The following is a 72,089-nucleotide window of genomic DNA, read 5'->3' as shown; positions in this document are numbered from 1 at the left end:
CAACAGTATAATGGGCAACAATATGGAGCTAGCGCTACATATTGATATTGCTTATGAACTACACATTGCAAGTGTTTCTCCTACAGTTCTCATAGCATGCCCTTAAATGTCTTTGTACAGTACAAGGACCTTGCATTTGGGTGAAATAAAACATGTTTTCAGAGAAAAGTAATTTACGTACACATATTGGCAGTGAAATAATAAATTCAGTTAACTCGAGAAACACTAGTGTTTTTGATTAAATAATCCCTAGTTGAAAAAGTTTATTTTATTTTAGAGGCTAGATTTTTTCCATGCCTGCTTTTGCCTTTTTCTCTGGCCTTATTCGTGGTTTCCCTCTGAGCCATGGCACCTTGAGGTGTAGTTCTAGCTCCTCACAAACAGAGAAGATTCTGGGATCTCAAAGCCAGCATTGGAAATGGAGAGGGAGGCACAGAAATCCTACTCAAACATAAATATTTTGATTAATTGCTGGAGTTAACAGCAAAAAAAGTTGAAAATCATAAGCAAGGAAATGAGCTTCTTGATTTTGAATGTTCTGCCTATTTCCTCATGATCATGTCTAGAAGTTCATTTTCTTCCCGGAACTGGCAAAGGGCTGGAATCTCAGTGAGGCTTGGCACCTTCAAGTAGTGTCAAATTTGTAAAGTTCTACTGGTTGCATGCTATAACCAGAATTCATACCTGTTTTTCATCTGTGCTTCTTCCTCAGTAAGACACCCAGCTTCGAGGTGGTACAGAGGGTGAGACAGAGCTGAGAATTAGTCCTGAGTTCTAATCAAAGTAGTGCTACAATGAGTTCTTTTTGCAATAAACCCCGTCCTCTGAGGCCAGCCATTAAGGCACTCATTCAGAAGGGGGAACACTACCAACCTGTATAAGTCACTCAGTGTTTTAAGGATTAATTTTAGATGCATGCATACTAGGAATTTTAGGGTTTTGGTTTCTGCCATGTCTGACCAAAGCCAAATCATGGAGCACTTTTAAAGCCTTCATGTCTGCCTCATGAAATGTTTTGTCAGCACTACCAGCTGGCAGGAGCCGCTAGGGGCTACTGGCATCAGTTAACTCTGGCATCTTGCATTGTTCTTCTATTCACAAACTCTGTCCAGTTTCAAGCATCTGCCTTTCTAGGCCACTAGCTTTTCACCTATGAAGTTAAGTTGCCTCAGGACCACTTGGGGGTGCATTGGAGATATTTTAAACAAGGACTGAGGAACACTATTTAAGGAGTCTCTACAGAAACTTTGGCCTTACGTAGGGCCATGGCTTGTTGTTGTTTTTTTTTTTTTTTAATAATAATAAAGTCGATCTATTTAGGAAACTAATGTTTCTCTACAGGAAAAATGGGTCATAGGAAACATAAAGATGAGAGAATGAAGGTAAAATGGTCTTTCAAGTTGGAGGGAAAGAGGAAAAAAAACGCTGAATCCAAAACATTGAAAAGTCCTGTGATGCGTCTTTCCAGAAGGTATAAGTCTGGTTCTTCTGTTCATTCATTTTGCAGCTCTCCATGAGCAAGGAGACACTCTGGATCCTGATGGAAAATACAAAAAACAAGGATAATAGCTGTCCTCAAAAATTTTTCCTGATACTTTTGTTTTAAAATAAAAAAAAATGAGTGACCCAAAAGCTCCAGATGAAAACAATTATAAGGCACAGGAAGATGATATAATGTGCACATTTTTAGCAAATCTGCTATTTTTAAAATAAAGACTAAAATCCTGACAGTCCTTATAATTTTGAGTCCATTGCTCTTTTTTCCTCTACCCTTTACTTCATATGTTTGAGGAGAGTATAGGTCTTTGTTCTAAATTTGTTACAGAAATTTTTTTCTCTTCCCTTAAGTTAGGGGACCCAGCAAAGGTGAGAACATTTTTTTTCCCATCCAGCCCTTGCTGTTACTTATTCAATGCCTTTTATCACTTCTCTTCACACACATTTTACAAGGCTCATACTTCAGTGTTTCCTTGAAACAGTTCTAAAAGTTGTACAGCCTAATTGAAGAAAATCTGGTGGCTCTGTCTTTTGAAGGGGGCTTTAAGGGTTATAAGTGTTCAGGGTAGGGCCCCTGCCTGCTTGCTTCAGAGGGTCCTTGTGTTAATGAGAGGGGTCCCCATTCACACAGTGAATCCCCATGGGACTCTGTATGTACTTGCTGAAAGCTCCCTCAGTAACACCTACTGCGAATGTTTCTGTGTTGTATTCACCCAGCATAATCCTTATCTGCTTTGGGGTACCAAATGTCTGGGCCCTTGAGCCTAAATAATAAACATGGAAACATAAATTATTAAGGCGAGACTTTCTGTCAGATGAAGTGATTCCCATTCTCCTTATGTGTCTTTTCAGTATTTTAGTCACTTGTTAGAATTTGAATTACTTTATTTTATTGGACATAAACATTTTCTTTGTTGAGCATTTGGGGACAAATATGCTGTAAATATGTACAAACACTGTTATATACTAGTTTGATATTAACCCCTTAGAATTCCCACATCTGTGATTTTGTATATTCTTTGAACTTGAAAGCCATAAGCTTTTATTCTTTGTGAGTGAACCATGAAGTTATTTGGTAGTGATATATTCAGTAAGTTGGTGGCAATCATAACAATAATATATTTTAGAATTTTTTAAAAGATTTTTTAAAGTTTATTTCTAGAGCAAGAGAAAAGGAGGGAGAAAGAGAGGGAGAAAAACATCAGTGTGTGGTTGCCTGTCATATACCCCCAACTGAGGACCTGGCCTGCAACCCAGGCATGTGCCCTGACTGACAGTCAAACCCATGACTCTTTGGTTCACAAGCAGGCACTCAGTCCACTGAGCCACACCAGCCATGGCTATTTTTAAATTCTTATTATCTGTTATAAACACATTAGACCAGTTGAAAATTAATTGGCCAAGGGTACGACAGTTTATCATTAAAATTAAAATGCCTCTATCATATTTTATAATATCAGGAAATGTCATTAATCCTCATTTCTAAGTATGCTGAGAACTGAGGTATATAGTCATATTTATTCACAGGATAAGTATTTAAAAATAAAAAAAATTAATGCATTTACTGTTTAATTAAATTTAATGTTTTAGCATTTAATGTTTTTAGTATTTTGTAGTATGAAAATATTCAACTGTGAGGCTGTGACAGGTATTCCTCTTCCCTGTTGGCAACATACAGAGATAAACTGAATGTCAGATCCGTGTTTGTTTGTTTGATTACCTGTAACTTCTGGGTAGTCATAGCATCCTTTGATATGTTCAACAATGTATGTGAGTTTGATGTTCTTCCCTATGATCTATGTATCCAGCATTGAGTGTCTCCACCACAATATCACTGAAAGAGAAAACCAATAAAAGTGAACAAGGCCATAGGTAAAGTTTGTAGACATCATATAACAACTTACACATAAGTAAGTGGAGGACATAAACATTGATTTAAGCCAGAGAACTGAAAAATTATTTTCTAAAGATTGTTAAATATTATTGTGTCTGGGGAAACATTTGAGTAGCCTTAGACAGGGGTCAAGGCCCTTATATGCTTTAATAGTGTTATGTTTTTCACACTGTTCCACAGCTTGAGAATTTGAAAATAATCAATGGCCCCTGCTCTGTTTATCTGCCTGTATTGTGTTACCTTGGCAATAGATATTATATGATTTTGAGAGTTCCCATAGTTATCATAACAGTTTATTTCAAGAATGGGCTTCCAAGTAAATAATCTCTTAAAAAATTAAAAGGAAACCTAAAGATAACTTGAAAGCACATTGGATGAAAACATGAAGGATCGGCATTTCTCACTTAGAGGATATTGTAAGAATAGATCCAGAGTTCCGGACGGTGTCCTCCAGATGCCGGGCTCTTTACAGCCCATTCAAGTGTGGAGGGATCATTCCATTTCCCCTCCAGTGAAGTCCTGGAGTACCTGGAATTACTCTCACAGTTCTCTCAGAAGGAAGAGAAGAAAGGAGCACAATAGCAGGAATATAAAGAAGCTGGGAATGATAATAGAGGAGGGGAGGCTGAAGGAAGTGATCGTGAAGGTGGTGATTATGGAGAAGATGCCAGAAAAGAAGACAGGGTAGAAAGAAGAGGACGGAAAGTAGGAAGAAGGGAAGTGCAGTCCATGTTGGGCTGATTTAACTAGCAAAAAGAGGGGAACATTACTGTATTAGTAAATTCCCTCATTCAAGTTACCTGAGGGATGCAAGCATAGGGTTACAGAAATGTAACCCATTTAGTACACTGTTAGGTGTCCAAACATAAACTAATTTCTGACATTCAGGAACTGTCTTAACTTCAGAATATGACTCTACTTACCAGACTAAAAGATAAACAATATAGATTTATTTAGTTCAAAAAATTTACACCCAAACATATGGAACACCTGGCAATTTTTGGCAATATTATTGATAATTTAATAAATAATCTAAATAGATTTTTGGTACCTAATATGTGCTAGTCATTTTGTTTGCTACTCTTCTCATTTTTAGAATGTGAATTTAATTGTCTAAGGTTAAGTAGGTATTTTAAGATTTCTAATATGGAAAAGACTTTCCTCAGTTATTCTCTGTTGAAAAATAATATAAAATATAGAATAAGAATAGCTGATATCATTTTGAGTGTTTATATGGACAGTCTTATTCACACTGTTGATGCTGGGAAACAAAAATAAAATATATCCTACATAGATTATATATTTTCTAGACCCTGGTGCTCCTTAGTTTTTGAATTATTAACCTTGTGGGAACAAGTTTTGGCCTAAGACAATGCTAAACTCTTTCATTATGAGCTATGTAACAGGTCTGAAAGTTGGGTGAAATCAAGGTGTTTAATTAAAACTGAAGGCAGTGTGGAATCTATTTGCATACCATAGCTATAGGTAAAGACTATATTCATTGCATCTGTGTGATTCATCTGAGCCAGCTGCTATACAACCCCCTGGACTTTGTCCCTGGCTTTAGACTGGAGTCTGAAATAAGAGGCATGATGAGGTAGTTGGATAATACTTGAGAAAAGTCAAGAATTTTCACTCTAGTCTCTTCTAGGACAAAATGTGTTCCTCTAAATTGAGAATGCCAGTTACATTTTCTGGACCTTGGCTCCCTACTTGCATCATGAGATGCTTGCAGTAAGCAAGGTCTAAGGACCCCCATCCTGGGGCTGGACTGCTGGGTGGTTCAACAGTTACAGGGATCACTGCACACCACTTGTGACAGGATATGAAATAGAACCTATGTGAGAGGTAAGGAGTGATGGGCACCTCCTCACAGTAGATCCCATGTCTCTTGTTCATCACCACTCTTAAGTCTCCTTAGTAAGCATGCTGATTCTTGCCAAGACTGACACAGCTTAGCAAATTTTCTGAACTTATTTGAAGGCACTGTCATTTAAGAATATGCGCTGACCTTTAGGCATATAGGCAAATATTAGTAAATAATTTTATGTAGTTAACATATTCAACATCTTCAGCTGATCTTATATTCTGCTTGGCAATTTCCACATTGCTTTTCAATCATAAGTACTTTTCTTGCAATCTGAAAGCTATAGTTAGCACCCAGAGGCCCTGCTGTAATCCAGCTGGATCACACTATGTTAGCTACTTTAGTGCAGTGTTGATGGGAGGGTTAGACCAGTAATAAAGATAGATAGATGATAGACAAATAGACGAACAGATAGATGCTCGATGAAAACAATTTTTTTAGCCTGCAAAAATAAAATCTAAAAATTTCCCTTTCCTTGAATGTGTGCTGGGCATAATGACTCCTTCCAAAGAAAAGAGTATGGAGAGGGGGAAATTTTAAATTTATAGTGGAGAAATTTTGCAAACATTACCTTAACCAGGCTATTGAGGTTAACATCACCAGGGGTAAGTTTTGTTAGTACCATTAATCCTGAGATGATGTGCTGAAGAGGATGTGCTACCTGTCTGGTGTTCTTCATCCAAACCTATAACCCCAGCATAATCATGAGAGGAAGATAACAGAAAAACCTGGTTTGAGGATATTCTACACAATGCCTGACCAGTGTTCTTCAAAACTGTCAAATTCATAAACAAAAAGGAAAATCTGAGAAAATATCACAAATAGAGGCTAAGGAGACATGATTACCAGATGCAATGTGGAATTCTGCATTAGGTCCAGGAACATGAAAAAGATTGGAAAACTGGTAGAATTTGAGTAACGTGTGCATTTTGGTCAGTAGTAATATACCATGTTAATTTCTTAGTTTGGGGTTCATGTGCTTTGGTTATGTCAGATGTTCACATAAAGAAAAGAGAGCATTCTGTTTGTGACTTCCTCATTTGTATCTACTGTAGGAAGAATGACTCACTTAGCCTGCACATGCCTGTGTTAGTTTGCCAGGGCTGTCTAATGGAGTACCACATGCTGAGTACCTGAAGCAACAGAGATTTATTATTTTACAGTTTGGAAGATTTATTATTTTATAGTTTGGAAGGCTTGAAGTCTGAATTCAAGGTGTGGGCATATTTGGTTCCTTCTGAGGACTGTGAGGGAAGGATCTGTACCAAGACTCTCTCCTGGACTGGTAGGTAACCATCTTCTCTGTGTGTCTCTCTACTTTGTCCTGCCTCTGAGCCCGTCTCTGTATCTAATCAGTCACATTGGATTTGGTCTACTCTGATGACCTTGGTGTAAGTTGATTATTTTATTATAAGGCCCAGTCTCCAAACAAGGCCACATTCTGAGGTACTAGTAGTTAGAACTCCAACATACTTTTTTTGGTAAGACACATTTCAACCCATAATGGTGCCTTAGAGTTCTTTAGTATTTTTTTATTTTGAAAGTACCTTTGGCACCTCCCTCTTTCATCCCCATATCTAATATATGACTCAACTGTACCACTTTTATTTACAAATGTTGCTCAAACCCGTGTACTTTTTGCCACATCAGTCCAAACTACTATCCTAGTTCATCTGGACCAAGGAAAAAACCTCCTCACTTATCTCCCAAATTCTGTTTCTACAGTCTCCTTCAATCTCCTTGTTGCAAACAGAGAAGTCTTTTTACGATGAGAATCATCTATGCTAAAAAACCTTTCAAGCCTTCCCATTGTTTTGAGTCTAAAGACCAAAATCTCTGTCACGGCCACAGAGGTCTTCATGACTTACAGATGTCTTAGGCACTCCTTAGACTGCTTTGTGTTTCATCCTCTGCTCAGGCTGCACTAGCCAACCCCAGGCCACAAAAAGCAGGGGCCCTCTCCCGCCATGGGCTTTATGTGTGCTGTTCTCTCCTTATCATAACCACCAGCCTACCTGTTTACCTCTGTCCTCCCTCACCCTCCAGGTCTTCTGGTAGGAGTCAGTGCCTCAGGACAGACACCCCTCGACACCTGCTCCTCTTTGTGCATTAGTCCAAACAGGATTGGGTGCCATTATGTGTTGTCTGAGTAACCTGACCCCCTTTCAAAAAAGATGTTATTTATTTATTCTTATGAAAAGAGAGGGAGAGAACATCCATGTATGAGAGCTACATCAACCAGTTGTCTCTTGCATGTGCCCTGACTGGGAATTGAACCAGTGACCCTTTGGTTCACAGGCCAGCACTCAATCCACTGAGCCACAGCAGCGAGGGAGCAACCTGACTTTTCTTTGAAAGTACTTATCACATTTTGAAATTTTATATTTACTATTATTATTATTAAATTATTATTAATTCTTATTATGTTAGTTTCTGTCTCCCCCAATGGATTTTAAGGCACATAAGATCTTATATGCAGCACATAGCAGAATGTTTGGGTCATACTCAGAGTTCAAAAAATTTTTTTAAGATTTTATTTATTTATTTTGAGAGACCGGGGAAGGGAAGGAGAAAGAGGGAGAGAAACATCAATGTGTGGTTGCCTGTCAGGTGGCCCCCACTGGGGACCTGGCTTGCAACCCAGGCACGTGCCCTGACCGGGAATCGAACCAGCAACCCTTTGATTCACAGCCCATGCTCAATCCACCGAGCTATACCAGCCAGGGCAAAGTTCAAAATTTTAAGTTAATCAATGCATCTATGGATTTGTTTCTAATTTATATCAATTTAACACTTTATTTTTGCTCCTGGTCTTTTATATTGTTACTTGATACATTCGCTAATAATATTTAGTTCACCATATAGTCAATATTTTTATGTGAAATAAATTATACATACTATGGTAAAAAGAATAATCCTTTTTATGATTTCCTAACCTATTTTTAACCACCAAATTTACTTTGCTAGCATAAGTAGAAATTTAAACTTAGAAAAAGTCTTATATTTTTAAATTAACTAAAGATATATAATTTATTTTATTAAAGTTCCAAACATTTAGAGAGATAGGCCTAAAGCTTTTTATCTAAGTATGTTGAAAATGTGCTTAAATGATATGTGACCAAGTACAGACTTATAATTTATTACTGACTTTGAGGTATGTTTGTGAAAGATGTCCTTTGAGCCTTTCCTCCTCATCATGAAGAGAGCTGCAGACATTTTTAGAACACTCATTTGTATTTATAACACCAACAAATTCCTTCTAGCACATGTGTCCCAGAGAAGTTTCCCATCCCAGGTGAACTGTAGTTAAGCATGGGGACTCTCTCTACTCAGGGTTTATGGACTGTGTCAGTTCTCCAGACAACTGAGAGAGCAAATATGTTCAGGAAATTTTAATTTCTGTGGGACTCCAGGGTTAGATTACAGCAAGGGTTTATGTACAATATGCTGTTTTGTGAATGTAGGTGATGGAGGTAGAGAGAAGCCTGACTGCTCATGGAAGGAAAATATCCTTGAAATATGATTCAGGATGCCAGAATGAAAATTTTAGTTTAAATAAATAACCATAATGTTGAGTGCATTAGTTTAATAAGTACATAATACCCACTATTTGCTGGCTCTAGGGGGTATAAGACAATGATGAGGTGGACAAGCCCAAGGCTATCATGAAACTCACTTCCTGATGTGGCAGCTCCTAATATATGTCAGTCAAGCTTAGTAGGAGTTACTTGTGGTTCATGGGCAAGTTCAGAGATATTAATAAAGTTATGCTCTCTTATTTAAGGCTGTATGTATGTGTGACTGAAATTAATCCCGTCTTGCAAAAAATCTACTCATCCAACGGGAAATGGGCCCTGTAGCCTAAGGGCAGGAAAGAGAGAACCTCAGCAGTGGTGACTGTCTGCCCCTCAGTGGCTTTGCATTATTCAAATAAAACTGCTTCCAAGCTGGCAGGATGTGTAGCCTTGTTTTCTCAGAGTGATGTGAACTAACTAAGGCTCCAAAAAGAATTTGTCCTAATTCTTATCTTACCCACCTATGGAAAAATCATATTGGACACAGATGACCGACCACCCAGCGACTGGAGTAGTGTTTGTCTGTTTGCAAAAGACCTATGTTCTAACCCTCCTGTGTGTCTTTCAATGAGTAGTTTCTATGTATCACATTTTACTTTTCAGTGTGATTTCACCTTCCAATATGAAGCAAGTTTGATGAGTTTTGCAGATGAAGAATACCCAGTTTGTAGTAAAAATCGGACTGAATCAAGCCAATATTCACTTTCCTCATTGGAGAAGCCTATACCATTCCCACACTCGGCCTCACATGAGGGTACCTGGCCAGCACTGACCTAATCCAGCCTTCTCAAGCCTCTCTGTGCCTGGGCTCTTCCTCTCCCCTGCTCCACCCTGAACAAGACTTCTCTCTGCACCAATTCTATTCTGTCCATGACTTCATACTTTGAGGGGAACCTCAGGCACAACCAATCAAAGATGTCATATTTGATAATGTCAAATATGCAAATATTTGTAAATATTTTTCCTCTTGACAAAATATTCCCTTATATTTTTGTGCTTGACCTTTTCCCTTGAAAGTGAAAGAATATATTGCATTACTTCTCTTGATACTTCATAGACAGGTAGTAGACAGTAAATTCTTAAAGTCTTTAAGGAGGACCCTAAATGAGTAAAAAGAGCAACTTTTGCAGATGGTCACAGTTCAGTTGAGCAGCTGTCTTAACCACATATCACATGTGAGGTTGTAGGTATTTTTAGAAGACATGATTGTTTATGCACCTCCTAAGCTTAGACATAAATTTCTGATTGATATTCTCCTAATAAAAATGCACACAGAGCCAGGTCAGTGGAGTCTCAGATATGGCACCTGTCTGCCAGCTCTGTGGCTATGGACCACTTTCTTTCTGGGAGGAGCTGTTCCTCTGCTATTGCCTTGATGGCAGACACTTCAGTTCTTCCCTGTATACCAATAGTGCCTTTCAAGCTGCCCCCACCCTTTTCTGGAGCTCAAAGAAAGTGAATCTGAATCACAAAAAAAGAGTAGGTGTGACCTGTGAACACCAGTATACCTGCTGGAGAAACCCACCAACAAAGGAACCACCAACAGATAACAATGGAAGAAGGTGAAGAAGGGAGTTGAAGCCACACTAACTTCCACCCAGGACCGATCTGTAAATACAATTAAATGGTGGAGAAATTACCCAGAACAAACAACTAAACAAGAGCAAGAGAGAAGCCTCAAAACTTCATACAGACAGAAGAACCAGCTTCAACACAACCCATCCACACTTGCACAACAGAATATAAGATGTGGTGGGTGGAGTGACCCTCAGTTAACCAGCTCGAGGGAAAGACCCACCAAAGAAAGACCCAACAACAGTCGAAACCCAAAGACAAACAGAGAGCCAACATAAACAACAGCCTAAGACCAGAGAGCTCAGGAGACCAAGGAGACTGCACCACTGAATATCACAAGTCTTCTACCATAGAAGTTCATACCAGAAACCCAGGGAATCAAAACAGATCAATTTAAGAAGCAGAGGCTAACAAAAAGTCTCACAAACAATGGGAAGACAAAGAAACAAACAACAATGAAAGGAAAGGAGGAGGCTTCAGAAAGAATGCTAAATAGAGGCAAGTCAACTATCAGATACTGAGTTCAAGCAATGGTTATCAGGAAGCTCAATGAGCTCACAGAGAATTACCAAAAACTACAGAGAAACCACAATTAACTCACTGTGAACTATATCTAAACATGAAAAAGGACATAAAAACTATCAACAAGGGCCAAAAGGAAATAAAGAATACAATTTCTGAATTCAAGAACACAGTAGAAGGAATCAAAAGCAGCCTAGATGAAGCAGGGGATCAGATCAGCAAGCTGGAGGACAAGGTAGAAAGAAACACCCAGAAAAAGGTGAGAAAAGGAAAAGAAACTCAGAAAAAACAAAGAGGGGTCAAGGGAAATGCAAGATAACATGAAATATAATTATATGCATTTAATGGGGATACCAGAAGGAGAAGAAGAAGAGCAAGGGATAGAAAACCTGTATGAAAAAGTAATGATGGAAACTTTCCCTAATTTGATGAGAGAAAAAGTTACACAAGCCCAGGACTCACAGAGAGTCCCAATCAAGAGGAATCCAAAGAGTCCCATTTCAAGATTATAATTAATCATACCACATTGTCATAATTAAAATGGCAAAATTCCACATCATCATAATTAAAATGACTAAATTCCAAGACAAAGAGAGAATCTTAAAGGCAGCAAGGGAAAAACTGGAAGTAACATTCCAGGGAACCCTGATAAAATTAACAGCTAACTTCTCAATGGAAACTCTCCAAGCCAGAAGTCAATAACAAGAAATATTCCAAGTAATGAAAACCAAGGCCTCCAACCAAGATTCCTCTAACCAACAAGGTTCTCAATTAAAATGGAAAGCCAAATAAGAAGCTTCCCAGACAAAAGAAGCCTCAAAGAATACTTCCTCCAAACCAGCTCTGCAAGAGATGCTAAAGGGTCTGCTTTAAGAGCAAGAAGAAAAACAGGGAGAGAGAGAGGGACACAGGTGTGAAAAAAAATGGCAATGAGTAAGTACCTATCAATAATAACCTTAAATGTAAGTGGATTAGCTTCTCCAATCAAAAGACATAGAATAGCTGAATGGATAAGAAATCATGATCCACACATATGCTGCCTACAAAAGGCCCATTTCAGAACAAAAGATCTGCACAGACTGAAAGTGAGGGGCTGGAAACAAATACTCCAAGCAAATGGACAGGAAAAAAAAGCCAGGGTAGCAATGCTCATATCAGAGAAAATAGACTTCAAAAAAAGGACTATGGTCCTTTTTATGAAAAGAGACCCAGAAGGTCACTTCATAATGCTCAAGGGAAGAATCCATCAGGAAGACATAAACATTGTAAATATATATGCACCCAACATAGGAGCACCCAAATACATAAAGAAAATCTTACAGGACTTCATGAAAGATATTGACAGCAAGACAATTACAGTAGGGGATTTTAACACCCCACTGTCAAAAATGGACAGATCTTCCAAACAAAATATCAACAGATATTGCAGCATTGAACAATACCCTAGATGAAACGGACTTAACTGATGTATATAGAGTCTTTCATCCCAAAGAAGCTAAATACACATTCATTTTAAATGCACATGGAACATTTTCAAAGATAGACTGCATGATAGGACACAAAACAAACCTCAACAAATTAAAGAAAACTGAAATCATATCAAGCATTTCCTCTGACCACAAGGGACTGAAACTTAAAAACAACCTCAAAAAAAAAAACAAACAAACTTTTTTTCACCCCCCCCCCCAGAAAAAAGCCCAAACACTCAAACTCATGGAGATTGAATAGCACGCTATTAAATAATTAATGAGTCAAGAATGAGATTAGGGAAGAAATAAAAAAGTTTCTGGAAACAAATGAACTCACAACAATCCAAAACCTATGGGACACAGTGAAGGCAGTCCTGAGAGGGAAGTTCGTAGCAATACAGGCCTACCTAAAAAAGATAGAAGCATTTCAAATAAACAACCTAACCCTACTCCTACAAGAACTCAAGGAACAACAACAAAGACAACCCAGATCAAGTAGGAGGAAGAAAATAACCAAGATTACAGCAGAATTAAGTGACATAGAGACTATGTCACTTCTAAGGATCATGCACAATTCATAGGAGTGTGAACAATTCTAAGCATTAATAAATCCAATAGTTGGTTCTTTGAAAAGATAAACAAAATCGATAAGCAGATTCATCAAGAAAAAAAAGAGGATTCAAATAAACAAAACCAGAAATGAAAGAGGAGATATTACAACTGATAACACAGAAATGCAAAGGATTGTAAGAAATTACTATGAAGAACTATATGCCGCAAAATTTGAAAACCTAGGTGAAATGGAAAATATTTCTTGAAAAATGTACTCTCCCAAATTTGAATGAAGAAGAAGCAGAAAGCCCGAACAGACCAAAAACAGCTGATGAATTTGAAGCAGTAATCAAAAAGCTTCTGATGCATAAAAGCCCTAGACCATAAAGTTTCACATCAGAATTTTACAAAGCACTTAAGAAAGAGATAACCCCTATCCTTCACAGATTATTACAAAAATTTCAAGAAGATGGAAGAACCAGGAATTCTTTTTATGAAGTTAGCATAATCCTAATCCCCAAACCAGATAAAGACTCAACAACAACAACAACAAAAGAAAACTACAGGCCAATATTGCTGACAAACATAGATATTTAAATCCTTAACAAAATATTGGCAAGCTGCCAATAATGCATCCAGTAATACATTAAAAATATCATACACCATGATCAAGTGGGATTTATCCCAGGGATGCATGGATGGTGAGATATTGTCAAATCATTAAGCACAATACATCACATAAACAAAAGGAAAGACAAAAATCACATGATCATATCAATAGATATGGAAAAAGCATTTGATAAAGTATAGCATCCATTTATGATAAAAACACTCAGCAAAGTGGGAATAAAGGGAGCATTTCTCAACATAATAAAGACCACATACAAGAGACCTACAGCCAACATCATACTCAATGGGCAAAAACTTAGAGCTTTCCCACTAAGATCAGGAACAAGACAAGGATCTTTGCTTTCACCACTCCTATTCAACATAGTAGTGGAAGTCCTAGCCACAGTCATCAGACAAGAAAAAGAAAGAAAAGGCATCCAAATTGGAAAGGTGGAAGCAAAACTGTCATTGTCTACAGATGACATGATAGTATACATAGAAAATTCTATAGACTACACCAAAGAACTACTCAATCTAATAAGTGAATTTGGCAAAACAATGGGATATAAAGTCAATATTCAGAAACAAAAGGCATTTTTGTACACCAACAATAAAATATCAAAAACAGAAATCAGGAAACAAAATCTCATATGATGTAGCAACAAAAAATTAAAGTACCAAGGTATAAACCTTAGCAAGGATGTAAAAAACTTGTACTCAGAAAACTACACAACAGTGAAGAAAGAAATTCAGCAAGGCACAAACAAATGGAAGAATGTACCATGCTAGTGAATCAGAAGAAATAACATCAAAATGTCCATATGACCCAAATCAATTTATAGATTCAGTGCAATCCCTATTAAAGTACCAATGACATATTTCTCAGATATAGAACAAGCACTTCAGAAATTTATATGGAACCATAAATGGCCCTGAATAACTGCAGCAAATTTGAGAAACAAGAACAAAATAGGAGGGATCATAATAACTGATATCAAACTGTATTGCAAGGCCACTGTAATCAAAACAGCCTGGTACTGGCATAAAAACACACACACATAAACTAATGGAACAGAACAGAGAGCCCAGAAATATACCCAAGTCTTTATGGTCAATTGATATTTGACAAAGAGTGAAAAGGCATGAAATGGAGTAGCCTCTTCATCAAATGGTATTGGGAGATCTGGACACATATATGCAAAAAAATGAAACTCGATCACCAAAATAAGTTCAAGGTTGATAAAAAGCTTAATTATAAGTTGTGACACCATAAAAGTCCTAAAGGAAAACATGGTCAGGAAAATAACAGAAAAAATATAGCAGCAATATCTTCATTGATATGTCCCCTAGACCAAGGGATATAAAGGAAAAAAATAAACAAATGGGGCCTTATCAAATTAAAAAGATTCTGCATCACCAAAGAAAACAGCATTAAAATAAAAAGAGAACCAACTATATGGAAAAAACGTATTTGCCAATGATACATATTTGGACAAGGGTTTGAGCTCCAAAATATATAAAGAACTCACAGGACTCCACTCCAGGAAGACCCCCTCAAAAAAGGCAATTAAAAATGGACAAAAGACTTGAACAGACACTTATCCAAGGAAGACACACAGAGGGCCCAAAGAAATATGAAAAGATGCTCAGTATTACTAGCCATCAGAGGCATGCAAATTAAAACCACAATGAGATGCCACTTCACACCAGTCAGAATGACCATCATAAACAAATAAACAAACAACAAGTCTTGGCTAGGTTGTGGAGAAAAGGGAACCCTAGTACACTGTTGGTGGGAATGCATACCAGTATACTCACTGTGGAAAACACTATAGAATTTCCTCAGAAAACCAAAAATGAACTGCCTTTTGACCAGCAATTCCACTGATGGGATTGTATCCTAAAAACCCTGAAACACCAATTCAAAGGAACCCATGCACCCCAAGTTCATAGCAGCACAATTTACAATAGCCAATTTCTGGAAGCAACCTAAATGCCCATTACTAAATGAGTGGATCAAAAAATGTGGTGCATTTACACAGTGGAATTCTATGCAACAGAGAAAGAAGGAGCTCCTACCCTTTGTGACAGCATGGATAGAATTGGAGAGCATTATGCCAAGTGAAATAAGCCAGGCAGTGTGGCACAAATACCATATGATCTTACCTCTAAATGGAACACAGTCAACAAAAGAAAAAAAAGCAAAATATAATCAGAGACACTGAAAGTAAGAACAGTCTGACAGTAACCAGAGAGGATGTAGGAAGGGATAATGGTGGGGAAAGGGTTTTCAGGAACTACTATAAAGGACACATGGACAAAACCAAAGGGGAGGGTGGAAGCAAGGGGGGGAGGTGCATTTAGCTGGGGTGGAGGGGGGGAAATGCAGACAACTGTAATTGAACAGCAATAAATTCAATAAAAAAGAAGAACGAAAATAAATTTTCCACTCGTGGCTGTTCCTCTTCCCCTTCTGGTACCCCTATAATTCGGATGTTGAAACGTTTAAAGATGTCCTGGAAATTCCTAAGCCTCCCCTCATTTTTTTGAATTCCTGTTTCTTTCTTCTTTTCTATTTGATTGTTTCTTTCTTCCTTTTGGTCCACTGCCTTGATTTGAATCCCAGTTTCCTTTCCAACACTATTGGTTTCCTGTGCATTTCCCTTCATTTCAATCAGTTTAGCCTCCATATGTTACTCTAATTTGTGGCTAAAATCAACCAATTCTGTGAGCATCCTGATCACCAGTGTTTTGAACTGTGCATCTGAAAGGCTGGCTATTTCTTGGTCACTTAGAATTATAGGCTCTGGAGCTTTGAGCTCTTCTTGAGTCATATTGTTTGATCTGATCACACCTGTTCCTAGGCATCTCATAATTACATTAGCCAAGATTAAAATGAAGGAGAGAATTCTAGAAGCGGCACGAGATAAGGGGACAGTCACCTACAAAGGAGTGCCCATCAGACTGTCAGCGGATTTCTCAAAAGAGACCTTCCAGGCAAGAAGGAGCTGGACAGAAATATTCCAAGTTATGAAATCCAAAGACCTACAGCCAAGATTGCTCTATCCAGCAAAGCTTTCATTTAGAATGGAAAGGCAGATAAAGTGCTTCTCAGATAAGGTCAAGTTCAAGGAGTTCATCATCACCAAGCCCTTATTATATGAAATGTTAAAGGGACTTATCTAAGAAAAAGAAGATGAAAAATATGAACAGTGAAAGGACAGCAAATGCAGTTATTAACAACCACACCTAAAACAAAAGCAAACTAAGAGGACAGCTAGATCAGGAGCAGAACCATAGAAATGAAGATCACATGGAGGGTTAGCAACAGGGGAGTGGGAGGAGGAGAAGGGGGGAGAAGGTACAGAGAATAAATAGCATAAGTGGTAGGTAGAAAATAGACAGGGGGAGGGCAGGAATACTATGGAAAATACAGAATCTAAAGAAATTGTGACACGTGGACATGAATGAAGCGGGGGGGGATGGTGGGGGAGGGGTGTGCAGGTTGGAGGGGAGTGAAGGGAGGGAATGGGACAATTGTAATGGTGTAATCAATAAATATATTTAAAAATAAAAAATTAAAATTAAAATTAAAAAAAGAAGAATGCACACAATACTTCATTCTGTTTGTCAACCACTGTGGTTTCTGTTTGCAAGAGGAATTTATTATAGAACTCTGCCATCCAACTTGACAAGGTATTTCAGCTGGCAAGATATGATAAAGTTATTTTTTGAGGTAACACTAAGTGGGAAGACACCCATTTGCTTAGGATGAGATCAAATAAAAAGTTTGCTTAATTTTTATTAGACACTATTTGGTGATTACAATGTGTGCACAAGCTATTTCTCAGGAATAATTTACTTTCACCCTAACCCTGTTCTTCAGGACTATGTGCTCATGCATAACAGCTGCAGCATATAGGTCGTTGTCTTTTATTTCAATGACAGCAGATTCCCTCCATCTGACATGTATAACACTGCTTTTCTGCCTCCTTCCTTTGACAGAAATGAATGCCAGCCAAAAAGTAGTAACAAAAATAGCAAAGCAAAAATATTTTTGAAGTGGAACAATTTCAATACTGGGCACATGAATGAGAAATTAAAATGAATACCATTTGAATATGTTTTGGCCTACAACCTTTAAAATAACTTTCAGTGGGAGAAAGAACATGGTTTTTCTGAAATTCTGTGTGGGAACACTGGTGGCAAGTGGGCAGAGAGAGGTAACCTTTTGCCCCTCCTGGCCTGGGTAGAGTGCTGACTTCACAGCCATCTAGAGAAGAGGAATGAGCAGGGTGTGGGAAGGTAAAAGGCAGTGATTCATTTGCTGTATGGCCACTACTGAACTGCAGAATACATTGTTAGTGATGAAAGCAAGGAGCCAATATTCACACCTGAGAATCATTCAAGGCTCTAGCAATGAAGGGGAAATATGAGAAGTGGAACAGGGGAACCTTTTCACATCTTTATAATCTCCAAGGTACACATTATTTATTTAGGGGCTAGAAGAACAGGAATCTAAGCTGCAAGTGCCCTCTTGGGAATGCTATGCATCTCTTGGGAACTCAAGTCTCTTAACTATAAACTCAGAAAGCATATGAGTCAGTGACTGCAATTTAAATTTATGTTTTCTTTGGTCCTTATTGTTTGGTTTTCTTTATTGAACCAAGTGCTGAGAGAGAGGAGAGAAAGGTGGGGGGGGAGGTAAACAAGGACAACTGTAACTGAACAAAAAATAAAAATAAAAATATAATCAGGAGACTTGTGTTTAATTTTCCTTGAAAAAATCAATCATTTTGCCACTTTGGAACATCATTTCTGAATAATTACGAAGCACTGGATCTGATGAATAGCTGTTCCTTTTATACTGGACCTGCCATAATCATCCTGATCAGTATACCATAGTTTGCCATAATCAACCTGCTTGGTATTTATTCTTCCACCAGCCCACTTGGCTTAAGTCAGATTTCCCCCGCCTTTTACAAGCATTTGTTTTTTTGCAGTACTGGTGTCATTTCCAACTACAGCTACTGTTATCCTTTGATACTGAGAGATTCTTCCTTTTATGTGGTTACTTATAATTCCATTAATAATTGTCCTCTGATATGTGGTCTTTTCAGTTTGTACATTTATGTGGTGCAAGGAGTTTATATATTTAATTTGCTTTTTGTAGCATTCATCATAATACTTTGTGTAGGTGTTTTTCCTTGATTTCCAAGTACATGCCTTTTTTCTTATTTATTTTTTAAAACATCATCTTCATCACCTTTTTTAGCAACTCTATTAGCAATGCATTTATCATTCTTCCTCACAGGCAGTTTCTCACAGCTCAGGGTATCTGAAGCCCTGTGGGGTGGTAAGTTCGGAGGAATCACAATGAGCACTTAAACTATATACTAAAGTGGTAGAATTTAGTGAAGTTTAAGTTGACCAGCTGATTTCATTTAGTTCTACACCCTGATTCATTTTAATCTACAGGCATATTTGGATGTGCTAATTTTGCATGGCCAATACGCAGGTGCACGTCTATGCATATTTATTTTAGGTGATTTAGAATGTTAATATTATAGATATGATAATGCAATTTTAAGTTCAGAAAAATCACAACATAGAAGGTTGGCAGTGTTGGAAATCTAGAGTGTTCAGTGATACACATATACAATATAACAACAAAAACGGCTTCTCAGTTTTACAAAATACGTTATCTACATTACTTTTATTATTTTTTAAATATACCCTTTATATGTTATTTTTTCATGTTAAGGTATTTTACTTAGTGCTGCCCACCAATTCAAAGGAAATGATGTTTTCTAAAAATCTAGATAGGATGTTTCCAATCAGTAAGTCTCTAACTTTCTTTTTGGATATCAGACTATGATATACTATAAAAACTGATGTTTAAAAAAGTAGAGTGTCTCTACTTGAAACAAACTGAAGGGCTCTCAGCCCTGTTTATTGGCATTTATTTGCCCATCCCAGTGACCTGAGGCAACTCAATAGGGCACCAGTGCTCTTCAAAAACCTGTTTGAAATCATTAGATTAGACAATCTCTGGTGTTCTCTTAGACCAATATTCTGTAAAACAATGTTATTTGTGTATATCTTCATTTCTTTTATGATGCAATTTGATACCACTAAATATCTTTAAGGAATATATTTACTGCACTTGTGTTCTGATGACTAAACAAGCATACCAAATGATCATGAACTCACAAGTACTTTTAAATCTCTCTACTAAAATAAAATTTCCTGTTAGTCTTTAGGGTACAATGTTCCCTAACATTTTGGGGGGTGGAATTGTGTAAGACAAATACAATAAATGATCCTGTATGGTCATAGTTTCCAGCTTAAAAACTAGAGTTTCTGAACACCAGCTTTCCAAATTTGATCTGAAGGATATTATATTTATCTTACCAGGTCTGCTATTGCTTTTATATTGTCATTGAGACCTAATGATGTCCCGTCCAGACACATTAACATATCCCTTAAGCTGGGGTCATGTGAAACCTACTTCAATCATTTGGCTTTTTAAAATCTCTTCTCACTATCCTTATATTTTTTAGCAAGCGAAGGATGTCTTTGAGGGGGTGCTGATGAGCAATGCAAAGCCCATATATTGGATATACAATTGAGTCTGAAAAGACAAGAAAATAAAAGAGCCCCGAGGAAGAGAAAGAAAGTACTTGGAGGATATCCAAAGCAAAAATAACAATGTCCTGTGTGCCCCTCTGAACAACCATCATGTTGTTATGAGCCCGGGAGTCCCTTGCTTCTCCCCCTTGGCTGAGGTATAGGTGCCCAAGTCAAGGTGGCAGATGGGACAGAAACTGTGGGACTCACTGGAGCACGTATGTGTAAACAAGAGTGTCGATACTAGACAAAAACATTATAGCGCCCAGCATTGTTTTCCTCTTAAAATTGGGTATATTAATATTTTATTTTCACCAAGCTGTGGGGAAGGTATATATTATTAATGATACTGTGTTTTGTAGACTTTCAGAATGTCTAGCTTTTCCAGCCCAATTATTTTGCCAGCATTTTACACTGAATAAAGCCTTAGAAAAAGACTTTTCTGTGATTCCAGGATGCGGTAATAATGGGACAACAGATTGAATGAAAGGTTTTTATTTCTATCCTTCCTAGTTCTGTCATCCTTTTGTTCTCTCCTCCCCTTCACATCCTCTCTCCACTGTTTGTTGAAGGGTGGAGCCTAGAAGCCAGTGAAAGGAGAGGATGGTTGCTTTACAGATAGATTTCCAGAGCTTTAAATAAAAGGAGAGCCGGTGGAAGATAACCACACTAACACCAGCTCTGTGTCCCTCTTAGTCTTCCAGCCAATCAGCTGAACCATGCACAAAGAGAATGAAAGGTTGACAATATTCTGATCAAGAAGCAAAGAGCAGAGTCCACGTCAGTCCCTATGTTTTTTCACTTCTCTTTTGCTGTATGAGTATGTCATAGTGATTGCCTATCATATATTGACCTAGTTTTGGAGTAACTTAAAGCAAGTTAGAAGTAGTCATATTGGATGTTAGGCACTCATTTTATCATCCAGCCACTTAAATACTCTCTCATCCAAGCACAGTGTGTGAGGGAAAAGCTCCACCTGTTGTCTCTTCCTTGTGACTGGAGAATGCATGCTTCCAATACAATTTTGAGCCTATCTGTTTCCCCAAATCATTTTCTTGAGTAGTATTTTTCTGCAGTCATTCTTATGCTCACTTTAATATTTCCTTGGATGCTTGGAGTTAGAATAAGAGGTCAGAGGAATGTGGAAGAAAGGTCAGACTTCCCATTGCAATCCCCAGTCTGGATGGCAGCCATAGCAGTGATGGGCACAAGCTACAGGGGGATAGGTAATTGTTATCGTACTTTCATCTGCAATGCAGCTCCATTTCTCTTTGTCTGCACCCAGTCACTTTCCTCCTGCAGTCGCCGAGCCTGAGGATGTAGTTGGAACCAACGCAATACTGACTGTGTGGTTTGGGGTCCAGGTGCCTTGCAATCAGCTAGTACCAAAAAGAGCTGTCAGAACATGTAAAACCTCTCCTCTGGAAAAGTAGTAAGTGGAAATTTGTCATGGTTTTTTTTTTTTTTTTGGTTCAGCCTGTCCTTAAATTTTAAATGCCTTTGTTACCTAAAGCCATGAATTGCAGCTGTAGTCAAACAATATAGCCACATTTTCCCTATATTCAGGGAAAGTGACAACTTGAATCTTAAGTGTATCTCAAATTGCTCAATGTAAACAACTCAGTGCCCAAGGTGGAGGGGAATAGAGAATAATTATACAACTGTCTCATACTTTTCCACTTTCAGTGTTCTTTCTCTAACTTGGGTGTATCTTCGTCTCAATCACACCTAACACGTTATTAAAAAATCACACAGAGCACATGAGTAGTCATCCAACCAAGACAGATGGTCTGATTTTAGGGCCCCGAATATTTTCTGACTTAGTTATTTCTAACTTCACAGAGATGCATGGTTGTCCTTTTCAGGACTCTGTCCTTGTAGTCAATTTAATTTACAAGAAATCCAAGATCAGCACTTGTGTGAGTAAATAAATTAATTACTTAATATAATTTCTCAGTCATAAATTTCACACCCTTTGCATTTGAGATCAATAAATATTTTCCTTGAATCATACCCTTGTTTTCAAACTTGGGAATGTTACAGCCGACAGCCGCGGCCCCAAGGAGCTTAAGAACAGTCATCAGCATGGCAGGCTTCATCCTCCTTGACAAAGGTTTCGCCTTCTGCTTTAATCCACACATCCTTTCATCCTCTCTCTTTCTTTCGCCTCCTCATCCCTGCTACTGAAACTGTGCTAATATTTGCTAAGAATGCTTATCTGTGAAAGGCCTTCTGGAGGCCCTGGTGAACTTCCATTCCTGCAGAAAGATATGAGGGAATTACCTGTATATGCAACGGCTAGCTGACCCTTCTTTCCCCAAACTGAAATTCATGGCCTAGGTTGATAATAACCCCACCGATTTTGAAGCTTACATGGATATTTATTTTCACTTAATGTTTGAAAATGAATGAGTGAATGTTTTTTTACCCCAGCAAATTGTCGTATAGTTTAGTTTAGTTTTCCACTCCCCACCCCGCAAAAAGTCTTGGTAACTTTGATCAGATTCTGGATTGGGACGCTGACCTGGAATCCAGCATATGGCTCTCATCATAGATAGTATTTGAAATCAGGCGATGAGCATGTGCATGCAGGTGGGAAGCAAATGCATTGCCCGTAGTCAGGAAGGATATAGATTGGGACAGAATCTATAGAATCTATTAATTGCAGGAGAATACTTGACATATCAGGAATTGTGATAAATATTTGATGTCGGCTCATTAGTAGGATATAATGCATGGGTGCAGTATCAATAAAAACCACTAGTCAGTTGGTCAGCTGTAGGGGCAGGTGAGAGGTAGAGTGGTGGTGGGCTACTTGCCCTAAGAGAAAGGCTTAGCAAAGGGTTTTCTCACATCCTGTGTGCTATACCTCCTTTGTCATTTTGATAGAGCTAGTGGACCTATTCCTTGAATAATGTTTTTATATGTAAACAACAATATAGGAATTCAGACTTCACCTTCTGGGAAGATGGAGTAGATGTGTTGCCCTCCTTTCCCCCACTAAGCTAAACACTTTGGACATTATATATAAAAGACATATTAGAAGACTCCGAAGGGTGGAAATAAAGAGAAGACCAGTTAGGTACCTTTAGACTAAATGATCAGCATGGTGATAAGTTCCTTGAGCCATAGAACAAATGTCAACAAATTCAAAAGAATTTAAGTTATCAAAGTGTGTTCACAGACCACAGTGGAATCCCATTAGAGGTCAGTAATGAAAGGATAGCTCGAAAAACTCCAAAAAATTAGACACTAAGCAACACACTTTTAAATAAGCCATGGAGCAAAAAAGAAGTCTCAAGAGAATTAAACAAAAAATTTAACTGAGTGAAAATATTGGGTTGGCCAAAAAGTTCATTTAGAGTTCCATATGATGGCTCTAGTAATGCTTAATTGTCTTTCACTTCATTTTAAACAATTTTATTAGATTTGTATTGTGAGGGATGTCATATCAGCATGCATTTAAAAACATTTATTAAATTGGGAACTTTTGTACAGCCATTTTAATATTGAGGATGGAAGAACATATACAGCATTTTTGGCATGTTATGCTCTATTAGTTTAATAAAGGTAAAAATACAACTGCAACACAAAAAAAGATTTGTGCAGTGTATAGAGAAGGGGCTGTGACTGATTGAACATGTCAAAAGTGGTTTGTGAAGTTTCTTGGAATGATTGACATTTTGTCCAAGTAGTTCTTTGTTGTGGGGTTGTCGAATGCTTTGGAAGATGTTCAGCAGCACCCTGGCCTCTACCCTCTGAAAGCCAATAGCAGGAGAGACCCAACATAAAATACCCAAATCAATGAAGTTATTGGTTAAAATGAAAAATGTGTCTTTTATGTTATGGAAAAAAAACTAAACAGACATTTGGGCCAACTCAATAAATATGCAACATATCAAAAATTGTGGAACCTGGCTAAATCAGCACCTAGAAGGGAATTTATATTTGTGAATGCTTACATTAGAAGAAGGGAAAATATCAAATCAGTATTCTAAATTTCTATGTGAAGAACCTAGAAAAAGCAGAGCAAAATAAACTTAAGACAAGTAAAGAAAGGAAATAACAAAAATCCATGAAAATGAAAACATAAAAACAATAAAGGAACCCATGAAACCAACAGATTGTTCTTTAACAAACATTTGCAAAACTGACCATGCTCCCTTCTCATATTAAAAAAAAGGCAAGAGACAAATTACCAATATTTCAAATGAAAAAGGGGATATCACTTCAGATGCTGCAGCCATAAAAAGATGATAAGGGAATACTATAAACAAATCTACAAATGTAACTTTGACAGTTTAGATAAAATGGACCAATTTCTCTAAAAGCAAAAATTGCTATGATTTATCCAATATGGATTACAAAATTTGGTAGTCATATCACTATTAAATGTCAATTTATCATTTACAACTCTTCAAAATAAATCTCCATGTTAAGATGGTTTCATTAGATAATTATTTCAGACATTTAGGGAAGAATTAATGCACTCTGCCATCTCTTCTAGAAAACAGAATGGAAAAGAAGACATACTGATTAATTGTATGATGCTAGAATTCCCCAGATACTACAGGCAAACAAAAAGTTTCCATTCACAAGCATGAAAAATACATAAAAATTCTCTTACAGATTAAAGATGTAAATTTTCTTAGTAAAATATTGCTAATAGAATTCAGTAATTCATAAAAAGAAATTTATACCATGATCAAGTGGAGTTTATTCCAGGGATTAGAATACTGGCTCAGTATTTAAAAATCAGTCAATGTAATCTACCGTATTAACAAGCTAATGAAAAAAATCACATAATCTTATGAACTGATACCAAAAAAAAAAACATTTGTCAGGATTCAACACTTATTTACAATAAAAACTCTCAAAAAAGTAGGAGCAGAAGTGAACTTCCTCAACTCCATTAAAATAAGTCCATCTACAACAACTACACAGTTAACATTTTACTTGAAGATGAAAAAAGACTTAATGCTTTCCCCCAATATTGTTAACAAGTCAAGTATGTGTGTTCTTACCAATTTTGTTCGACATATACTAGCAACTTTAGCCAGTAAAATAGCAAGAAAGGGGAATTAAAGTTATAGAGATCAAAATGATGAAATAAAACTGTACCTGTTGGCTGATAGTATGATTATGTGGGTAGAAAATTACAAGGAATCTATAGCAAAACTCCTAAAACTGATAAGCAAGTTAAAGAAACTACAAGATAAATATCTTTAAAAATTATGCCCTGGATGGTGTGGCTAAGTGGTGTGAGCATCAGCCTGAGGAACAAAAGGTCACCAGTTTGATTCCCAGTCAGGGCACGTGTCTGGGGTGCAGGCAGGTCCCCAGTTGGGGGCATGAGAGAGGCAACTGCTCTGTGTTTCTCTTCCTTTCTTTCTCCTTCCCTTCCCCTCTCTCTAAAAATAAATACATATTTTTAAAAGTAAACATTTTTTTAAAAATCAGTATTTCTATACTAGCACTGTACATGTGGAACTAAAGTTAAAAATTTAGTACTATTTATAATTGCTCAAAAATTAAATTATTAGGTGTAAATCTAATGAAACATATTCAGAATTTTTGTATGCTGAAAACTACTAAACTCTGAAAAAAGAAATTTAAAAATAGCTAAATAAATAAGGAGACATACCATATTCAAGGATTGGAAAATTCAATATAATAAGTATATCAATTCCCCCAAAATTAATGAACAGGTTTAATGCCATTTCTATCAAAATCCCTGAGAAATATTTTGTTTATGGCTCTAAAATATATATTAAAAGGCAAAGGATCTAGAATATCTACAATAATTCTGAAGAATAAAAATGAAATGTGAGAAGTCAGTCCACCTGTTTTCCTGACCTATTTATAAATACAGTTTTCAAGACTATATGGTTTTGGCATTGAGATAGACTCATAGAACAATAGAGCAGAATAGACAGCCCTGAAATATATGCACACAGATATGCTCAACTGAGTTTTACAAAAATAAATAGCATTTGAAGAATAGGTTGTTTTACATATGGAGCATGGAACAAATGGACAATTATAAACAAAAACACTCTAAATTTAAATCTCACACCTTATATAAGAAATAACACAAAATAGTCATGAAGTTAACTGCAAAATATAATATAAAAACTTTTAGTAGGAAAAAACAGGAAATTTTTAGAAATTAAGGCTTGGCAAAAAATTTTTTGCTTGACACCTGAAGCATATCCATAAAAGAAAAAAATTGATAAGTTGAGTTTCATAAAAATTAAATATTTTATGCAAATAACCCTAGGAGGAAAAATGAAAGAACAAGCGATACACTATGAGATAAAATTTAAACCACATTCTACAAAAGACTACTCTCTAGAATAAACAAAGAACTCCAAAATTTTTAAATTGTAAAAAACCAAACATTCTCATCAGAAAATGGGCAAAAGACATCAGCAAACATTTAATTGAAGAAGACATACAAATGGAATATACACATATAGGATGTTCAATATCATTAATAGGGAAATACAAATTAAAACCACAATGAAATATCTCTACCCACCTACCAGAGTGGCTAAAATAACCCTAAAAATAAAAAAAAAATTAATAATACCAGATGCTGATGAGGATTCAGAGGGAGTGAATTACTCATACATTGCTGTTTGGAATGCAAAATTCCCTACAGTGTGGGAACAGTTTGGTAGTTGTTGTTTTTTTTTAAGATTTTATTTATTTATCTTTAGAGAAGGGAATGGAGAAAGAGGGAGAGAAACATCACTGTGTGGATACCTCTGGTGTGCCTCTACACGGGACCTGGCCCACAATCCAGGCCTGTGCCCTGACTTGAAATCAAACCAGTGACCCTTTGGTTCACGGGCTGTGCACTAAGCCGCACCTGCCAGGGCACAGTTTGGTAGTTTTTAAATAAACTAACCATGAAACTATCATAACTTCGTAATTGATTTTCTAGACATTTTTTCTCAGAGAAATGAAAATTTACATATGCACACACACACACTCAACTGAACACAAATGCTCACAGCAGTTTTATTTGTAGTATCTCCACATTGGCAGAAAGCCACGTGTCCTTCAATGGGTGAATGATTAAATGCACTGTGGTATGTACATACCACGGGATACTACTCAGCATGCAACAACCTGGATGCATCTTCAGAGAATTATAGTGAGGGAAAAAAGGCCAGTTCCAAAAGGTTACATACTGTATCATTCCATTTATATTACATTATTGAAGTGATAAAATTGTAGAAATGGAGAACAGATTAGTGGTTGCCAGAAGATAAAGACAGTGAATGGGACATGGGAGACAGTTGTGTGATTGTTTTAAAAGGTGGGAAACAGCCCTGCTGGCTGGTGTAGCTCAGTGGGTTGAGTGTGAGCCTGAGAATCAAAGGATCAGGTTCGATTCCCAGTCAGGGCACATGACTGGGTTGCAGGCCAGCCCCCAGCAGGGGATGCATAAGAGACGACCATACATTGATATTTCTCTTCCTCTCCCCTTCCCTTCTAAAGATAAATAAATTTTAAAATCGTTTTTAAAAAGTGGGAAACACAATAGTAATAATCCTCATGGTGATGGAACTGTTCTTTATCTTCAATATATCAATGCCAAAATCCTGGTTGTTATATTATACTATAGTTTTGAATAATGCTACCATTGGGCATAACTGGATAAAGGATGCTCCTTTGTATAATTTCTTGCCATTAGCTGTCGATCTACAGTTATCTGAAAATTTAAAAATTAGGCATTGTGACCACAAATTCTCTTGATCCATGAATGCAGGATGTCTTTCCATTTTTGTCTGTTTTTATTTGTTTCACAGTACTTTATAGTTTCAGTGAATGTGTATTTTACTTCCTTGGTTAACTTTATTTCTAAGTATTTTGGGTTTTTATAATGATATTTTAAATGGAATTGTTTCCTTTTCAGATAATTCATTTCTAGTGTAAAGAAAATGCAATAGATTTTTTTGTGTTGATTTGTGTCAACAGCTGGAGCTTATTGAAAACAATGATGAAATATTTTTTCCTGTCCAAGTTTGCTGCTCCCTTGTAAAAAAAATAATAACTTTGTTCATAGGGGGTATTCAGTAGACTGTCAAATTGCCTAGGTTACACGTTTAGAGTTCTAGTTCAGCTGTTCTTGCCCCTCTCTAAAATTTTGGTTGGTGAAAGGTTCTGCTTTCTCTTGCCAGATTTTATTTTTATGAAAGTTTCATGGCTTCCTCTGTTCCCAAGACCATCATCTGATACTGTCTCATCCATGTAATCACTGGTGCTACATTGAAGGTTAGAGCATATTTCCAGAATGTTGGGTGGTGCTCCATGAATGATGTTATCATCTCCCAGGCAAGGAAAGAGGCCTATTTCAACTGAGCCTTAGCTGACAAGATATGTTAACAAACTTTATTTTATTTTTTAAACATTTTATTTATTTATTTTTAGAGAGGGGAATGGAATGACAAAGAGATGGAAAGAAACAAGAGTGTGTGGTTGCTTCTCCCATCCCCTCCACCAGGGACCTGGCCTGCAACCCAGGCATGTGCCCGAGACTGGGAATTAATTAAACTTGTGACCCTTTGGTTCACAGGTTGGCACTCAATCCACTGAGCCACACCAGCCAGAGCTGTTCATAAATTTTATTTTATTTTAAATATATTTTATTGATTATACTATTATAGTTTTTTCTACCCTTTACTCCCCTCCACCTTGTACCCCCTACCCACCATCATTCACCCACCTTACTTCATGTCCATGGGTCATACATATAAGTTCTTTTGCTCCTACATTTTCCATACTATTCTTAACCTCCCCCTGTTTATTTTCTACCTACCATTTATGCTTATTATTCCCTGTGCTTTTGTCCCCTTTTCCTCCCCCTCTCTATTGATAACACTCTGTGTGATCTCAATTTCTTTGAACATGTTCCTGTTGTACTTGTTTGCTTAGTTTTTTTTCAGGTTTCGTTGTTGATAGTTGTGAGATTTTTGTAATATTCCTCTTTGTAGTTTTTGATCTTCTTCTTTGCTTAGATAAGTCCCTTTAACATTTTCTGTAATAAGGGCTTGGTGATGATGAACTCCTTCAACTTGACCTTATCTGGGAAGCAGGTTATCTGCCCTCCAATTCTAAATAATAGCTTTGCTGGATAGAGTAATCTTGGATACAGGTCCTTGCCATGACTTTGAATACTTCTTTTTAGCCCCTTTTGCCTGTAAGGTATTCTTCTTTTTTTCATGAAATCAGCTGGCAGTCTATGGGAACTCCTTTGTAGACGACTGTCTCCTTTTCTCTTGCTGCTTTTAAGATACTCTCCTTATCTTTATTCTTTTTTTAAGGATTTTATTTATTTATCTTTAGAGAGGAAAGGAAGGAGAGAAGGAGAGAAACATCAATGTATGGTTGCTTCTTGTGAGTCCCCTGCTGGGAACTGGCCCGCAACCCAGGCATGTGCCCTGACTGGGAATCGAACCGCAACCGTGTGGTTCGCAGGCTCACGCTCAATCCACTGAGCTACACCAGCCAGGGCAAATGGTCTTGAATAATGTGATTATGATGTACTTTGGTGTGAGCTTCCTTGACTCTAACTTCTTTGGGACTCTCTGAGTTTCCTGGATTTCCTAGAGGCCTATTCGCGTTGTCAGATTGAGGAAGTTCTCCTTAATTATTTCCTCAAGTTTTCAATATCTTGCTCTTCCTCTTCTCCTTCTGACAGCCCTATGATTCGGATGCCAGACATTTAAAGTTGTCCCAGAGGTTCCTAAGCTTCTCCTCATTTTTTTGAATTCTTGTTTCTTCATTCTGTTCTGGTTGAATGTTTATTTCTTCCTTCTGCTCCAAACTGTTGAATTGAGTCCTAGTTTCCTTCCCTTCACTGTTGGTTCTCTGAACATTTCTCTTCATTTCACTTTTCATAGCCTTCACTTTTTCCTCTATTTTGTGGCCATACTGAACCATCTCTGTGAACATCCTGATTACCAGTGATTTGAACTGTGCATCTGACAGGTTGCCTATCTCTTCCTTGCTTAGTTGTATTTTTTTCTGGAGCTTTGATCCGTTCATTCATTTGGGCCATATTTTTTTGTCTCAGTGCACCTGTTACATAGTAGGGGGTGGGGCCTTAGTTATTCACCAAGGTGGGGTAACCCACTTTGCTGAGTTGTGGTGCTGTATGTGGGAGAGGGGTCTGAGAGGGAGCAATGCTGCTTGCTCAGCTCTTGGCCTCCTTTCAGTCACTTCCCCCACTATCCACAAGTAAATTTGGCCTTCTGGCGTTGATTCCCAGGTGGGCAGGGCTGGTAATAAATTTTAAAAGTAAGGTAATATTTGATGATATTGTGCCACAGGACACAGGAGAGTATATTTTGTTGTTGTTGTTTATTAGCTTTGTTGTTTTTATTGTTGTCATTGCTCTTATTGGTGAGGAGAGACTTGAGCATATTTAAAAGGTATAAAGGTCCCTGGCTGGTGTGTCTCAGTGGATTGAGCACGGGCCTGTGAACCAAAGGGCCATTGGTTCGATTCCCAGTCAGGACACATGCCTGGGTTGCAGGCCAGGTCCCCAGTAGGGGACACATGAGAGGCAACGACACATTGATGTTTCTCTCCCACTCTTTCTCCTTCCCTTCCCCTCTTTCTAAAGATAAATAAATGAAATATTTTTAAAAATAAAAGGTGTTAAAGAATCTAGATAAAGGAGGAGCTTAGCTATACATGTATAGTATAGCAGAAAGTCCACTGGACCCAGAAGTCAGTCTGGGTTCGAATGTCAGCTCCATTTCCAATATCAGGAAGTGTTATTTGGGGGAATTTAACTAACCTTCCTGTGCCTCAGTTTTCTCACAAGGAAAATAAGATGATTAAGGATTTCTAATTTCTTCACTTCAAACGTTTTATACTTCTACAGTTTAAATTTCAGTGCTAGAAATACTGCAATAGTATTTTCAATGCTTCCCATCTGTAGCTGTTCTTTCATCCTTTTGAACACATGAACATTATGTCAAAACCTCCAATTTTCTCTCTGGAGTTGAAGCTGGCTAATTTCTCTTTTAACACTTTAAAACTTTGGATTGTCTCCTTTTAGAAGTGCCTAGCTCTACCTGCTAAATATTATACTGGTCTTTTGAGAGGTGATGGCATCAATACCCTCTTTCAACACAGTTTCGTTTATCTGCCTTACTTCTTTTGCCCACAGGGGTAGTTTTAGCTGGTTCTCTTCTCTCCTCATCACTGGTGTTTGATCTTTGGCTAAGATTTGCCTAGAAAAAGAGTCTGTGTTAAAGATAATTGATGGGAGAGTGTCTGTGTGTGCATTGCTTAAGTTTTCTTATTAATTCACATGGTAGGATGTGGCAATGTTTGTGTGTGGAGATTCTCCAGCATGTTTAAAAGGAGACATGCTTTACACATTATACCAGGTGTGTGTCTTCCTACACTATTTCCACAGCATTTTCTAATTACATAAGATTTCAAACAGGAATTGTCAAATTTTAGCAGCAGTAACAGATGGAAGAACCAAATCACAGAGCGTCAGAAGCCAGAGGTGTCATTACTGCTACACGTTTTCAGCTGGATTAGCTATTTCGTCTCATTTTCAGCCTGTGTGTTTCACACCACTGGAGAGACTTTCCACTTGGAGGAAATTCAGAGCATTGGGAAACCCTCCTCTCAGTCAGAGACTTGCCTGACACCGGTTCCTTGCCTGCTCTCCTATCTTATTAATGCAGCGGTGAGTACATCTCCAGCACTCTCCACCTGCCGCGGGGACAGGGGATCAGGTGCCAGGTAGGGTTATCAATCTGGAGGGCTTTTAGCAGCACATCCTGCCACTGTTTGACAGCGTGTCTCCGTCAAGGAGACTGTCTGCCTTAGATCGATAAATCAATCAGTCCTTTTTACATCTTATGAAGCACTCTTCACACCCTGTGTCACTCCTGCCGCGCACACACAAGTGGAGAATCAGGGCTGAGGTCGGCCCAACCCGTCCCCATTCACATTCTATCCCATAATCGCATATCCTTCCCCCAAATCAATTCCTGGCTCAGTGGTAATGGATCAAAGTCCTCTTCTTCATTCCTCTGTACTGACGAGTAAATCTGTCTAACATGCTGGATGTTGCAGGGTTTAAAACTAAATAAATCACATCTGTAATTCAAAGAAGACTAATTGCAAGGTTTATGATAAGAAAACTTCAAAGGAGACAAGAAAGTTTTTTATTAACAAATAGTAGATTTTCTGTTAATCCTCGAGGGAATCCTTGACTTTCATAGGCTATCAAAGTTGGGAAGGGGCCCAGACACTACCTAAGGGACGCTTTGCTCCTGTGCACTGAGAAGTCCCCAGCCACCTTGCGGGAAGGGGGTGCAGGAGGGGTGGTAGTGTCTCCTCTGTCACCCAGAGAAAGCCACTTGCCTCTGTGTTACATGTTAGGCTTGGGCCTAAGATAGCATTTTTAAAAATGGATTCTACTGCTTTGCAGGGAAATAATGAAAATCTGTAATTTATGTTATGCCGGGTGTCCTCATATTACAAACATAGAATCTGAAACCTATCCACGTACCTTATTCATGATCACACAACTGGTAAGTGATTTGGGATGAGGCCTCTCAGCACCCACCCCACAGTACCCATCCATACTCAGTCCTGTTTAGGAAGTGACACTGGCTGCTCACAATTTTCCTAAGCTCAAATATTTTCCTAACAGAGCACACCAGGGAACATCAGAGGCAGCTGTGCTCAACAGTGTCGAGTGTGTGGGGAGGAAAAATCTGGCTCATGTTTATTGTTATTATATACCAAATCATTCTACCTCTTTCTTATAAGAAGGAAGCTTGACCTAATCTGTAGAGGCATGAGTTTTCGAGCCAGAGAAACATAGAAATGAAGCCTATTCCTCCCTTCATCCCTTATGCAGAGCACTACAAGGCAAGGAGCTTAATAGTTAATAGAATCAGCTACAGAATCAGAAGAGTAAAGCACAAATCTGTCCCCATCCTTACTATGTAACATTGGGCAAGAGACTTAAGCTTCCTGGATCTGTTTCTCCATCTGCCAGGCTGTGAGGACTAAATGAGCTAACGTGCATAGAGACAGCAGAGAGCCAGCCCTGTGGCAGGCTCCGAGTAAGTGTTAGTTTGCATGCCATCATCCCTCCCACCTGTGAGTGCTGCTGTCTCCCAGCACCTCCAGTTGGGTGTCATGATAACAGTTTAGAGCTGAAGCTTTAACATCAGCCTTTCTTTCCTAAAAACCCGACCTCCAAGTTCCAAATTAGAAATTGAAGAAAAGTAAACCTTGTATTTTCAATAATATACAATTCACGTTGTCCTCGCTCACAAGGAAACATGAAGCTTTCACTGAAAGCATAAAGAAATGGACAATGAAGGGGGGACTACAGGAAGATTGTAATTAGGCTACTTATGTCCTGGTTGCTGTTCTTTTAAATAATTGTGAGCCTCTCAAAGAGCTGAGGACCACTCTGCATCACGGAGACTCAAAATTCATCACACACTGTGTTTCATTCAAAGGAGAGATAGAAATATTACCTGAAAAATATAGCATTATTTAAAATTGAAACCAATGTGCTTTGGCCAATATCCATATACCTTTTTGTAGTAGGTGGTAGTATATTATGAAGATGAAAGAAAAAAGCTTGAAGAGTGAGACAAATTATATAACTAGGCCTGAGAATCTTTCCTAAATTAAGGGTTTTTTCTTCAGATTACACATTTGAAGGGAAGAGGAAGAAGATGGCATCATATTACTTTTATCTACAGGGGGAGACAGTACTATCTGGACTAAGATTCAATAGTGAGGCCAGGATGATGTGGGGAAGAGGACAAAGTTCCTATTAGAAAGAGCCAAAGGAAATTCCCTGCACAGGATACTATTAATGCTAGAAGGGAATTGGGAGGTCTTCGGATTGCTTCCTTCTCTCCCTGCCCACCCTGCACAGAGAGGTGACACCCATCTTACTTATCTATTAGAGGAACGAATGTTGATTCCCAATTCCCAGCCAAAGGATCTTTTCAATACACTATACTGCCTCTGCAGGCAGATACGTGTCCACCACATAACCATTCGTGCTATCCAAGCCCATATTATGGTGACAACCTACTGAAATGAGCATCTAAACTGATAATGATAGTTTATTTCACAGGGGCCATAAAGTAGCAATAACAGTCTTCAGCTTCTTGGATGAAGCCAGACCTATAATTTCAAGATAAATAGCTTGGCGTGCTTTTTTCCAATTTCCCGAGCAAACCAGCCTTCCTTGTTCTCCACTCAGGAGCAGCATAAGCTTAATTTTTAGGCTAATGGAATAATTTCAAGGAGCTAAATACATGGGATGTGTGTGGTTAATTGTTATTAAGTAGATCCTTACCATCTTGATGTTGTTACATTGTTTGCATGCGCACATTTTCACTTCTGAGTTGCATATCCTCTCGGAAGCACACATGGCCAACGCATTTGTATCAGACTCCCCTGTACTCCCCCCTGAGTGTCACATTCACCAAGCAAATTATTTTTTCAATTCTCCAAACACTTTAATGAAAGTAAATGATAATGCAGGCTTACGCACCCAGTGTCTCTGTAGTTACAAGCAGGGAAATCAGAGCCAGTAGTTGGAGTACTTTAGCAAGTATAATATTGGATGTAATGAGAGACACATGTACATGGGACAGTTTTTGCAATAATACTAAATGTAAGCAAAAGCTATTTAGTAATAGTTTTTTCCACCACTTTAATCTTCAGGCTTATTATTCTCTATATCATGTTAAGGTAACTTTGTGTTTTTTCAATCCCAATGTAGTCTAGAAACATAACCTGAAGGTTCTCTGTTTCTTAAAATAATAGCAACTTTTCCTTTGCTATATAATATTAAAAGTATTCTTGAAATTTGATGTGAGTTGTGTGGTAATATTATATATAACATGGTTTCCCTATGTGCTATAAAAGTAAGTTGTGTGATAAGTGCCCAGTTTAACGTGCTTGCAGAGGGCAAGGTCTTATTGTTACTTGCCTTGATGAAAACCTAGCACATGCATTAGGATGACTTATTTTTAAAGGCAGTCAACATGAAAGGCTTAGGGCTAGTAGAACCTCCCCAGTGCACGACTCTGTGAGTTCTGTGAACTGTGTGTATGTGCAAGAAAGGCATTTCCAATATGGTCCCTGCCTTTAAAGAATTTATAATTGCATGAAAAAGACAAGTGCAACAAAAAAGTAAATTCTTAATAGTTTAAAATATTGCAAGAGAATAAATAACATAAATAAATGCTTATGTGTGTAGTACAGATAGACCCTGCTGAAGAAGATGAAAAGGATTAGTGAGAGCTGAAGCAGGAACATCTAACAGTGGGCCTTGAGCTGAGAGTGTTTAGATGAGTGAGCTGGGTGTACTGTGGAGCGGGTCTCAAATATTCACTGCCTACTGCTGGAGGATAATTGTATTTGTCTGGGCTATTGGCATAGGGCTTGACCACGTTGCCTGCTCTGGCCAATGGAATATGTGTCATTTCTGGGAGAAACCTTTAAGGATCAGTGCATGCTTTGTTCTGGTGTCTTCCTTCTGTGACACAACTGTCATTGTTCCAAATAAAGACTTTCCAGTGGAATAGGACCACAGCCAACCTATAATGGACTTTATTTCTAAGATGTTGATGTGTAGGGGTCATTTGTTATTGCAACGTAAACTAGTCTTTCCTGAATGAAACAGGCTTTCAAGCAGAAAGAAAAATGAGACGTAAGTAATTAGAATTGTATTTTTTGAGTGGAGTGATAAGACCAGTCTAACTTTAGAGCGAATGTTTCTGCAAAATAATGATAAATGAAATTTAATTTCTAGAGCCAGACTAGACATAGAAAGACTATTTTTAAAAAAACCTTACATGCAAGAGTTCAAATTGCTTAAAGGCCAAGATTGTAGCTTTTTCCTTTTTACATTCTCATCCTCTAAATGGGACAGCTATTCAAAAATTTGTTGGATTTCTAATCTGAATTAAGTTGACACAGTGAAGTATACTGAAAATTTAGTTTGTAAATTGCCGTGAGTGGAAAAAACAAAGAAACAAAAAAAACATGAACTCTAACTGTGATCTAAGGGGAAGAGCTGTGACAAGGTATAGAAAGACAATCACATGTGACAATGAATGTGCTCACGTTCACATCTGGAAGACAGTTAAATAGTATTATGTAATTTGACCACAGACTATAAAATGCCTACTGACTATAAATAAAACTTTTCTACTTCTGCTAAGTGATTTATTATTCTATTAATGAAAGAAATGTCAAATATGGGTAGATTTGTCTCTTTTATAGTAGTTAAAGAGTTATCAAGGGTATTAAGAGATAATCCTAATCAAAATATGACATGTTCTTTATGACATTTGCCATCTGGCCAATCTGTCAGCCTTTGGTGCCAATCCTATTTGTTCTCGGCTATAATCCCCACTTCCCGTGGTTTATGGTCACTTCTAGTTGTAAGCATGGGTCGCAATCCTTCTTCCAGTCTTTTCAGATCTCTAGTACTTTGCACTTGCAGACGTGGTAAAAATTCTGGGTAATATTTGTATAACCCTAACTGTGCTTCTCTTTGATGCTGATGAGTGAGCTGGGTAATGATCTGTCATTGAACCCTGATGCTGATCTGTCCTTGAACTTCATAAACTCTGAAGCTCTGGTTCTGGCCCTCATAAGTTCAAAGCACACCAGATACAATTTCCTTTATGTCCACCACGTTGTTCCTTATTATGAAGATATTAGGCCCAGGGATTCATAATGTTGCTGTTAAATCAGCATCTGCTACATCTCACACTGTGCCATACTGGCTGTGTCAAAAGTAAATGAATTCAATTCAAAACTAAATTCACTAGCCAATAATTAAGTTGCATTGAACTCCATAAGGAGCAAGAGGAAAATCCACTCTAAGCTTGCATATTTTTTTCACCATAGAGCACTAATATCAAACAGCTGAGAGGATTTCTCTTTGTGTGTGCCTAGGTGCTCTTTCTGCTATTGATTTCTTTTCCTTCTTGGCATTCACTTTTCTTTCAGAAACAAGGGGGGAAACAAGTGCACTGAGTTCCTCAGAGAAGGATACTCTTTTATTAATATTGCATATTGTGCAGGTACAGATCTCTATGTGTACACATGAGAGTGGGGTGGGAAGTAGATAATGGAGTACAAAGTGGCCTTATCCACCAAAAAAGAAATGCAAGCGACTGCTTTCAGCCTGCACCTGGAACATCCGCAGGATGACTGCTAAGTGTCCCAGTAAAGAGGTCACATATCACAAATGGAAACCCTGATGCTGATTGGCTGGATAATTGAGAGAACTGTAGGAATCTTGGCTTGGAATTCTCCCTTCAGACTTGAGATATTGTGTTGGTGTACGCTTTCTCAGATTTCTGGCAGCCGGCCGTTTAATAGCAGCTATTTAGCTTTCTTTGCTGTTCTTTGTGCTGACCAGCTCACAGAATAACATGAATATTCATGCCATTCAGGGAAATGCATCTGGGAAACCAAAACACTGTCCAGAGGCTGTGTCAGTGCCCATAAGCCACACTTGGGGTGTGTAGGGCAGTGAGGGAGGCCACCTACAGAACCTTCATCCTCCTGTCCTGGATTCAGGTCCTATTACTCTTCTTGCTTCTGTTCCAGCAGGTAAAATCTTAGGGTCACACTAAAAGAATGAGGAACCTTGAGGAGAGAGAGAGGAGTGAGAGATGCATTTCACATCTGTGCACCCTGTACCTTGAATTTGGTCTCCCTGTGTTCTATGGTCAGGAATTTGTTAGGTTTTATGTAGAGCCTTCTACAGTGTCTAGTACAAAAGAGAAACAAAACAGCATTCTGTAGTGCCCTTGATACTTTGAAAAAAAAAAAACAACAGTCTTAAAATCAGACAAACCTGGTTGTAGTTCCTACCTTAACAAGTGTCTCCTTTTTGATTGCTTAGTCGTGGAAATATTTTCTCTACTACTTCAATAAAGGGTTATTGTCAAGAGTTACTAGAGTGCTGCACAGGTCATACATGTTGCATAAGTAGAGTTCATAAAAGTGGGACCATGTCATATATGAGGAGAACAGGGCATGGAGTATAACCTCTCTTTTATAACTAAAAGAAAAATGCAAGCAGCTGCACCAGGAACATGGCAGATTGTTCTGCAATGGATATTCTTGTGAAACTTTGTCAAAGTGCCTCTCAGGTATTTGATTCATGGCAAATACTCAAACATACTAATTTTCTTCCTTTTTTAAAATTTTTTTCTGATCTCTTACCAAAGAATTTTACTTCCTAAAGGCCACTTCATTTTATCAATATTTACCTTTCATTCACTTTGAGAAAAATATAGGAAAATATAAGTACATAGTATGATATTTTCAAGCAAAGAGTATTGTCTTTTTTATATTGTAAAAGCTTCCTCTTTTAAAGAGGGCAGTGGTGACTTTTAGTTTATTTATATGTCATTGAGCACGATCTTGTCAACCCAACATGGAGCTAAAAACATGCTGGTAAGTATGAACAACATAGGATTTCATTAAAATTATGAGAAGTGAGTGGGCTTGGAAAAGGGGAGGTGATGATGATAAAACTTACTAGTAGTTCAATTTTTTTCAAAAATATTTTCTCCCCTAAGAAGTAGACACTATGATATTTAATAAGAGTATTTTAGGCCCTGACTGGTGTAGCTCAGTGGATTGAGCATGGGCCTGTGAACCAGATGATCGAGGTTCGATTCCCAGTTATGGCACATGCCTGGGTTGCAGGCCAGTTCCCAGCACGGGACTCATGAGAGGCAACCATACATTGATATTTCTCTCCCTCTCTCCTTCCCTTTCCTTCTAAAGATAAATAAAGAAAAAATCATTAAAAAGAATATTTTATTTGCAAGTCTCTGGTTCTATTTTGTTCATTGGTGGTCTTGTTGACTTGGTTCCACTTAAAGGTGAGATCATATGGTATTTGTCTTTCACCACCTGGATTATTTCACTTAGCATAATGCTCTCCAGCTCCACCCATGCTGTCGTGAAAGGTAGGAGCGCCATCTTTCTTTCTGTTATTTAGTATTCCCCTGTGTAAATGTACCACAGTTTTTTGATCAACTCATTTATTGATGGGCATTTAGGCTGTTTCCAGCACGTGGCTATTGTACATAATGCTGCTATGAATATTGGGGTGCATAGACTCTTTTGAATTGGTTATTCAGGATTCTTAAGGTATAATCCCAGCAGTGGGATCACTGGATTAAAAGGCACTTCCATCTTTAGCTTTTTGAGGAAAGTCCAAACTGTTTATCACAGTGGCTGCGCCAGTCTGGAGGAGGGACAGGGATAATTGGGGAAAGAAGAGGAAGAGACAAACCAGGGCATGAGAATAAAGGACTCATGGGCATGGGCAATGATGGGGATTGACTGTGGGAATGAGGTGGGGCAGGACAGGGGAGAGCAGTGAGGAAAAGTGTGGGACAATGATAAAAATAGTATGCAATTAAAAATAATATTTTAAAATTTATGTAGTGAATATTTCATAATATTTCTGCATGGTTGAGAGGCAGCATGATATGCAGTGGTTTTCAAAGTGAGACCAGCAACCTCAGCATCACCTGGGAACTTGCAAATCCTCTGACCTCACCCCAGATCAACCAAATCAGGAACTCTGGTGCAGGGCCCAGAAATCTATGAGTTAACAAGTGCTTCTCTGTTTAAAAAATGTGAGGAACTTCATGTTTTTCTGACACAATCCAAAATCTGAGATACTGTGAAACAGAGAAATACTGGTTTGGCTCTGTCTTACCTTGGTTAAGTGATTTCAAGGGTCTTTCTGCCCACTGAAAAATGAGAACTTTGGACTAGATATTCTGTGATTCTCCTTCGCATGGGACTGGTTTGTGAGTAGGGAAGATATTGAACTGGACTCAGGAGTGGCTTTTTGATTCTGTAGCTCCACTCCTGGAAAATATCTGGGCTTTGGAAGTCATTACCAGAAGCTATGCCACCAATTAATTCCTCTGTATGCCAATAATGTAGAGTCGAGTCCTACCCACCTGCTAACTGTATCCCTCCTGACCCCACACCATGGCTTTCAAACAAAAACCAATTCAATTACTGATGAATTAGGAACTTCCTCTTTGTTTACTAGTAGAGACTTATGCACATGCTTTCAGCTTCCTGGAGTGCTAAAGAAATGATCAGACAGGGACTTGGTCTGGAGGCAATCATCATTGTGAGTCAAAAGGCTTTACAGTTTCTCAAGGGACGCTCTTTCAGCAATCCCTGGAGAGACTGCAACAATTAAAATCTCTGAGCTTCCTGGGTTTAAGAAAAGTTTATGTAGCCTAGACACAGTTGATTTGGTTCCCGCATTTTCTCCTCTCTTCAGAAGAAAGAATACTTTCTGGGCAGTTTGGTTTGATGTTAGAGGAGGAAGGGAGAGTAATGGGGAGGGCTTGTTTTCTTGTAGCCTAAAAAACGGTTACATTTAGAAAAGAAAGAGTGGAAAGGAAGGAAGGTACAGGAAAGCAGTCAGGAAACTGGGTGAGTAAAGGTAGGTGGAACTCATAATATGAGGCTTGACTTGAACATAAGGAGAGTCAAAGAAAGGGATTTTGGGTGCCCATACCCTTGCCTACATCTGAGTGTCTATATCACTAGCCATTCTGGTCATTGAGTACACTTTAACCTTTGCCAAGTGCTTACTTTTTTCCTTTCTCTTTTTTTTTTTTTTTAATTTGAAAGGCCTCTGGCTTTCCCTACCGAATCTCTCTATATAAACTTTGCTATAAAAAGCAGAGCCATATTCTTACATTTAAAAGGTGTGTAGTTATATGTCTGCCTTGGGATTGGTCCTTTTGTGATCAAGGAGGAGGAGGAGGGTGATGATTAAATGCTAATAGCAACATCTATTTTCGGGATCCAACTATGCACCAGACCTTGTGCCAACAGCCCTGTAAAGTGAATACTATGTATTTCCAACTGAAGATGCAGAAACAGAGGATCAAGGAAGTGAAGCCACGGGCCAGTGTCACATAGCCCCTGGGATCTGGGTAGAAACTGCCCTCGTCAGGATTCAAACCCAAGTGTGGCGCTTACGATTTTGCTGGTGCAGCACGCTGCCCCACTTGAAGAAAAGGTGCTTCCTGAATTAAAAAAGCTTCAGTTTTCACTCACTTTTCTTGTTTTGGCTACAATAGAACATGGAAATAAAAGGAGATGTGGCAAACTTTGGGTTTCAGCTGAATGCATTGAACAGAAGTGCAGTCGTGCCATTAAGTAACATTTTTTAGAAACATTATTTCAATGAAAGAGCTCCTTAATTGAGGCAAATTCAAATCAGCATAGTCATTGTGATACAGTAGTTTGACTATATTAGTCTCTGACATGTAATTGTTGTTTTTAGGGCCTTTGCCTATCTTTTGCTAAACAGGCATTAATCAAAGCATCAGATCCTACACAAGAGTATTTACAGACTCTAACATTCTGGCTTTCCCCCCTGCAGTTCATCCTACCCGTCCTGGGGCTAAACTAATCATTCCTGAACGTAGAGTTTAACCAACTCAATTTCACAAATACTGAGCATTTATTATGTGCAGGGGCTTGGTTGTAATTCTGTTACTTCTTAGTATTTGCATATTTTCAGGGTTAGCATATATGGCCTTTGGTATGAAAAGTAATCTTGTCTAATTGACTGTCAGAACTGCCTCACACTTTGCATTGTGTCTAATTTTCCACAAGTCCCCAGCATTTTTCCTTTAGTCATGCATGTTTTATTCTCTGCATATTTAAGATAATGTGTATAATTCTACCTTCCCTTTGCCTAAAAATCATCATCATACTCTAAGGTAGAGGCAAACTCCCATTCTCTAATTCTGGACGGATTTTTAGACAGGGTTCTTTTCTTACTTCCTTTATGATGATTGGATACCATTATCTTGTCGAAATTCACATCTTACCATTTGTTCTAACTCCTATCCCTTGTTGTCACATAGTGATTTTAGTGCCAATGTTACTTCCAAACTGGGCTGTTAAGTTGTTCGAAGAGAGTCTCTATGTGTGATAATAGAGCTGTCTAAGCTTTCGAGTGAGTCACATTAAAATCCAGATTTTCATTCCGTGGGACTGGGGTCAGGCCTGAAATCACACATTTCTAAGAAGCCGCCAAGTGATACCAGGGCTGCCTGTCCACAAACTAGTTATGAGTGTCCTTGACACAGCAAACACAAACTGCTTTGTGAATAGTAGGGGCTTAATAAATGTTTTTTGATTAAAAGTAAGTGAGGGATTTCATCCGAAAAACAAAGCTTTGGTCAATGTGACCAAATATGTTTTTCTTATGAGGGTAATTTGATGGAGAGCACCAGAAAGTTTGCCTCTTAGAAGGTTTGGTCCCATTTGACAAAAAAACGATGGTGACGTGACACTGAATTGTAACATAGTAAATAAATCTTGTGTTTTCTCTTTCCTCCTAAAAATAGCAGGGGCACTTAAAAGCTTCCCTTTGGGAAGAGCTTGTGATAAACTCGAAGCAACTCACCCCATTGGAATCAACCAAGGGAGAAGGGATGAAGAATGTTTTCTTACTTTTTTTCCTTCTGCCCCTTAGCACATCCTTTGCTGTTCCTGCTTGCTTGTCACTTCCTGCCACTCAGGCCACTTGTGTGCTTCTCTCTGGCACTTTTTTCAGCCCTAAGTATACATTTTATTTAAAAAATGGACATTTCTTTTTCATCTTCCCACTTGCAGTTTCAAGGAAACATTATTCCCAAAGATCGTATCATGAGTACAGTCTTGATGCAGAAATCGAACCCATTATGTATATAAGGTGCTAACAGCTAAAAAGCAATATATTTCTCCCTTTCGCCCCTCAAAGCAAAAAGAGTACTTCAAATCACTGCTACTCTTACATGATTTGTTATATTCACTTGCTGTATTATAAGATTAATACTTTCTTTAAAGACTATCTTTTACTTACTTCATTTTAAATAAATATTTTATTACTATCCTGAATAGAAAAAAAAAACAAAACAGTATAATGTGCCATAAATAAAAGGAAAAAATTTAATGATAAATTCAGTGACTCCAAAATGTTACTGGATTTTAGATAGATATAATTCCTCTCAGAAGACACTGAGTTTAAGAGGGCTGATTTATTTGTTAAAGCGGGAGATTGGCACCCCTGCCAGTGTGGCTCAGTTCATTGGGCAGTTTGATTCTCTGCCCAGGCACATGCCTGGGTTGTGCCAAACAAGAGGCAACTGATCCAGCCAGTGTCTCTCTCACATCGATGTTTCTCTCTCTTTCTCCCTTCCTTTCCCTCTCTCTAAAATCAAAGCTGAAAGTTAAAAAAAATAGGAGATTGGCAAGTGGAAGTGGTGTTAAATACATACCCTGTTAAAAGAAATTTTTCTTTTTGACTTGATCAAGGAATTGAAGGAGAATTGAATAGTGAACGTGATACTCATGATGTTACTTATGACTATAATATTGCACCATTTCCAGCCATCTCTCTTATACATGTCTCACATTTCAAGAAAGATACAGTAATTTGTAAAAAAGTGTTCAGTTCACAAGAAAGGAAAGAAAAATGTTCTCGCTTAAGTTTGAAATTCAACTTTTAAGTACAGAATATGCTTTAGAACTTTCTCTGGGTCTTTCAAATAAGAACAGGAAACAGTCTGGGTATGTTGTGTTTTCTTTTTTAAGCTTACATGTCATGATGAAAACTTCAGTGTAAAGTAGATTAACAATGAATATACATACTAGGAAATTCTGACCTAGAAAACAGCTCATCTGATAAATTTCTTTTTAAATATTTTATTTATTTATTTCCAGAGAAAGGGAAGGGAAGGAGAGAGGGAGAGAAATATCAATGTGTGGTTGCCTCTCATGTGCCCTCCTCTGGGAACTGGCCTGCAACCCAGGCATGTGCCCCGACTGGGAATCGAACCGTGATTCTTTACTTCACAGGCCCGCACTCAATCCACTGAGCTACGCCAGCCAGGGCTCATCTGATAAATTATATTAAGCCAGGCTGATGGCTTACCTGGATGATCAGACAGTAGCTTCAACTACATTCTGTAATTTGATGCAAAACATACATTAAAAGTAACACAACATTAATACCACTGTAAAACAGAAGGATGATCTGTCTCAATTACTTTTGGGAATATAATTCTGCTGAAGTGGATAAAGTAGAAAGGATAGAAAACCAGTTCTGTAATAAGTTTTGCTTTGAAATCAGTCATACTTAATATTCTCCACAGGAAAAGGAAATCAGAGGAAACAGCATGAATGAGATCCAGGCTTCTTTTCCTTACCTTCCTGAGAAAGATTTCTTTATTCCATTATTGCCCATTGGAGAGAGATAGATACAGATATAAACATAGATAGAGATTTAGATGTAGATATAATAGAGATACAGATGGATGGATGGATTTAAGGTACCATTTCTTTCTCTCCATCTCCTATCTGTGTCTGTGACTTGATTAATGACTGAAACACTAAGGATTCTGCTTTTGTTTCAGTCTTGACCAACTACTTATGGATGATTTATTTAATGTGATTTAATATTACATTAAATCATGTAATTTATTATTGTGATGCAGTGCGTCCTTCTTTATCCTTTTCTTCTCTTCCTTCTCTTTCCCCCTTGCAGGCACAGACAGACAGGTTTTGAAGCAGTGATGATGGTTAGTTCATTTACAGTAGCACAGACCAACAATAGGTTTCAAATGTTAATCTGATGAAGGGCTTATTGCTAAACAGCCCACAGAATAGCAAATGAAACTGGGAAAGGGAAGCAGGGAGAAAAGAGGCTGAGTGGAGATTTGACACAAGCATTTTCAGCTGCTAGGCCTCTTTGATGTGTGAGTGGGACAGATGCGCTGCTCTTCTCCTGAGAGAACCCTCTTTGTATACAATAGTGCGCTGATTAATATCACTTCACTCTTTCTTTGAGAGGAGCAAGGCTGGCTGTTAGTCATTCTCTCATTGGGCATTATTGGATCCTCTTCTCTCTCCCGCTGTTAGAGAACTGTTATTCAGTCTCTTCTCTTTAAAACCTAAAACTCAAAGAAACCCCATCTTCTATCATTACTGCCTCGAGTGTGTGTCTTCGAGTGAGGTCATTGATATTTTCCTGCTATGCAAAGGGCACAGTAAATTAAACCATTGACAGAAAGTACACAGATGAGGATATGACCTTAGAGGACTGGGAAAAACTGGTGAGGTCAAGATAACTCCCCCAAATACTGTTTTTGTGTTCTGCAGTCAGTGATGGAAGTGTTCTGCATCTGTGCTGTCCACTGCGGTACCAACACACACTAGTGAGCACTGGAATTGTGGCTAGGGCAGCAGAAGAAATAAACTTTAATGTAACTTGGTTTTAATTAATTTAAAGGCAAATGGCTATACGTGAATATTGGTTACCATATTGGAGACTGTACCTTTAGAGGGTCTAGCAGTAGGGGTGTCCAACCTTTTGGCATCTCTGCTCCACACTGGACAAAGAAGACTTGTCTTGGGCCACACATTAAATACGTTGCAACACATAGTCACAGAAAATTTCATGTTTTATGTAAATTTACGATGTTGTGTGGGACCACATTCAAAGCCATCCTGGGACTGCAGGTTGGACACCCTTGGTAGAGCTTTGCCACTCAAGGTGTGGCCTGCAGACCACCAGCACTGACATGACCTGAGAACTTACAAGCAACGCAGACTCTCAGGCACCATCTCAGACTTTCTGTATCAAATCCTGTGTTTAGGATATTCCTCTCAAGTGACTTGTGAGTGCGTTAAATTTTGGGAGGCTGTCTCTGAAGCGTGTGTTGAAACCTGGATGTACTAAATCTGACAGTTTTTACCAAATGGCACAATGATCTAAATGACTTGGTTATTTGCTTCTTTAAAAAATACTTTTCTTAAAATATAATGGAGTCAATTTTTTGTTTCTGGGAAAGACTTAACATGGTAACTGATGTTTGAGGAAGCAATGGTTTGGCCTTCTAAGAAAATGGAAATCTGTTAGAGAAATGTATGAGGGATGTTCATAAGCCCCCAAAACATCATTGACCAGCTAACATTTGTGCAGTCCTTCTTTACCATTTCTAAAAAGCACTTTCACATATGTCATGTTAGATGAAATTCATTTATTTATTTATTTTTAATTTTCCTCACCCTAGGACATTTTCTCATTGCTCTTAGAAAGAGAGGGAGAGAGGAGGAAGGGAGAAATATTGATGTGAGAGAGAAACAGTAGGTTGCCTATTTGTACACACCCTGACTGGGGATCAAACCTGTGACCCTCTAGCCTATGGGACAGCATGCCCACAACCTAAGCTGCACTGGCCAAGGCTAGATGGGTCTCAGCAGGTTTATCACTCGAGCATAGTTTCATATTTAAACAACCAGTGAGTTCCAAGTATATAGTCCAAGTCCAGACATTCTGCTTCTTGGGTCTTTCTAATCTATAGCAAAATGAAATGAGTCCACATTTCTCTAAGAATTTCATAGTGACACAATTTAGAAACATGTTGATAAGTGAATTTTAAGCCTGTGTCTAGCTCATAAAAATAAAACAAGACTATAGGCCCTTCCTTCTTTCTTCTTTCAAGATAAAATATCTTCTATGTTATAGCTGCTCTGGACATTTGGGTTTCATATCTCATTTATATGTAATCAGTTATAAGTCACTTCTCTACCTTTTATGAAGACAGAAGTGATATATTGTGATTGTTTAAAATAATATTCAAAGTTATTTTTAAAATCCATCACATTTTATTCAAAAGGTATTACAAAGGAGTTTCCAAATGAGAAAAACTCAGAAGGCTATAACTCTAATTTACCAGGTTATGAAAGGTCAGTGTTGGTATATTCAATTTCAGGAAAATAAGAGCTGGGCAAACTTCTTTAGTCTGAAAGAGGAAATTTATGAGCCCACAAATAGAAGTACCTCTGCAAAGTTAATGAACTCACAGAAGTCGTCACCTAGAGCGGTTACATAGGCTAATATGATGTATGTTATGTGCCATGCGTTGGCTCTGACTTCTGGAGACCCTGTGAATGAGTGATGTACACAACGTCCTGTTCTCAGTAGACCTGCTCAGCTCCTGTAGACTCACGCCTATGGCTTCTTCTGTGGAGTCAATCCACCTCATTTTTGGTCTTCCTCTTTTCCTGCTGCCTTTTATTTTTTTTGCCAGCATTATTGTTTTTTTTTTTTTTCCTGAGGAACTCTCCCGTCTCATGATGTGCTCAAAGCAGGATAGCTTCAGTGTTGTCATTTTTGCCTTCAGTGATGTTTTAGGCTTAATTTGCTTTAGGGCCCACTTGCTCACTGTCTGGCAGTCCAGAGTGTCTGTAGAGCCGTCCTCCAACACCACATTTCCAAGGGATGTTTGTTTTCCTATCAGCTTTCTTCACTGTTCAACTTTAGCATCTGCGTATGTAATTTGAAATAAGAGGATGTTTCCTTATCTTTCATTGCTGCTCCTCTGAGTCTCAGCCTAGTATGAGGGTAATTATTAGACATGTTGACATTGGTGACGAATCAGGATTGGACTGTTAAATATATCTGGCACTATTTGGAGACATGCCTCACATTCAAATGCTGGTACCACAGGGCAAGAATTCTTTTCTACAAATCATTCCGAATTGCCCCTGTCAAATTTGGTACTTGGCTAAATATACATGGGTATGAATATGTGGTACTTCTTATGGTTTTAGTAAAGGTTCTAACATACATTAACGATTTTATTAATTTTATATGTGCCAGAGAAATGCATTTATTAAGCTTGCAGAACACTTTCTGATTTTGATTCCTGCCATCAAAATTCATACTGGCAAACACAGAGTTCTCAATGTATTTCCATATCCTTCAAGTCCCACATCAGATTGAGATAGGTATGTGGAAATTGAACAGAATCATTTTATTATTATCTCTGGTTCTTCCCAAATTTTACCATTCTTCTTCAGTCTCTGTACAACCCTTTGATTAACTTATCACTCTGACATTTGTAGGGGTTTCCTCACCCCAGTACAGAGAAGGTATTACCCACCAACACAGCAGGATTTCAACGAAGCAGAATGAGACCTTAATTACAGATTTAATGAGTAGAAAGCCCAATCTTCATTCCTTGCTGATTTCCCAGCTGTAGGATGATTTCTGATTATTTCCAATACACCAACGGTTTATTTTCCATCTGCTGCTGTCACCATAACCACTTTTGTTGGACAGTTCTCCACTGGTCATCCTATTCCACTTTGGCCTACTGGCTTTCAGTAAAGGGAAATGTCACACTCGGGCAGTCTCTGCTTTTGCTACAGAGAAGTGCGTTAAGAGATATATGGCACTAGCTTCTCCAGATAACTGGCATTCAAAATAAAACCTATTTCTGATTTTCTAAAATAACACAATGTATATATTATTCATTTCTCTTAGAGTGTTGGTGAGGATGACATTTTACTTTTTATTATATCCCTCTGTTTTCATCTTGTCGTAAATTTTGGAAAGAGTATCCAGGAAATGAAAATTATTGTCCCCTTTCATTCTTTACAATATAAAATTTTCAACCAACCCCTTATTTTTTAAGGTTTTAAATTGGGTAAAAAGCAGCTATATAGTTGTCATTGACTTAATTTCTTTAGGCCTCAATTTTCTCATTTATAAAATGGGGACATTAGTAGTATCTACTTCATTTGGCTGTTGCTAGAAATAAACAGTTCCTTTCAAAAAGCAAGTTGGCAATAAATGTTGTTTTATTATTTTAACAGTAGTTATAAATATCACTTACTAATAAGTGCCTATTCAGTTTTGGACAACATGTATTTTATAGCTAAATTTTACTTGGATATGCTTTGTTTAAAAACTGGAAAGAAAGTAATAATTTAGCTCATTCTGTTGGCATAGAATAAGATCCTGCAATCCTTTGGAAAACAAAGAGGCTGGTTAAAGAGCAGACACAAAAGTGCTGTTTCAGGCAGTTCATGGAAGATACATTGACCTTTAAGCCAAAAAAACAGAGAGACATTTCTCTGAGACAATTATTTTACATGAGCTGTCTTATATTAGTAAATATCCAAATAGATGAAAGAGATATAAAATCTAATATTGATTAGGTATAACATTTTGAGAAATAAAAGTCTTAAATGAATGACTTGGAAAGTCAATATATTCTGTTGTTCTTTGGCTTAATAAGGTGATAAATATTAAATTGCCATGATTTGTTTCATATTTAATATACTAGGTTTTCATATGCTGTGTGTCTGCATTGTTATTATTATTCTTGATATTCTAAACACTTGGCCTCAGAGGCTGGATTATTTTCTTTTAAAAAAGATTTTATTTATTTATTTCTAAACAAAGGGGGGATGAGAGAGAAAGAGAGGGAGAGAAACATCAGTGTGTGATTGTCTCTCACACAACCCCCACTGGGGAGCTGGGGACCTGGCCCCCAACATAGGCATGTGTACTGCCTGGGAATTGAACCAGCAACCCTTTGGTTCACAGGTTGGTGACCAATCCACTGAGCCACACCAGCCAGTGCTGAATTCTTATTTATGTTTGTAGCCCAGCCTCACCACACACACACACACACAGTATAGCATTGTATACTACATATGTTAGGTGCTAAATATTTATTGAATGTCAGAATGATATTTTGAATGTGTGAATGTGCTTACTTTTTTAATGCAATCGCTCTCCTCCTTTGCTTATCATTGTTCATTCAGTGAACATTTACTCAGCACCCACCACATGCAGTGAAGGTGGTTAAGCCTTATTTTATTTTCTTAAGGAAAAAAGTATTAGAATAGGCCATACTTCCACTTCTGTTACTGGTTTCAACCCTTTTGGAAACTGCTCCTCTTTACTCCCCTGGCTTCAGCTCCACTGTTTGGGCTGCTGATAGTGCTGGTAAGAATGAATCTGCCTGCTTTCCGATTTCTGTATTCTGTCCTTTTCTCACTCCCGGCATAGTCTCCCGCTTCCTGCTAACCAGGAGGTCTGGAACTAGCTCCCCTGGATCATCCTGTTTTCTGTGGTTAGGCTCCCATCTTCAGCGAGACCTTTCCTGGATCAATAATGTCTCTCCTGAGGGCCCAAGTACTCTCTGCTTCTGTTCCTTTTGCAGAATGTAATGCATTGTGGGCACCCAGCTGTTATTAACAGCAATAAGAATGAAACTGTGAAAGCAAACAAAAATCCATCTCTTCATTTTTTGTAGTTCATCTTTTCCACTTTATTTGATCAAATGATTTTTCTAGTCCATTGTCCTTATTTTCAAAGAAACTTTCTCTTTGGCTTTTGGTTCCTTAATGCTGTGTGGTATTGTTTGAATTCACAAAGCTAAATAGGAAAGTATAAGAACCAGGTGTTATTTAATTTAAAAATATTAAAATAAGACATTTAATTCTTAATGCATATAGAAGATATTTTTAGTTCTTGAGCTCTTTAGGAATTAAGTAATTTTTTAAAAGTATGTTATTTTATTTAATTTCTAACAACTTCATAAACTAGATATTATTAATCCCATTTTACAAATGAGGAAATTAAAACTCATAGAAGAGAATAAGTATAGAGCTAGGATTTTAACCAAGATTTCCTGGTTTCTAAACCATACTCCAGTGGTTCTCAAAGTTTAGTCTCTGAGTCTTTGAAGGTATTTTTTAAAATGTTCAAAGTCCCCAACCATACCTGAAGGAGGGTCTTACTCAATTAGCCTAGGGTACAATCTCAGGATTTTACTTTGAGAAAGCCACTTCCCCTTTTAGATTTTGAGTTTGAAATTAAAGCCAAATAATTAGTCTTAAAATTTTTGAGATTTATTAGCTCCCCTCCTAATAATTCTTATAAAATATTAGGTTAAATGAGAATACAAAAAATACCACTCATTGGAGATCAATATGTGTTATTGCTATTTCCTCAGACAAGCAGAGAGAATCATTTTGTATACACTTGTTTCAGCCCTGCTTAGTTTCAGAAGAAGAATGTAAATTTTATCTCTAGCTCTTATTTTAATACATACCAATTACAAAGGGCATGGAATAATACAATAATATCATGTGATAATATCAACTGTGGTACTGGATAAGTTGAAAGTGGCTATTATAATATCAGGTTTATTACATGTGAGAAGGGAGCTAAAAGAACATGGGAGATTGTAAGCCCATTCTGGTAGACACATTTGGACTTTAAAGAAGAAAAAGACTGAAATAGTACTAAATGGAAGGCTAATAATGAATGAATCCACAAGAGGACAAGAAAGAAAAGAACATGCATGTTGTGTTAATCTGTGCCTCCCAATCTCCTAGCTTTGTGCCTGGCTTATATTATTAGGCTCAATAATTGCTAGTTGTTTAAATGATGAATAAATGAATGGCTCATGACAAATTTAAGAAGAAAGTGAAAGAAGGCAGAAAGATTGGGCAACTAAAAAGAGGAGAAGGAACTGTGGATAGGATGAAGAGAATTGGCAGTCCTGGAAAAAGAGAATAACCCTTAATAGACAGAAAGATGGAAGCAAAATCCTGGNTTAATCTGTGCCTCCCAATCTCCTAGCTTTGTGCCTGGCTTATATTATTAGGCTCAATAATTGCTAGTTGTTTAAATGATGAATAAATGAATGGCTCATGACAAATGAGAAGAAAGTGAAAGAAGAAGAAAGTGAAAGTGAAAGAAGAAAGTGAAAGAAGGCAGAAAGATTCGGCAACTAAAAAGAGGAGAAGGAACTGTGGATAGGATGAAGAGAATTGGCAGTCCTGGAAAAAGAGAATAACCCTTAATAGACAGAAAGATGGAAGCAAAATCCTGGCAGCAATGCTTCTCTTTGGGTTTGCCGTGGACAGGAGGTATTTCCATTCTATAGCAATTCTTTATAACAATGTTTTGCATATGATAATATAGTTAAGCTAATGAGGTCCTTAAGTGGGCCTTTTATTATCCTTTAATTCCTCACTTAAAGGAAAATGATTACAAAGCTCATCTTTATGATTTAGGAAACTAATCTTTTATTTCTGAAGTGTTTCCTTCTCTCATTGTGGATATTAAAAAGGAAGAGAAACAAAACTCACAGAATGATGCAAAACTGTATAAGAGTAATGAATAGAAACAGTTGAACACGTGTATTAGAATTGCCACGAACTACAGAAAAGTCTCCTGTATCAGACATGGCCTCTTTTCTAGATCTTAATTTAATAAGGTCCTATAGTAACTCTGTGTAAAACACTACTAAAATTATTTCTGCAACACTTGATATTTTGCATGCAGCCTTAAAATCTTAATTACAGAAATGTCAGTGGGCCTCTCTCTGATGGTAGTAGGAAACACTCTCGTTCTTGTATACCCACACTAGAGCACCTGCTTTCATCCAGCAGAGGATCAGTCCCCACTTATCCTTTAGGACTGTAAATCAGAATCATTTGAAAATGCATTTTCGTAGTCATGATCTATAAACAGCTCTTTTGATTTCTTTAAATCTCTTATAATATCTTCTTGGTCATTCCTTCACTTGTAAAGGAGTTGAATACAATATTTAAGATATTTCATTAAAAAGAAAAGAGATCCCTGGCTGGTGTAGTTCAATGGATTGAGCACGGGCCTGCGAAGCAAAGGATCGAGGTTCGATTCCCAGTCAGGGCACATGCCTGGGTTGCAGGCCGATTCCCTGCAGGCCAGTTCCCAGCAGGGGATGCACAAAAAGCAACCATACATTGATGTTTCTCTCCCTCTCTCCTTCCCCTCTAAAGATAAATAAATAAATTTAAAAAAAAAAAAGAAAAGAAAAGAACATGTAACCCTATGGTTCCCCTGTCACACAGCAGTATTTTTCAGATAAAATCAAACTGTAACAAAGATCAAAGAGTGGCCTGTGAGGGGAAAAATAATTCCAAAGAACACTGTCTATATAATTGGTCTGGAAAAAAAGACACCGACAGTTTGAAGATCCTCTGTTAAGAGGAGGACAAGGCATTTATAACCCTTCCCATTTAGTTTAATAGACACATAATGACCATCTAGTTATGTCAGCTATTCTATTAATACTATACTTTGTGGGTACAACTGTGAACACAATTTATTTTGGGAAAGAGAAATATAGACAAAAATCACCAAATAATGTGCAATTGAAGTATAGGGGTAAGGATATAGCAATTAGGGAACAGTGGAGGTTCAAGGAGGTTCAACCTGGGGGTTCAAGGATAGCTTGCTGGAGATGACACACAAGTAATAGGGCACATGATGTATTTAAGAGGAGCTATAGATGAGAAAGGCCAGGATAAAGATCATTACCATGTTTTCAGAACAGAGAGATAACCCTGGAAGTAGGCTTTGGCAGTAAAGCTTGGAAAGAGGTGATAGATATGTGGGATCAAGAGATGCCCAGAGTGTGTGTTGATGTTAGTTGTTTGCAGGTATGAGGGTGTGCAGAGTTTAGCAGAGACTCCAGGTAATCTGGCTTGGATGACTGCATAGACTGTCATGAATTTAGGAATCTATAGGGAAATCTAAATGTTCTGTTGCTTGATCTGCATGCTGTTTTCGTGGAATAGCCACCTTCTGAAAATTCAAATTGTGTACACTTCTGATTTGTTCACTTTTGTTGACATATAATTAATCCAATAGAAAAAAAAGAGATAGGAGTTCCATGAAGAAGAGCTTTAATGATATTAGAGGTGCCTCCTGCATTGTGTCTTTAAATGCTGTTTTGTCCATGACCCTCAGGATGCCTTCCTTGCCCATTTCCCTTCTGAATCACTATGCTGGTGCTACTATCTTGGGGTGAGTGAAGGCCTTCACACAACACTTTTTATTGATCACTCTATGGGACATAATTATACTTAATGGGATTTTAATCTTTCTTCAAGGAATATTTGATTAGTAATGAATGGAGACTTTGGAGCTTGCCTAAAAGAAAGTGGACATGGAGAGTGGCCAGATGGTTCTAGCTGAGCAAGATCTACATGCAAAAATCAATTATGTTTCTCTACATTAACAATAACCAGGTCAAAATGTAATATTTTAAAATTATGTAACTCACAGTATAAACAGAAACTAGGAGGCTGCTAAAGAGATTAATTAACACAACTTAAGAAGTTGTGAAATTAACACAGTTTAAGAAAATTAAATGAACACAATTTAAGAAAATTTTCTTTAGAAGAAAATTTTATCACTTAAGAAAGATACATGGTACAATACAATGTATATGGTTGAGACTCCTCAATATTTTAAGTTGTAAAAGTATCCCTGAATTATACTTTAAATTCAATACAACTTCATTCAATATCCCAGGAGAGTATTTCTTGGACTCTGACAAACTATTTTTAAATTAAATATAACAATAAGATTTTTTAAAAAGTTATTATATACCATTCAGTATTTAACAACCACTTTTTTTCTCTGCAAAACAAATTATTCATATAAGTTGACTTTTAGTAGTATTATTGTATAATTCTGGGAAAGTGACTTGGCTTCTTAAGTCTTTATTTTCTCATGTGGGAAATAGAGGCAAAATTGTACCTGCCTCAAAAGGTTAGTAAAAAGCTCATGCAAGATAGAACCTGCAAAGTCCATAGCGAATGAAGCACTTAAAAAGTAGTTATTAGGCCCTGGCTGGTGTAGCTCAGTGGATTGAGCACAGGCCTTCGAACCAGAGGATCGCGGTTTGATTCCCAGTCAGGGCACATGCCTGGGTTGCAGGCCAGTTCCCTGTAGGCCAACTCCCAGCAGGGGACGAACGAAAGGCAACTATACATTGATGTTTCTCTCCCTCTCCTTCCCCTCTAAAGATAAATAAATAAATAAAAAATCTGAAAAAAAGTAGTTATTAATTACAAACTATTATAACTAAAAAAATTATATTGACTCTTTTTTAAAAAAATGCAAACTTTTATCAGTTTCTTCACTAAATATACTGGCAAGTTCATGTTAGTTGGAACTAAATAGTTCATGTAGACTTCCACTCCATTCACCAAATTAAACTCACATTTGAACCCCTCCTTTTTTTCCTGTCTCAAAGTGTACATGATTCTTTTCTTGTTTATTATGACTTAGTTGACAGACTTCTACTTTCTCAGCCCAAACTACCTCAACTTATAATTTTCATTTTCATCAGGCTTTTTGGAGCATTTTCTCTGCTTTCAATATTTTCTTTGCTCAGGGCTCTTTTTCCCTTCAGTGAGAAATGCCTAATAATGAACTGTAGGTCCCCACTAGTTCGTTTACCTTAAGTAATTTATTTCTCTTCTTCCCTAAGCATTCTTCAACCAAGCATTCTTACTGGCTATTTCCTAGATTATTTATGAACAGAGAATTAATTCAAATTTGAAAGATAAATGCCACAGAGCAAAAAATTCACTCTAATGTTCTCCATCAGGTTTGTGACAATGGGTAAGCAATGATTTATTATTAGAGAGTGGTATTAATTCACCGGATTCTTAGGATCCAACCATTTACGATATTTTGCAAAAGAAAGGTAAATTTTACTTTAAGTAATATACACTCTATTTAATGACAAACTGAGATGAATTAAAAAGTCAAAATGCGCCTGTCTGTCCCTTGTAGATTTTGAGGAACTCTCAGTACACTTTATTACTTTCAAGTACACTTAGACAATTTTAATTTGTCCTCAGCAATTATAAATTATCACTTTACTTAATCAAACCCTTGGATTTCTTCCTAGGCCTAAATTATGATTTATTCTTATCTTTTTTTGTAAAAGCCAGGAGCCTCTGAACTCTGTCTCTGACAGTGGGGCATCTAAGCCAGTTCACGTTTTGCTTTAAAAATCCCTACCAGCTGCTCTGCCTGACGCTGGGTTAATTGCCTTAATTAGCTCTCTTACAATAGCCTTCTTAATCGGTCTTTGTGAGGAGATCTTAAATTCCTTTCTAGTTCTTTTCTCACAATACTGACCCTTCAACATATCCATTTGGTCTATTTGCTCAACTGCTCTTGAGGTCTAAAATAAAAGATAATATGCCAGAGACACAAAAACAAATCCCTTCTTCCACCGTTTGTTCTCCCCCCTCCCGTGTAGTAATCCTTCCCAAACTCTGACCCTTAAGTTATAATCAAGACAGGTTGTTCTGACTTTCTAACTCTTCCCATGGCTCACTTAGTCTTCTTTTCTAATGAATGCTTAATTAACATCAATGTACATCTTTTCTGATGAAGCTTGTAGTTTTCACAATTTGCAGATTGTTGCAATTTTCTTCATAAGGAGGCTCAACTTTTAATTATAGAACTTTGCAATTTGTAGACTCTGTTGAAAGCATAAAGAGAATTTCAAATTTTATTTCCCTCTGTAGAATTTCATGCAGACCAAGACCTTAATGGTATCAAGCAGGAACATCTCTGTCACTCCCCTACAATCTGTGACATTAAGTTGTCATTCACAGGAAGTTATTAAATTGATTCCAAAAGGCTTGATCTTAATAAACATGCCATCTTTGCTATTGTCCAATAATACTTTTTGCCCTATTAGATGTGTGTTAATTAATATTTCAAAATTTATTCTAAGTTTTCTTATAACGCTTCAACAATATTTAAGTAAGTATATAAATAATAATAATGTGGTGTGTGTGTTTTAGTATATGTGTATGTGGTTTTGTGTGCACAATATTCTGAACTTAATGTTGGGTTATACCGAAGTTTTCAGATGTCACTCTCAACTGAGTATAAAGGGAAAAAAAAACTATATGACCCTGTTGTCGACTAAATGGAAAGAGAGGGAGTGGAGGAAAGACAGAAAGGGAGAGAAAGAAGGGAAGAGAAGGGAGGGAAAAGAATAGAGGGATGGGGAGGAAGAGGGAGGGAGAGAATGAGCTAGTGAGCTGGCAATTCCAGGAGAGGGGAGGGAAAAAAGAAGAGAAGGAGGAGGAGGAAAAGGATTTCAAGGGAAATGCGAGTGAAGAAAGAGGAGAAAAAGGGGAGAGAATCGAGGAGAAGGAAGGGGGCAAACACTTTATTACGTGCTGCACGAGCCCTTGCTCCCAGGGAGCATGCACTGTTTTTTTATAGGTAAATAATTATGCTGATGTTAATTTTATTTGATGCTTTGATTTCATTGAAATATCACTTTTTATTGTTCTTTTTTTTCAATATCTGGATATCATGTAACTATTCACCCATACCTCATAATCGGTTTTCCTGAACTCCAGCACCCAAGTGATCTTTAAAGAAAAAGTTTAATTTAATATAGCACTGTCTGAATATTCCCTAGGGCAAAGATGCTGAGGCTGTATAGAAACCTAGGAAAGGTAAGATGAGCTATCTCTTATGGATAAGGCAATGATAAATAAGTGTGGTATGCTATGGGAAAGAAAGATACGAACTGTTATAAGTGTATAAGGAAGGATAATAAAGGGAGTAATAATTTGGAATTCATTGCTCTAATGTTTCAATATATACTGAATGTTGAATAGGTGTTAAATTCTTTGCAGCACTGTTGGAAGCCACAGTCTTTATCCAGGGAGTTGATAAAATTATTATTTAAATGATAAGATTATTTAAACTTCAAAAATTGAATCTGTAGACACCATTCACGTATTTCCTTCTAAATTTGCTTGGCATTCTAAAAGTATGTGTCAGCTTAACCATTGATACGTGTAGATAAGGCAAGAAACAAGAAACTAATGAAACAAAGGCATTGAGGAAACAGAAAGTTCTGATACTTTGCACTATTTTGTTGTGCATTTATTGTTTATTGTATATAAGGTTGGCTCACACTGATCTACAAATTAAATTTCGAAACGGAAGTGCTTATACTCAGAGCAGGTTTTTTTTTTTAATTTTTATTTTTTTAATGTAGAATAATATTGTTCTTATTTAAAAACATCACTTGTCCCCCAAGGAAAGAAAAATTAAATCTAAGAAAAACAATTTATTGTACTACTTAGTGGACTGATACGAGCCTGCGATGTTCGTTTGTGTATAGTGTAATTGGAGGTTATACTCCTACCCTCTTTATATACCAGAATGTTAACTGCAATTTTCATTTAGGCAGTGAAATGGATTTCTGATATTCTGATTTCTTCTCACTCAGTCTGACGTGGCCACAGTACACTGTATCCTGGTTTCCCTCGTCTTTTTATTATGTTGTTTGTTTTAATTCTTTCTGTCTCCCAGAGTGTGCCCAGGAAAATGGTTGGCTTCAGTCAGGATCCTTGCTATCTTAAGGGCAGAAAAACCTAAGCCTTGGCTTCAGCAATTACTCAGAGTTCAGATCTTTTTAGTAAGAGACTTTACCATCTATAGATGAAGAGGTGTTACATTGTGCATTCTGCTGCTTAGAGATCAGAAATGATTTATTTTTGTGGAGCAGATATTCTCTGACTGTTTGAGAACATTTTCTGATGTTGTGTGTATGCATCTGCTGTCCAGAGTACTTTATTCAGGATTGCTTGTTTTTTGATCTGCCTGTGACACTCTCTTCCATGTCTGGCCCATGAGAGTCAGAGAGAGAGAAAGGGGAAGGGAGGGAGGGAGGGAGGGAGGGAGGGAGGGAGGGAGGGAGGGAGAGATCTTGTAGGATGTAGCCGCTCTGCCTATGTGTGTCAGAAAGAGCCATTCCCAGTTAAGTCCAGGCTATACAGGGTTTCTCATGAGCAGAGACATGGTGTAACATTTGAGGGGCACCATGGAATAGTCTTCTTATCTGCATGTAAAAGCATCTATTTTTCATACTCACTGTTGTGTATGCTATGTATGTATCAAAGTTCAGGTAATTTTGCCTTCAAACTCTCCTTCAGGGATTATTACTCTAACACGAGATGATTTGTTTAGATTTGGTTATTAGGTTTTTCAGCCCATGGCTTCTCACTGTTGTCAGATTGCTTACTGTCATAGCAAAAACAGGAGCTTAAAGTTCATCATCATAGTTGGAACTCAAAGTAGGGCTAGTGTTCTGTCCTCTGCCCTTACACACTTCTGCAGACTGGCGTGTACTTTGGTTGAGCTTTAATTAAGCATAGAATTTTATTTGTGTATTATACCTCCTTCTTTGGTGACGTCCAGTAGGTAAGTTTCCTGCAATTAGTAATATCCTATAAATTATGTGGAAATTTGACAAGAGTAACCATTAGTAGATTAAACTATGCCCATTGTTAAAAATTTACTTTAAAAAGTATCTAAAACTGTCCATCCAGAAGTACACCCAAGAAACCCCATGGCTGATTTACTAGTCTTTGTTTAAGAAAATTCACAACCCCAGACATGACATTTCAATTATTTAAATATTTTCAATTCAGTGGGTCTCAAAAGCTGGGATTGATATCAGCTTCTTCGTCTCCGGACTACCATGTATCTTATTTCCCCTGCTGTATTTCCTACCATTTAATGTAAATGTGAAGTCTCTGTCATTCTAAGCATCTGTACTTGTTCTTCTACTATCAAGGATCCACTTTGTAAAAAGTATTTTTTTAATTAAATGGGATCTAGGTAGCTGAGAGATTATAATAGGATCCCCTTTATGGAAACAAAGTCTAGTTTTGTGGTCTTAAATCTTAAAATAATGACATTTTTTTGTCCTTAAAGGGATAGATAATTCCACACATCAGATAGCTCCCTGAGGAGATTTTTAAAAATATTTTTGTTGTTGTTCAAGTATAGTTGTCTCCATTTTTCCCCTACTGCACTCCCATCCCATCCATCCTTTCTCCCACCCTTGAACTCACCCCCTTTCCTCCCAACCTCGAACCTACTGCTTTGGCTTTGTCCATGTGTCCTTTATACATGTTCCTTGACAACTCTTCCCCTATTTGCCCCCGTTATCCCTCTCTCTCCTTGCATCTGGTTACTGTCATTTTGTTCTTTATTTCTGTGTCTGGTTATATATTGTTTGCTTTTTTTATTGATTAGAGTCCACATATTGCTGAGATCATATGATCAAAAGATCATTTGTCTTTTACTGCTTGGCTTATTTCGCTTAGCATAATGCTCTTCAGTTCTAACCATGCTGTTGTGAAGGTTAGGAGCACCTTCTTTCTTTCTGCTGCATAGTATTCCATTGTTTAATTGTACCGTAGATATTTTTTTAATGTACTTATTTACTGATGGGCACTTAGGTTGGTTCCAGCAATTACCTATTGTAAATTGTGCTGCTATGAACATTGGGGTACATAGGTTCTTTTGAATTGGTGTTTCAGAGTTCTTAGGGTATTATCCCAGCAGAAGAATTGCCAGGTCAAAGCAAAGTTACATTTTTAGTTTTCCAAGGAAATTTCATACTGATTTCCACAGTGGATGCTCCAGTCCACAATCCCACCAACAGTGCATGAGGATTCCCTTCTCTCCACAACCTGGCTATTACTTGTTGTTTGTTGATTTGTTGATGATGGCCATTCTGACTGGTGTGAAGTAGTATCTCATGGTGGTTTTAATTTGCATCTGTCTGATGGCTAGTGATGCTGAGTATCCTTTCATATGTCTATGGGGAGATCTTTTAAGAAGAGGCATGTCGATTATGGCATAGCTTTTTCAAAGTTGGAGCCTAATGTTGTCCAGTATTTCTGGCCATTGCCTCTGCTGTGACACACATAACAGGTAATATTCGTATGCTCAACACACCCTCAGGGGCTTACCTAGATTTTGATTAAATGCCACAACATTCATATTGAAGTCAACACAATAATTTATAGTCAACACAATTATTAAAGTGGTGTCAGTATCTGTTGCTCCCTGCAGGCCCTTCAGAAAGTCTGGATGTCCAGAAAGTCTGGACTGATGACTCAGTTCTGGCCCTTACTCTGGAGGGGAGCAAACTCTTAGGGCCTCACTGTTGCATTTATTAAAATGCAGATACCCCTGACTTCACTGAGGATTAATTTAGATACTTTATACACACACACACACACACACACACACACACACACACATATATATATATATATATATATATATATATATATATATATATACGTTTTACTCTAATTAAATATGTTAATGATCATATCTTATTTTTGGTCCATTATGGCAATACACACATATACAAATACACATTTTTATTATTTATTCTTGGTACCACTGTGAGATGTACATGGTAGGTATTAATCTAAGTGATAGATAAGGGAACAAACTAAGACTCTTGCACTTCACTTAAATAACTTGCGTAAGCTCTGTCTCTTTACCATTCCAATTTGAATATGCCTGAATATTTCTATGTAGCATGTATGTTCTGGTATACTAGTATTTTGATAAGTTTAAATGAATGTTTAGAATATCAGAAGTCATTAATATCTTTACAAAATAAAAACTATTAAAATGAATTACTATAGAGTTAGAAGAAATAATTTATAATAGGGGATTGAGTTGGAAGAAAGGAGAAAAGAAATAAGTAGAGATAACAAATATACATTTCTATATGTAGTGAAATGTTAATAATTAGACTCATAGGAATTACCCTTGGGGCCAATTTTGATACTTTTATAAACAGTGTACATGAGGGCATTCACACTGAAATATCTACTGAAAGCAGACTCTGATAAATTATTGGCCTGACTTGCTTTGTTGACAGTTTCATTTTTCTTAAAGTATAATATAAAATGTTACAGTGGGGAAATGCTACTTCAGGCTTCATTCTAATCTCAAGGGAGAGCTGTTAGAGATCTGATGGGGAAATCCCCAGAGTGGCATATTTTAATTTTTTTTTGTCAAGACAGCGAATCTGGTAGACCAGATGAAGGAATAGGCTGGGTGAGAGAAAGGGAGGCACAAAGAGCGTGAGTTGAATCTAGAGCATTAACTTGTAAATTACCATCAACCTGGAAAGACCTCTCAGAGGGCCCAGTCTTAACAAAGCATGGCCCTAGTCAAGGTTTTCATCAATGTTATTGACTATGTCATAGAAGTAACTCACCAGTTGTAGATGTTAATGTGACAAGAGGTGAATATAAATAATGCATTAATGAAAGATTTAAGACCCAAAACAATCCTGACAGGCTAAACTCCCAGGCCAAAACCAACATGATAAAGATGTCCTGAATATAGGTTTTTTTAAAAAAAGAAACAACACATAATACCTGGTGATGTTTGGGGTGTTGCTGATGGGATTACAAATTAGTTTGATCCCCCTGGAGGCAAATGTGAAAATACACAACCGAAGTTCTACAATGTTTAAAAACTTTGGGTGGATATTCAACCTAAGAGACTTAATCTAAGGAAATAATCAGGAAAATATTAAATGACAGACAAGCAAAAACAACAAAAATATGAATAGTCAGTTGGTCAACTAAATTATAGCAATATCATAATGAAATACCAAGCAGTCATTAAAAATTATGCAGTAAACATTTATTTCTTGACATTCAAATGTATCAGTGTAAAATACATAAAAAACACTATGGAATAATATTATACTCTTTATTTTTTTATAAAATAAAACATTCATTTTTTATAAGAAGTCCAGACCTGATTTCTCTTAACCACTTAATTTTTATAAAATAAAAATTATATATGAAAAAATATGAAAGCATATGAAAAATGTATGTAGGGATATCCGGGAACATTTGGTGTTCCATTACAGGAATCACGTTTAAATAAAAACTATAACAATATAACAATATGTATAATTCAGTGGTTGGGAACTTGTCATACAAAGAAAACTTTTGTAACTCAGATATTTAACCCACACACTTGTAAACTTTGGGATCTGAGGAGGATAAACAAGGTTAACTATGCTTAAATATTAGAAGAATAACAGGGTAAAATAAATTTTTCAAATATTCTCTGCAAAGATTAAATAAAAGACCTGAACAAAGGGATGGATGATTCAAAGAAGAAGATATTTAAAAGGATTACCTAACCTTTAGAAATCTAAACAGCCTATAATAGAAGTAAACTCATTTCCATTATGGCCCTCTCAGTTTGGATGTTCTCTGATACAAATTTATTGGCAGAGAAGTGGCCAGCTTAGTCACACAGAGTTGAGACACATGGTGCTCACAGTGCTCACAGGACCCCTTCCCTCCTGTCTCGTGGTTCCATTCTGAAGGACTCTCCATTACATGATGGCAAGGTGATCACAGCACTTTAGAACTTCCATCCTCTATTTTGTCTTCAAAGGAAAGAGCTTTATCATCAGTGGTAGAATGAGAAGTCCAGATCTGATTCCCCTTTGGCTGTAATTGGCCCATTTCCAGCCCTGAACTAATTACTCTGGCTGGAATGGGGTTGTATAAAATAGTTGTTTTATTGTATAAGTTAAGCAGGGCCCACTATGTCCCCAGTAGAAGAAGGGCTCAAACTCGGGCAAACCACCTGGGCTGAAGATATGGAGTATTTTCTGAAAGGCAATGCAGGCTAATTTTTTTATCAGGAAAATGGATGACAGTGGGCCGCAATAATGACAGATGCCTATTAAAACTAGGATGACAAATGTCACTGGATGATTTCTTCAGTTCTTTCCAGTGTCAACATTCTAGGAGACTGTGATTTAATTTGCAGTTGGCACGAAGATACATTTGCAGGGAAAGAAACATGAAAGGGAATACAGAAGGACTTTTTGATGAACTCCAGGAAGACATCACCAGTCTACAAGAGAATGTGGGAAACTAATGCTGTGGGCAGGCAAAGGTGTTAAAGGGAGAAGTAATTTAAAACATAGAAACCCCTCCACAGTTGGGGGGTTTTGAATTTTGAAAAAACTGAAATCTTGCCAGTTAACATGTGTCTCTCTTCCAAACCTTTACCGAATCAAGTGTGTAGTTGTAGTGCAGGGTACATTTTCCTTTCCTTACAACACACACACACACACACACACACACACATGCACACACAAGTGCTATTACACCCAACCCTTGCCTAGTGGCATGCAAAAAAGTAAAAGAAGCAGATAATCTCTTCAAAATACAAAGCCCTCTACCCCTACACTTATCCATATATATATCAATGCTTCAAAAATGTGATCAATCATCGATCATATATTTATTGTTTAGGTATGACAAGTGCCTTTCGAAATGTATATGATCCTTGGAAGGGCTAAGATTCATTGAACTCAGAGTCAATGGCTGTAATTTTATAATCAGATCGCCAGCTCCTTAAGGCTGGCTGCCCGCTCAGCAACATGCCTCCTGCACATTTGCACTTTTCTTTTGAGAGTGGGAGGAGAGTAGGAAGAACAAGGATTGGGCAGCAGATGGTGATTTGGGGTGCACCTTGGGCAGTGTCCTTAAAGACATGGAAAGAAAATAAAGAGAAGGATGGGAACCCAGAGTAGGAGATTTAGAAAGACAGCAACGAAGACAATTTTTCCTAGAACCCACACAATTCTGGACGGACCAGCAGGAATGAACATCTCTGCTTCCACAAGTCACCGAGGCTCCTCTAAGGTCCCCTCATCAAACCCTTGCTCTCTTTTTTCTCTTCAGCTGTTAAGATGTAAGGAGGGAAAAGAATAGGCTAGGACTGCCTATGTCCTCTCCTTTGTATTTTCTGTACTATTTCAAGGTGTAAAACCTTGGGATTTGCCTTTTTTAGGGTCAGTACATTGCTTCCCTCAGGAACACCCAGGGCAATGCCCTTGTTACAAAACCTTATTCATCTGCACTATATNGAACCCACACAATTCTGGACAGACCAGCAGGAATGAACATCTCTGCTTCCACAAGTCACCGAGGCTCCTCTAAGGTCCTCTCATCAAACCCTTGCTCTCTTTTTTCTCTTCAGCTGTTAAGATGTAAGGAGGGAAAAGAATAGGCTAGGACTGCCTACGTCCTCTCCTTTGTATTTTCTGTACTATTTCAAGGTGTAAAACCTTGGGATTTGCCTTTTTTAGGGTCAGTACATTGCTTCCCTCAGGAACACCCAGGGCAATGCCCTTGTTACAAAACCTTATTCATCTGCACTATATGTGGTTCTGGTTGATGGACCTTAAAAGGGAGGAAATGGAGCTAGACAAGGTCTACAGAAGGGCAGATCAAGTGATCAGAGGGCTACAAAAGGATGTTGTGTGAGAGCACATTAAAATGATCGCTTTCCTTAATGCTGACCTTTATGAAAATACGAAGGGCACCGATAAGGTAAATTTGGACTAGATGGCCAGACCCTACAGGACCATAACCATGGGAGAGCCACAGAAACTGCAGGACAGCAGATGAGTAGACGTTAGTAATTCTTTGCATAGCAAGGGTACAATGATACAACTGCCCACCCTTAGGTATTGTATAAACTAAGCAAATTTAAATGTTTTTATACAATTGTAGTTGAAAAATTCATAATGAGTTATAAAAATAAGCCATGTGATATTTATGAGTGCTTCTTTAATTGTCGTTGTGGATATCTTACAACAGTGGTCTTCAAACCTGATTGATCACTAGACTCGCACGAGAGCACTTTTAAACCCTACATAGATTCCATAGCCCCATTTGAGACAGCAAAAATAAAATTTATGGAAAGAAGGCTAGCAAATTTATATTTTAAAAAGAGTCTCCAACTGGCTTTGATATTCATGGGATTTAGGAATCCTGGTCCAGCAGCTGCCCCTGCTGCCCTGGAAGGCAGCACTGTGACGGGGAAATAGCATGGACTATGAGAATGCAGAAACCCAGATTTACATTCTGGTGGCTGCTTTTCAGAGTGTGACTTAGACAACTTTGCTACCCTCCCTGAGCCAGAATCTCTCTTATAGACTAATATATCGAGGACCCAGGCATACTGGTGTTAAATGTCAGCCTAGGTATTTCCTTCCCAACCTCCAACCAGCTCCTGTGGATCATCAAGCATCTCCCGATCGGCTAATAATGTTATGGATTTAAGCATATTCACGGTGTTCATACATTCAAATGTTTGTCTCTGAAATGCAGAGGTGTGCATGGAGACATGCCGTCTTTTCCTCTCTGTTCTAGCTCTTCCCTATTTCCAGTTACAGGCAGAATAATGAAAGCAAAAGCAGATGTTTCAGAACTATCAGGTTCCACTTACTGGCTTCAGGGTGTTTTCAGATCATTTGTTGACATTTAGGGTTTTAGTTTCCTTAAAATGTCTGTGCCTTTTAAGATTAGTTTATTGATACCTTTGTGGAGTTCAAACAAAGAGGAAAAAAATCACTGGGGATCTGAAAATGTTGAGTGAAACACCTATTAAACTAGTGTGCACTGAAACAGCTAGTGAGAAAACCTCAGCCTCTCCAACAAATTGCAGTAAAGACCTAGAGAAATGAGCAGAGAGAAGAAAATCAAGGAATGGAAGGGGGAAAGGAAGACAGGGTTCCTTTAAGAGATAGGTGCAAGTAAGACAGATGCTGGTATTCAGAGGATAGAGAAAAGCTAAAGCAGACTGCCAGGCTTCTGTTTAAGTGGCCAAAAGAAAAGTGAGATAATCTGAGATGAGAGGATTGGGCTCTAGTTCTGCTCTAGTGCACAGCTGGTCATGGGCCACTATTGAATCTTAGGGTCACACAGGTGTTTGCAAACTCCATTTTTTGAATGGAAACATAGACTTGCAGGGAGAAATCTGTCTGGTGGGCTGAGCAGAATGGCATGAGGAGGCATTGAACCTATGGTACTGAGTCTTCCCTAATACCATACCAGATAATGGTGAGTCCATTTGCCTTCTGAGAAGAAGATTCTCATTAGCTCATTTGGATCCTCCCAGAGAGTTTGTTCAGCAGTCTCTCTGGTGAACCTGTTCCTGTGTCAGGCTCTCACCCATAGCTGGTTATTGAGGAAGATGTATGCCTAACAGATCGGGAGCAACAATTTTCCTGGTACATTGGAATTGGGGTCAGCATCCAAAGCACAAGCCAAAAGGTGCTCAGAATCCATATTTCAGATTCTGAGCTCCAGGAGCAGGTGTGACTTGACACTTTTCTCAAAGAGCTTCCTGAGGAGAGACTGTCTAAGAGCCCAGGTGGAAGCATAGAGTTAGGGAATACAGGGTATGTTTGAGAACAGTTTCCCTCCTATAGGAGTAGCAGGACATGAGGGGAGAGATAAGGTCTAAATGGAAGGGGCAGGGCTCATAAGTAATTTATACATCATTTGGAAGAAAAGTAAAGGTTGCTTTGGCGTCAGTTCTCTGTTTTGGGAAAATAATTCTAGACTTGTATTAGACCTGCTTTATTTAATTCTTCTTAATTATACAAGCAATATATAGATGTATTCTTAATTTAGAAGTTAGACTATTAAAAAGAAAAATAGCCCTCCCTTACTAGAACCCTAGATTATATAATATATAATATTATAATACATATATATTATCCATTATACAATATAATAGATAATATAATGCTTTAATAAATATATTATCTATTATATAATATTTAATAAATAAATGAGGTCTGTCCAGAAAAACTCTGGCTGTTGTTAATCTAATGAGAACAGTTTGCATTACATCAGTGCAGCCAAGGAGAGTGGACTGGAATGCGCATGTGTAAACAATGACAACTTCACTGTTCTAGTCAGTGGGGGCAGTAGATACTATTGAATGAAAATGTAGACTGTGTGGCCCTCACATTCAAAATGACTGAGTGAGTAGAGCAATGGATATGTATCAAATTTTGCATTAAGCTTGAACATTTCTCCATGGAAACTATTTAGATGATTTAAGAAGCCACAGCTATGGGCAACTGGTGATTGGCAGCTTCATCATGACATTGCACCCACTCATGCGTCATGTCTCACGAAGAGTTTTTTGGCAAAACATCAAATCACCCAGGTGACTCAGCCTCCGTATAGCCCAGATTTGGCACCTTGTGACTTCTGGCTTTTCGCAAAACTAAAATCACTTTTGAAAGGAAACAGATTTCAGACCTTCCATGAGATTCAGAAAAATATGATGGGGCAGCTGATGGCAACTGGGAGAACTGTATGAGGTCCCAAGGTGTCTACTTTGAAGGGGTCTGAAATGTCATTGTCCTATATACAATATTTCTTGTGTCTTGTATCTTCTTCAGTACACATCTCTATTTTTCATATTACCTGACTGGATACCTTCTAGACAGGCAGTGTGTGTGTGTGTGTGTGTGTGTGTGTGTGTGTGTGTAGGCAACTTTGCCATCAAGTCCCCCCATCTGCCATGGATGAAAGTAACACTACCAAGACATGATATGCTTGGGGAGGAGAGGTAGCCAGTCTCTTAGAGGAGAAAGGCCAGGAGCCCCTTCCTCAAGGGGCTTCTACTGGGTTGGAATACACAGGAATACAGAGTGGCAAGGATCAAACAGTAGATAACATTTCAAAGAAATCTGAGGGCTTAGTCTGAGTCAGCTTCTGTCAGAAAAGGGGGTTGCAGAAACTTTGGGAGACATACTCATCTCCGCTCAGACCCTTATCATATAAATGAAAGCACTCTTAGCAAAGCAGACTTCACAGGACTTTTAGGAACTCTTTCTTATGCCCATCACCCCAGATCCCACCCTAGCCAGCAAGGGGTTGCACCGCCTCCCCCATCATAGGTTTTCAGACTTAAGTGGATTAGAGCCAGGAAGTGCTTCTCCCAGAGGACATGGGGACTCAGGCTATGTCACAATAGCCAGGGGTGAGGGTCCATCACTCCCTCTTTGTTGGAGCCCCCCGAGTCCTTCCATGATGGCCTCCCAAGTGATCATGTCTGGCTTAGGTCACCCCTCTTTTGAGGGGTCTAACCCGTCTCTGACTAACCGACTGAGCGTTGGGGGCAGGAGATGAAGCAGAAGCAGTGTTTGCTACCAGAGACAAGCTTTGTTTCTTTAGTGGCTTGCATTTGGGAGGTTGCTCACTCAACCTTAGCCATGGGAGGGCAGTTACAACTCCTGAAACCAGGCAGAACTGTTCCCAACATATATATCTATACACACATACATATATACATTCATATATATTATTCTCTCTCTATACGCAGATATATGCATACATATTTGTATATAAATATGCATATTCACATAGAAACATGTATATATGTGTATACACACATACATATATAAAATCTACAGTAAATATCTGTAACAGAGTATGATGTAGAATAGTGTTGTACTCTGACTGGTGTAGCTCAGTGGATTGATCATTGGAAGGGAACCAAAAGTTTGCTGGTTTGATTCCCAGTCAGGGTACATGCCTGGGTTCCAGGCCCAGTGGGGCTGCATGAGAGGCAACCACACATTGATGTTTCTCTCCCTCTCTTTCTCCTTCCCTTCCCCTCTCTGTAAAAATAAATAAAATGAAATCTTAAAAAAAAAGAATGGTGGTGTGATAAAATGTTTTGCTAGTGTGGCTTTTTAGTATAACTGAATTTGTTTGTTGTATAGAAAATGATTTTTTAAATTATATATATAGTTTGAGTTAGAGCAGAGAAAGTAAAAACTTATCACTAAAAGCCTGGGTTGTGGAGTCCGACTTTGTGGATAGGTGACCTTGGACAATTTGTTAATATTTCTGTTTCTAAGTTTTTTATCAGTAAAATTAGAGTATAATTGTATTGGTGTCACAGATTTGTTGTGATAATTAAATGAATTAATGCATGTAAACCACTTAGAACAGTGCCTTACATATTTTAGAAGTGTTACAAATAGAAAATGTTTTACTGCAGGAAATTATAACATATGAATATACCATATTTTATTTATTGATTTCACTACTGAATGGCACATTGGCTTTTTTCTAATTTTGCATTATTTCAAACAACCCTGCAATAAATATTTGATCAATTTATAACACGTGTTTTCAGAACATGTGCTACAATTCAGATGGAAAGTGCTACTATTATAGTAAATGCTTTTGAAATCACATTGATGCTAAGAACTTAATGTAACTTCTTTCTGATTTACACACCTGAGATTATTTTTGCTACCTCTGAAATGACTTTAGAGAAGTTATATCCCAAAGATTTAATGAGGTTATGTCCCTTTTAATTGTCAAGAGTCCCCATTCTTTACACTGATATTCTTTTGAATTGTTGATAATTAATCAGGTACATCAGTGCTGAAATGTCACATAGATATCACTCCAACCCTTCGATCTATAGCTTTAAAGGAGGTTTTTCTCTCTGCCTGCTGGCCCTGTCATTGCCAAGTTCCCCTCTTATTAACCTTGAAGTCGCAAGGAACAGCTTCTCCTATGTTTTCATAGTATCTCCCATCTGAAGAGATGCTATCACACTGCAAAAACATTAAAAGGACCTCATCATCCCCACACAGAAAGAGGTCACAGGTTTAAATTTTTTTGTATATTTTTGCCTGGTGGGATTTTTGCCCCAGCAGTCACAGACAAACATATATCACTAAGTGCCTTTATATTGGTTTGCAGACAACATTTTAATATTATAAATTGTTCATGAAATTTCCTTTCTTTAGTCTCTTCTGAGCTTTAGGGAAAGAAGTTATTTTCTTACTTAACAATTTTCAATTTCACCAAGGTGTTTTAACCCTTCAGAGTTGACACCCACTTGATGGTTCTGTAGACCTATATTCAATTCCAACACAAACTAGGAAAACTCTCATTGTAATCATAACAAACTTAGTCTAATGACTGCCCCTCAGTCTGCTGTGGTTGTCAGTTTTGTACAAATGCAGCACTAAAGCTTTGGAAATAGCATACAACCTGACATTTACTCACATGTTTCTTGCTGGCAATTATTTCACTTTATCAATTCAAGTGAAATCTCCTTTATCCCATGCCAAGATCTTGCTATGGCTCCCGTATCTTACCCTTTGCATTCTGATATTTCTAGTAGTAGAGAGAGCACAGACATTTGGCTGAAACAGATGACAGAAAAGAATAATTTGTAAGCCAAAGCAGCCAAGGTATTTTTGGGATATTAAGGAAAAAGGCAAGAGTGCTGACGTCAACCTGCACAGCCTCCATCCTTTTGCCTAGGGTTAGCCCTGCATGCTGGGAACTGTACTAAATCCAAGAAAAGCTGCATGTGGGTAGTTTTTATATACACGTGACAAAGAGGCTTTTCTGCTCTGTGTAGTTTATAGAGATGTTGTAAATGGTAAAACAAAAAATTTAAAAGCTTTCCAACATCTCTATAAACTACACAGAGTGGTAAACTTAGAGGAAATTTTCACCACCGTATTGAGCTAGATGTACAAAGACATAAGACAATGGTGTCTGAAAGAAGGAACTCTGAATTTCACTCCACTAGTAATTTTGTGAACCATTTGGCAAGTCATTTAATTTCTTCCAAAGGCCATTTTTTAAAATCTGTAAAATGATAATAATAATAAATACCTTATAAGGTTGCTGAGAAGAAGAAATGCACTAAGGTATGAAAATCACTTTATATATTTTAGAGAACATACTGACATTTCCACAAAGAAAATAAAAAAAAATATATAAATATATATAACTATGTTGCTTATTTCCTAACTTCTACAGCACAGATTTAACTTTGGTGCCCCTACAAGAGCTTGCATGCACATACACACACATGCAAGTGGAGGGGGAGAGGGAAGTTGGCAGCATCACTTACTTTTGGAGCTCTCTAATCTCAAGGGTAGCATATCTTACCAGGCAAAAATTCTAGGTAACTATTTGAGGCACATAAAGAATATAAATATGTATGAGTCTAATTTGAGAGAGAGAAAAAAGCTAGGGCTAGCTGTGAATTGTATCTCTGTAAAGAGTACTTCTATCTTTGGATTCAATATCCCAGCAAGAAAGGGATTCCTTCTCATTGCATCTTTTTTGGTGGCATCCAGCAGGTGCCTGTCCTCTATCACGGAGCTGTTCACATATGTGTATATAAAGCCCTCTTATATGAAAAAAGAAATGAAAAATGTCTTCACACACAACTACAGAATACAACTTTGAGTTATTCCAAAAATGAATTACATTTCTCTGTCTGTACTATTGGGGAATCTCTGTTCGCATCAACGCCCTGTCATGTCTTTTGATCTTTATGACTTGTAAAAGATAAAAATATGGGCATGGAATTGAGTTAGCAAAGTTGAGGTATAAAGTGGTTTTATAAATTACTCAAAATGTGCTTGTGT

This window comes from Sturnira hondurensis, unplaced genomic scaffold (assembly GCF_014824575.4).
Source record: "Sturnira hondurensis isolate 20B ecotype Veracruz unplaced genomic scaffold, ASM1482457v3 Scaffold0004338, whole genome shotgun sequence".
Taxonomy (NCBI): domain Eukaryota; kingdom Metazoa; phylum Chordata; class Mammalia; order Chiroptera; family Phyllostomidae; genus Sturnira; species Sturnira hondurensis.
Note: the sequence above shows the minus strand (reverse complement) of the source record.